General features: G+C 39.2%; 1 long non-coding RNA gene across 2 annotated transcripts; it reads right to left on the minus strand.

Annotated features, from left to right (window-relative positions):
* Positions 1 to 13,311: 13,311 nt before the first annotated feature.
* On the minus strand, positions 13,312 to 28,299 carry LOC101671591. 2 transcript variants are annotated; one of them, XR_198855.3, is made up of 3 exons: positions 28,031 to 28,299; positions 22,562 to 22,639; positions 13,312 to 13,970 (listed from the first exon to the last, which is right to left on the minus strand). It is a non-coding gene; the product is annotated as an uncharacterized LOC101671591 (long non-coding RNA). The 2 variants fall into 2 exon arrangements; XR_001178121.2 differs by lacking the exon at positions 28,031 to 28,299 and adding an exon at positions 26,868 to 27,016.
* Between the last annotated feature and the right edge of the window lie 43,790 nt (positions 28,300 to 72,089).

The raw sequence follows: 72,089 nt of genomic DNA on the forward strand, positions 1-72,089 counted from the left end.
CAAAAAATCATGACATCAAAATGAAAATAAAACTGTTCAAAACCTATGGGATACAGCATAGGTAGTACTAAGAAAGAAATATATACAATACAAATGCAACCTTTTCTCAAAAAATTAGGAATCTCAAATACACAAGCTAAATTTAGACCTAAAGGAGCTAGAGAAAAAAGAGCAAAGAAAGCCTAAACACAACAGGAATGGATAAACATTCTGTGCTCATGGAAGAACAAATGTTAAAATGTCGATGCTATGAGAACAATCTACACATTCAATGCAATTCCTATCAAAATACCATCAACTTTTTCACAGAACTGGAACAAAAAATTCTAAAATTTGTTCCCAAAGGTATGGTGAAAAAGAAAACCAAAACTGGTAGCATCATAATTCCAGACTTCAAGCTCTATTATTAAGCTGTAATCATCAAGACAGTATGGTACTGGCACAAAAACAGACACATAGATCAATGGAACAGAAAAGAAAGTCCAGAAATGAGCCATCACCTATATGGTCAACTAATCTTCCACAAATAGGAAAGAACACCCAATGGAAAAAAGACAGTCTCTTCAACAAATGGTGCTAAGAAAATTGGGGAGCCACATGCAGAAGAATGAAACTGGGGGTGCCTGGGTGGCTCAGTGGGTTCAGCCTTTGTCTTCGGCTCAGATGATGATCACAGGGTCCTGGGATCAAGCCCCACATCAAGCTCTCTGGTTGGCGGCGAGCCTGCTTCCCTCTCTCTCTCTCTCTGTCTGCTTCTCTGCCTACTTGTGATCTTTCTGTCAAATAAATAAATAAGAATGAAACTGGATCATTTTATTACACCATATGAAGATAATCTCAAAGTGGATGAAAGATCCAAATGTGAGATAGGAATCCATCAACATCCTAGAGGAGAACACAGAAAACGACCTCTTTGACCTAGGCCACAATAACTTCCTGCTAGTCACATCTCTAAAGGCAAGAAGAAAAAAAAGCAAAAATGAACTATTGGGACTTCATCAGGATAAAAACTTCTGTACAGCAAAAACAAAACAAAACAAAACAAAACAAAAAAAACAGTCAACAAAACTGAAAAGCAACTGACAGAATGGGAGAAGATATTTGCAAATATCTTATCAAATTAAGGGCTAGTATCCAAAATCTCTGAAGATTTTATCAAACTCAACACCCGGAAACCAAATAATATATTCAAGAAATGGAGAGAAGACATGAACAGACATTTCTCCAAAGAAGACAAACATACAATGGCTACAGACAAATCAAAAATGTTCCTTATCTCTTCATATCAGGGATGTATAAATCAAAACCACAATGAGATACCACTTCACACCTGTCGGAATGGCAAAAATTAACAAAGTCAGCAAACAACAAATTTTGACAAGAATGTGGAGAAAGGAGAACCATCTTACACTATTGATGGGAATGAAAGCCAGTACAGCCACTCTGGAAAACAATATGGAGGTTCCTCAAGATGTTAAAAATAGAGCTTCCCTATGACCCAGCAGTTGCAATGCTGTATTTACCCCAAAGATAAAAGTGTAGTGACATGAAAGGGAACATGCACCCCAATGTTCATAGCAGGAATTTCCACAATAACCAAATTATGGGAAAAGTTCAGGTGTCCATCAACAGATGAATGGACATAGAAGATGTGATATATATATATATATATATATATATATATATATATATATATGATGGAATATTATGCAGCCATAAAAAATGAAATCTTGCCCTTTGCAATGATGTGAATAGAAATGGAGGTTATTATGCTAGGCAAAATAAGTCAATTGCAGAATGATGATTATCATATGATCCCACTGATATGCAGAATTTAAGAAACAAAACAGAGTATCATACTGGAAAAGAGGAAAAAATAAAATGAGACAAAACCAGAGAGGGAGACAAACCATAAGAGACTCTTAATCATAGCAAACAAATAGGATTGCTGAAGGAGAGAGGGGTGAGGTACGGAGTAACTGGGTAAGGAGGGCATGTGATGTAATGAGCACTGGGTATTGTATAAGAATGATGAATCAGGGACGCCTGGGTGGCTCAGTGGGTTAAGCCGCTGCCTTCGGCTCAGGTCATGATTCCAGGGTCCTGGGATCGAGTCCCACATCGGGCTCTCTGCTCAGCAGGGGGCCTGCTTCCCTTCCTCTCTCTCTGCCTGCCTCTCTGCCTACTTGTGATTTCCCTCTGTCAAATAAATAAATAAAATCTTTAAAAAAAAAAAAAGAATGATGAATCACTGACATGCACCTCTGAAACCAATAATACATTATATGTTAATTGAATTTAAATAAAATATGTTTAAAATAAATAAAAATTATAAAGGGAAGCAGTCCTCATGTCTGTTAATTTATGAATAGATAAAGAAATTTTGGTATATGCATACAATGGAATATTATTCAAACATAACAAGGAGATTTCTAAGGGGAGAGGCAAGATGGTGGAGAAGTAGGAGACCTCATTTCAACTGGTCCCTTAAGTTTAGCTAGATAACAAATCACTTGAAAACCCATGAATTCAAACTGACATGTAAAAGAATTGCTGGACTTCTACAAATAGAAAATTGACCACTTATTGCAAGACATGAGCTGCTGAGAAGTGAATCTGAGGAGATATAGAAGAAGCAGCAGCAGCACAGGGAGAGACCCTCTGTAAGCTGGCTACTGGAAAGTGACATAGTCCCAGAGCACAACATCAGAACCTTTAGAAATCTGCTCCAGTTAGAAAAGTCTGTGCCTGAAAGGTGCTCAAGAGGTGAAGTGGAGCAGAATCCTAGGGGGGACCTTGTGGCCTAGGATCTGCAAGGTCACAGGGTGCCTGAGCTGAGAGAGTTTCCAAGCACTGGGTCAAGAAAACCGGTTACACTCAACGAGCCCAGGCATGGCCTTTCAGCTCCGTTTGCCATAAAATGCAAACTGCAGCATGATCAGGAGAAAACTCCCCATGGGAGGCCCTACAAATGGCAGAAACACTGCAACCTTTCACCTTCCTCTGTGAGGGGGCCTCAGGGGTGTCCACAGGACTGGGTGACCTCTCTCTGTGCAAGGATTCTGCAAAGGTCAGAAAGGCAGCAGCCCTCTGCCTTTCCCTGGGATAATCAAGGTAGGTGCAGGAGTTTGCAGAGTTTGGCACACACAAACATGAAGACTGCTTATTCCTGAGGATTTACTGAAGAGAGGGACTTCAATCTTTCATCTCTGGGGCTGGAGATCAGAGCATAGTCATTTTTATTTTCTTTCTCTAAAGAGGTCCATATTTTCAGAGCACAATGTTTTGAAACTTGAACTCAATCACAAGAGGAAATTGGGAAGGAACTCACCTCTTGGAGATTAAATAATTTTCTAACCAGAATGTATGGGTCATCCAGAAAATTAAAGAAGTTTTTTTTAAATGGAAAGAAATGAAAATGAAAACAAAACTGTTCAAAACCTTTAGGATACAGCAAATGTGGTCCTTAAAGGGAAGTACATAGCAATTAAAGCCTTTCTCAAAAAATTAGAAAAGTCTCAAATACACAAGCTAAACTTATACCTGGAAAAAGAACAGCAAATAAGGCCTAAACCAAGGGGAAGAGAAGACAAATAATAAAGATTAGAGCAGAAATCGACCAGTACAAAAAGACTGAGATGATACCATGCATCTTTTTAGACTACAATAATATGAAAATTCAAGACAACCATAAGAAAAAATTTGGAAGAACCACAAATACATGAAGGTTAGGGAATATTCTACTGAAGAATGAATGGGCCAACCAGAAAACTAAGAAGAATTTTAAAAATACCTAGAAGCAAAAGAGAATGAAAACATGACATTTCAAAACCTTGGGGATGCAACAAAGGCAGCTTTATGAGAGAAGTATATACAGCAATACAGGCCTTCCTCAGGAAGCAAGAAAAGTCTCAAACACACAACCTAACCTTATACCTAAAGGAGATGGAAAAGAGAGCAAATAAAGCCTAAATACAGCAGGGGAAAAAATAATAAAGATCAGAGCAGAAATCAATTCTAGAAATTGAAAACAATAGACAGATAAATGAAACTCAGAGCTTGTTCTTTGAAAGAATTACTAAGATCAATAAACCCCTAACCAAACTAATCAAAAAGAAAAGAGAAAAGACCCAAATAAATAAAATCATGAAAGAAAGAGATGAGATCACAACCAACACCAAAGAAATACAGTTATAAGAACATACTATGAACAATTACATGCCAACGAATAAGGCAATCTGGAACAAATGGATGCATTCCTAAAAAACATATAAACTACCAGAACTCAAAAAGGAAGAAATACAAAACCTGAACAGACCCATAAACAGCAAAGAAATTAAATCACTGATCAAAAATATCCCTACAAACAAGAGTCCAGGACCAGATGGCCTTCCAGCAGATTTCTACCAAACATTTAAAGAACTAATACCTATCCTTCTGAAACTATTTCAAAAAATAGAAATGGGAGGAAAACTTGTAAACTCATTCTATGAAGCCAGCAGTACCTTAATCTCAAAACTAAAGACTCCACCAAAAAGCAGAACTACAGACCAAGATCCTTCATGAACATGGATACCAAAATTCTCACCAAGATACTTGTCAATAGGATCCAATAGTACATTAAAAGGATTATTCACCATGAACAAATGGAATTTACTCCTTGACTGCAAGCCGTGGTTCAACATTAGCCAATCAATCAATGTGATGTATCACATTAATAAAAGAAAGGACAAGTCCAAATGATTCACTCAATTGATGCCGAAAAAGCATTTAATACAATATCGTATCCTTTCTTGATTAAAACTCACAACAGTGTAAGGATAGTGGGACCATACCTCAATATCATAAGAACTATCTATGGGAAGGCCACAGCAAATATCATTCTTAGTGGGGAAAAACTGATAGCTTTTTCCTGAAGGTCAGGAACACAACAGAGATGCCCACTCTCACCACTGTTGTTCAAGATAATACTAGAAATCCTAGCCTCAGCAATAAGACAACAAACAGAAACAAAATGCACTCTAATTGGCAAAGGAGAAGTCAAGCTCTCACTTTTAACAGATGACGTGATACTTTATGTGAAAACCTAAAAGACTCCAAACCAAAATTGCTAGAACTCACAAAATAATTGAGCAAAGTGGCTGGATATAAAATCAATATACACTAACAATGAGACAGAAGAAAGAGAAATGAAGAAATTGATCCTATTTAAAATTGTACCCAAAACCATAAGATACCTAGTAATAAGCCTAACCAAAGAGGCAAAGGATTGATACTCCAACAGCTATAGGACACTTATAAAAGAAATTGAGGAAGACACAAAGAAATGGGAAAATGTTCCATACTGATGCACTGGAAGAATAATTATTATTAAAATGTGTATGCTACTGAGAGCAATCTGCACATTCAGTACAATCCCAGTCAAGGGTAGGTGATATGGTGAAGTGTGTAAGTCTGATGATTCACAGACCTGTACCTCGGGGGCAAATAATACATTATATATTAATAAAAATAGTTTATATAAAAAATTTTAAAAATACCATCAGTATTATTCATAGACCCAAATGAACAATCATAAAATTTGTCTGGAACCAGAAAAGACACAAAATTAGCCAGAGAAATGTCAAAAAAGAAAATAAAAGCTAGTGGCATCACAATACCAGACTTTAAGCTATATTACAAAATTACAATCATGAAGACAGTATGGAACTAGCACAAAACCAGATACATAGATCATGAACGGAATAAAAAACTGAGAAATGAACCTTCAATTTGCAACTAATTTTCCACCCAGCAGGGAAGAATATCCAATGGAAAAAAGACATTCTCTTCAACAAATGATGCTAAGAAACTTGGACAGCCACCTGCAGAAGAATGAAACTGGACCACTTTCTTACACCACACACACACACCATACACAAAAAATAAAACCAAAACAAATAAAAGACCTAAAAGTGAGACAAGGGAAACAAAAGCAAAAAAATGAACTACTGGGACTTCATCAGGATAAAAAGCTTCTGCACATCAAAGGAAACAGTCAACAAAACTGAAAAGCAACCTACAGAATGGGAGAAGATATTTGCAAATGACATATCAGATGAAAGGCTAGTATCTACGGTCTATAAAGAACTTAACAAACTCAATACCCAAAAAATAAATAATCCAGTCAAGAAATGGGCAGAAGACATGAACAGATATTTCCCTAAAGAAGATATACAAATGGACAACAGACATGAAAAATACTCCACCTCACTTGGCATTAGGAAAATTCAAATAATAACCACAATGAGATACCACCTCACACCTGTCAGAATGGCAAAAACTAACAAGTCAGAAAATAACAATCATTGGTGAGGATGCAGATAAAGGGGAACTCTCCTACACTGTTGGTGAAATGCAAGGTGGTAGAGCCACTCTGGAAAACAGTATGGAGGTTCCTCAAGATGTTAAAAATAGAGCTTCCCTATGACCCAGCAATTGCACTACTAGGTATTTACCCCAAAGATCAAATGTAGTCATCCAAAGGGGCACCTACACCTCAATGTTCATATCAGGAATGTCCACAATAGCTAAACTGTGGAAAAAGCTGAGATGTCCATCAACAGATGAATGGATAAAGAAGATGTGATATATTATATAATGGAATATTACTCAGCCATCAAAAAGGATCAATACTTACCATTTACATTGATGGATCATCCTTGAAAGCATGCTAAGTGAAAGAAGTCAGATATAAAAAGCCACATATTTATGATTCAATATATATAAAATGTCTAGAGTAGGCGAATCCATAGAGACCCAAAACAGATTAGTGGTTGCCAGGGCTTGGGGAGGGATAAATGGGGACTGATATTTAATGTGTATGTGGTTTCTCTGAGGAGTAATGAAAATATTCTGAAATTAGATAGGGGTGATGCTATCAGAACATTGGGACTCTTCTAGAAGTCACTGAATTTTACACTTAAAAAATTTTTTAAATGGTGAGTGATGAAATGGTTGTATGAATTTTATCTAATTTTTAAAAAATTTTATTTAAATTCTATTTAGGTATCATATAGTGTATTATTATTAGTTTCAGGAGTAGAAGTTAGTGATTTGTGAATATGTGTATATTTATTACACATCTTCTTTATCCATCATCTATCAATTGACATGTAAGCTACTAGCACAAAAACAGACTTGTAGATCAATGGAACAAAATAGAGAACCCAGAAATGGACTCTCAATTCTATGGTCAACTCATCTTCTACAAAGCAGGAAAAAATATCCAATGGAAAAGACAGTCTCTTCAATAAGTGGTGCTGGGAAAATTGAACAGCCACATGCAGAAAAATGAAACCGGACCATTCTCTTACACCATATACAAAGATCAACTCAAAATGGATGAGAAAGCAATCCATCAAAATCCTAGAGAAGAACACAGGCAGCAACCTCTTGACATTGGCCACAGCAACATCTTGCTAGACATATCTTCAAAAGCAAGCAAAACTAAAGCAAAAATGAATTACTGGGATGTCATCAGAATAAAAACTTTTGCACAGCAAAGGAAAGAGTCAACAAAACTAAAAGGCAACCTATGGAATTGGAGAAGATACTTGCAGATAACAAGTAAGATAAAAGGCTAGTATCCAAAATCTATAAAGATCTTACCTTACTTAACACCCAGAAAACAAAAAATCCAGTCAAGAAAAACAGCAGAAGATATGACCATTTATCTCAGTTTTTAAAAAAGCAATTATCATAAATGGCTTTCTCCCTTTTACACACATTCACTTCTCTCAACTACCTCATGGATCCTGGCAGTTGTTTTCATGGGAGAATACCATTGAAGAAGAGATTAACAATTACAAATTGTGAGTCATCTCTCCTTTCCCAATAAGGACTTTTTTTTTTCTTATATTTGCTAAGAAACCAGAAGTCTATATATAGTTGGCAGCAAATAATTTTCAGCTTTGCTAATGAAACTGGAGTTCAAGTGTCTACAGTGTCAACAGCATCCCAAGTAAGTACTTGTGACTCACCACCTCTCTCCTTTCACATAAATATTTCTTGAGTTTTTCATTGTCTGAATAAATGACTACAAGGCAAGAGCTCCTGAGAGGTTGCTGATTAAAGTGCCCTTTATTTTAAAAAACATAATTAAATAATACTTGGGTTTATCTTCTCTTTAGGGAGATGGAACACAAAAGATATTAGAATCTCAAATGACACAGTCAGTAAGCCATCTAGTTAATAATACCTTTTTAATTATCACAGCTAGCAGCATTGCAATCATGTCTGCAAGGTTTAGTTGTATTTACAGAAATTAAACTGCAAATCAAGTTGTGAAGCTCTCCCCTCTTATGAGTTGCCCAAAGACTATTAAACAAAATAGAATTTAAGAACAGCATGGAGTTATAAATAGCCTGCTGTTTGGTATAGCTTGTCAATCTGTTACCACTTTCATATTTTCTCTAACAGCTCTCTAATTAGCACTCACTTTTGATACTACTGCTGCTAAAATGTTTACGTTGGAAGTTACAAATTACTGTCTCATTATACTGGCTACTTTGTTTTACATGAAGTATAAATAAATTCCCATTCATGCTATAAAAAAAAATGTGCTGTCATCACTTTTTCTATAAGATGACTAATAAAGTTTGCCATTTTTACACTAGATATCAGCAAAGAATAACTTTAATTAAATTTGGTAGTATAAGAATTGATGACTTCCTTTAGTAGTGAATTGCTTGCAAGTATGAAAACTTTACATAAATGAAGTCAAAAGATATAGTCCCATTAGAATAACAAACTCAGCATCTGACTTGTGTCAGGGGAAAAAAAAAGTTGTTTTCAAAATTTTTCAGCTCCCCATCTGCTGCTGTGCATTAAGGAACTCAGAATATTTGTGCTTCCACAAGGCTGAGTCCTGAAAAACCCTGGAAATAAGTGCTGGAAGGGGTCAAAGCAGGGAGTAACCACTATTGGGGCCAAACAAACAAACAAACAAACAAAAAAAACACAAGCAAACAGGGCAATGCTTCTGATAAAACTCACTTCTTGGCAGATTCATTTAAGTTCTTCCCATTCTATGAAGTGTCCTTGTGAAATTAGCCAAACCATTTATCTTTCTGTCATTGGGAATTCTTTGTCCAAACTCCTGCTGCTTACACTAATGTAAATTGTACTGTCTGCTCAAAATATTCATGCTTCTACTACCAAAGAGAGGGAATTATGGGAGAATTACACATCTCACTCCACTGATCCCTGGGGGTATTGTGATTTATTTTGACTAGTGATATGACAGTACTGACTTCTGAACAGAACTTTAAGGGTCATCACATGGTTTGTCATAGTTCGTGAAGCCAACATGTACCTCCCCTGCTCTTTCTGCTTTGGTCCTGGAATGAAGATGATGCAGGAGAACCACAGTTAGCCCAGGATGGACATGAAATTAAAATGACCTGAAATTTTAAGGGCTTTATTTTAAATGTAGCATTAACTTAGCCCATACTAACTGATCCATACATTTAACTATCATGTACTCATTTAGTATTTAGTAAATATCTAATATTGAATGAATGAAAAACTGTAATTATTAAGATTATATCTGCATATTCAAAAGCAGGTTATCCATGTTAACAGGCAATTGTTCTATGTTATATTGAGACCAGCTTTATTTTCTGGGCACAAGGTCCACATATCTATACTTTACTCAAAAAGACAAAGTTGATCAACACCCCCACATATTCCCTGATTACAGGAAATTGTAGAACATGTCAAAGGCCAGCTTTCCTTTACAACCTGTAATAATAATCCTTCTCCATCACCCTGCCCATGTTTATGCTATATACCTACAACAGCAACATAGTGTCATCTTTTCAATGTGTTTCATAAACTCTTTTATGACAAGTGTCAATTGGCCAAGTGTCAGGTCCAACACATCTGCACAACGAAGATTATTTGGATTTGGAAAATAATCAGGACACAACACAGGGTGACCTGTCTCTCACATAAACAATCTCCTGGTTCAGCCTCAACACACACACTTTGGATCTTCTTGCTAATTATCAGCTATTCTTTTAAGTAAATAAAAATTAACACTCCATATAAAATCCAAATTGCACTGTCCCTAGCAGCCTTCATTAAATGCCACATATTGTGGAATTTATTCATTCTTGTCTATAAATGCTGGCCACCATGACTTGTTAGAGTTTTGTTGGAAGATTAACTTCAGATTTACTTCAGAACTGATACTAGTTCATATATTCCAAGTCCTCCACATAAGCCATAACTAAGACCAACTTCTCATGAAACCAAAAACCCTGAAGAAAGGAAAGCATTAGTTGAAACTGCACTTCTGGTCAGATAGTCTCATTTGGCATTCTCTGCCTCAATGGGCCTAGAATGTTACAGAAGTGAAGAGTCCCTTCTTGGTGATTGAAAAATAGATACTACTATTCTCTGCCATTCCCCCCAAATAACTTTCAATATTTCACAGGAAAGGGGGCATTCTTTTTTTTTTTTTTTTTAAGATTTTATCCATTTACCTATTGGGAGGAGGGAGAGGAGGAGGATAGGGACAGGGAGACTCCATGCACGATATGGAGCCTGATGTGGGGCTCACTCTCATGAACCTGAGATCACCACGTGCTCTGAAGCCAAGAGTTGGCCACTCAACAGATTGAGCCACTCAGGAGCCCCAGGGCATCATTTTTTCTCTATCCAAAATGCTCAGTCTTATTCCCAATACTACCTTACCTATAAACTACGGGTCCCCTGTAGCTGAAGAGAGAAAGTCTCAGAGAGGCCTGGCCAATAGGAAATTGAAGGCTCAGATCTCCATCAGCATAGGATAAGTTGAGTTTCAGGTGTCCTTAAAATACTTGAACAGCCAATTATCCCTGGGAAGAAACTGAATTTTCCTTTACTCTTTCAACAGTTGTCCATTGAGTTTCCTCTATGCTCCTGGCCTATGATAGGTGCTGTAGGAAGAGCAGGAGAAAAGCAGAGTGTCCCTGACATCATAGACCTTCAAGCTAAGCAAGAGTGAGGTAAATAAAGAAATCTTCATACTAAAATCAGGGCTATACTACAGAAATCACAGGGTGATGTGGAAGTAAGAAGAGCAGCTCTTAACCTAGTTTATATGGCTGGGTCAGAAAAGATTACTTTGAAGAGTGATATCTTTTAATTTTTTATTTAAATTCAATTTAGGTAACATATACTGTATTATTATTTTCAGAAGCAGAATTTAGTGATTCATCAGTAACAGATACCACCCAGTGTTTATTATATCATGTGCCCTCCTTAATGCCCTTCATCCAATTACCCCATCCTCCCACCACCTCCCTCCAACAACCTGCAGTTTGTTTCCTATAGTTAAGAGTCTCTTAAGGTTTGCTTCCCTCTCTGTTTTCATCTTATTTTATTTTATTTTATTTTATTTTATTTTCCTCCCCATACCCTATGTTCATCTACTTTGCCCCTTAAATTTCACATTTCAGTAAAATCATCTGGTATTTGTCTTTCTCTGATTGACTTATTTTGCTAACCAGAATACCATCTAGTTTCATCCATGTCATTGCAAATAGAAAGATTTCATACTTTTGATGGCTGATTAATATTCCATTGTATATACACCACATCTTCTTTATCCATTCATCTGTCGATGAACACCTTTGAGCTCGTTCCACAGTTTGACTATTGTGGACATTGCTGCTAAAAACATTGGGATGCAGGTGTCCCTTCAAATCACTGTTTGTATCCTTTGGATAAATACTTAATAGTGCAATTGCTGGGTCATAGGGTAATTGTATTTTTAACTTTTTGAGGAATGAGAAGTAATAATGAAGGCAAAACACAAAAGATGACTACAAGGCAGCCAGGTAAGGTAAGGAGAAAGGAAGCTTCTATCAAGAGACACAACAAGTGCAAAATCCAAGAGCTGAGAATGAACATGGGGCTAGACGAAATTGAAAACAATTGCCTGGGGGAGTATAGAGTCCAAAGAGAGAAATGGTGGGAGATGAGGCTGAAGAGTCAGTCAAAAAGGATCTTTGAGCAAATATTGGGATCATTGGGCTTTATGATAAGGCAATGGAAAGTCATTGAAAGAGTTCAAGCAATAATCAGATTTATGTGTTATTAAGTTGCAAATTTTGGCTACAGTGAGAAGGACAACAATAGTGGATGTGGGAAGCCCTATTAGGATATTATATTTAGTTATCTATTCCTATATAACAAATTAATACAGATATCATACCTGATGAATATCTAGTCAAAGATATAAGAACCAGGTACTAGTATTCTATAAATACATATATGATATTAATTACTATTAATTATTAGCTGACATAATTAATCTAATTAGTTGATTAATTATTGACCAATATTAAATATTTATCAATTACTATGCACCAAGCATAGATCTTAGCAGTTTACATTTAATCTCACAACAACTTCATGAGGTGCAATCATAACATCTCTTGAGGAAACAGATATACCAAGAGATAATGCAGCTTCCCAAGGCCATTCAACAGGAAAATCGTGGAAAATCTTGGAAATCATGGAAAATCATGGATAATCATGGGAAAACATGGAAAAATCATTGGAAAACCATGAAAATCATGTAAAATCATGGATATATTATAGCATATGGAATCTCTAACTTCAGAGCACTGTATTGTGACCTTTATGTTCATTATAAAACTCAAGCCATACAACACCTTATAAGGTAGTCTAATGTCATTTTATAAATGTGAAACTCAAATTCTAAGAGGAGAAATAACTTGCTTAAAGTCATGCCACCCATAAAATCTGAGATGTAACTCTAACTTGGGTTCTGAATGATTCACAGTCACAGGCTCCCAATTGCTATGTTGCATGAAAGCCAAGATATCTTGTTTCTAATATAAGAATATAAATTCTGTATAAGAAGGATTGAATTTATTCCACATAATTTAGCAGCACAAAATAAGTGATGACAGGAAAACTGAAGTTATTCCACATGAGTAACCAAAACTCTCTAAGAATGGAAAGAGAGACCACAGCAGTATGAATGCCCCATCACGTATACAGTCAGGCCAAGGATGATTGGCCTTATGTTGAAGCTGATGAAGAGGGGATTCTTTTTTTTCTTTTCTTTTTTTTTTTTTTTGAAGAGGGGATTCTTGATCAAGAAAAAGTTCAACCAAGGACACTTGAGGTCCTCTCTAACTTTAGGACTCTATGATTCACATGGCTAAAGACTTTCCTTTAATTCCTAAGAGCTTTGTTCTTTGTACTCTATACTTTTTTACCATAAAATCAAGAAATAATGCAGACTGGGAATATAAAACTAATTTTTTTTTTTTTCCTGTTTTTATATCTAATAGAATCATAGTTCATATTACGTTATCTGAAAAATATAAGGAACTGATACTCAGTGTTTGTCTTTCCAAGGAATAAGATCAGTCTTAACATTAGCAGGAGTCACTTTTGAATTCATCAGTAATATTTCATTTCTCATCTGCCAATGAGGTGATCCATGTGGCAGAGATAGACAGATTGAACTGTGAGCAACCTGGGTGGGTCAGTACAGTGCAGACTGCATATGCTTGGCTTAGGTTTTGGGTTTTATACTTGCTGTAGATTAATTCCTTTAAATATTTTTTACAAATTTGACTCCAAGAGACTCATGCAGTAAGAATTCTTTTGCCAATACCTTGGATGTTAGACACCTGGCTCACCACTTCTGACAAGCAATGTAAACACCCCATGTGCGGTCAGCATATTCAGTCCTATGACATGAGCATACCATGCTTTCTTTGTTTCTTTGTTTGTTTCTTTCAACAGCCTTCTTTCTGTCAAACTCATGAGGATTATTTCCAGCAGAGAATAAAAGTAGTTGACAATTTGCATGTGTTCAACTCAGTATCTTCTTCTCTCTTATGTGGAGGCTGAACTCAATCCTTCCAGACATCTGGGCCCAGGAGAAATAACAGTGGACTCTATAGAGAAATGTGTCATTTTCAGGAAAAAAAGAGAAATCATTAGATGAAAACTCTCTCACCTCCCATTTACCAAATCTATAAACCTTGCTGACTCAGTGTGTCTCCCCTTTCTGTTCCCTTTCATTGAGGATGAAGTCCTTCCTCATAAGTATGAAAAGCCTACTCCTGGGCTTATGCTATGAACCTCAAATCTTTTATCCTTGTAAGAAGCCCCACTGACTCCATTGTTGTCTTCCCCTCCTATATCTTCATCACCCCTGTCTTGTATATATCTCATAAACATTCAAAAATGTTTTAGTCTAAAACCATAAGTGACTCTTAATCTCACAAAACAAACTGAGGGTTGCTGGGGGGAGGGGGGTTGGGAGAAGGGGGGTGGGGTTATGGACATTGGGGAGGGTATGTGCTTTGGTGAATGCTGTGAAGTGTGTAAACCTGGCGATTCACAGACCTGTACCCCTGGGGATAAAAATATATGTTTATAAAAAATAAAGAATTAAAAAAAAAATGTTTTAGTCTAACCCACCTTAAAAAAAAAAAAAAAAGCTATACCTCTGCCCCTTTGGCGCTTGTCTTATTCCTCTCCTCTCCTTTATAGTCCATCTTCAAAAAAGGGATTTGAGGTGTTTATATACACTGCCCCCATCTCCTGTCACTCCCATTTTCTCCTTGAAAATGGCCTCACTGTTACAACTCTTACAAAAAACCTCTTACCAAAGGCACTATGGGCTTCATGTTTCTAAATCCCATGGCTACATTTTAGTCTCCACTACTATGGCCTTTTGGATGAGTTTGCCATTTTTTTAGGTGCTGTGACTGAGTGTTCTCCTGGCTTTTCTAAGGTCTTTCTATCTCTGCCTCTTAGATGCACCATCACCTCCACCCAGCTTTAAAGATCAAAGTTCCTCAGGGTTTAGCCCTGGCTCCTTGTCTTTCCAACATCTTTCTGGGTATCTCTTTCACTCCCAAGGTATCAAACACAACCCATATCAGAATCACAGATGTCTTGTTCACCGTAATTCCTCAGTATTTAGGACAGTGCCTCCTACAAATAGTTTCTCCATTTTCTTTGTTTAATTAGTTGACTTGAAGCCAGATGTTCCAAGTTCATCGTGGAGAAAGGCATAGATAATGACAGGAGTAAGACACAAGGGTTAGAAGTGTAATCTTTGGAGTCAGAGCTTGATTTATAGCCTAGATCTTCCTTTTACTAGCTTTGTGATTTGGGACAAATTGTTTGTTTGTTTGTTTTTTAAGATTTTATTTATTTATTTGACAGAGAGAGATCACAAATAGACAGAGAGGCAGGCAGAGAGAGAGAAAAGGAAGCAGACTCCCTGCCAAGCGGAGAGCCTGATGCGGGGCTTGATCCCAGGACCCTGAGATCATGACCTGACCCGAGGGCAGCAGCTTAACCCACTGAGCCACCCAGGCACCCCAAATTGTTTGTTTTTAAAATAGTATCAAATAAGGTATCTATGTTAAGATTTTTTCCTTTTTCTTTTTTAGATTTTGTTCATTTTTGTTCATCTTTTTAAAGATTTTGTTCATTTATTTGAAAGAGAGAACAAGCACAAGCAGTGGGAACAGCAGGCAGAGGAATAAGCAGGCTCCCTGCTGAAAAAGGAAACACTAAAAATATCTCTCAGTTTTTCTAATATCAAAAAGTTCATTTGGTGCTGCTTAAAAATGGTTTACTAAATTTTAAATAATTCTATATCTATTATGAATAACTTATTCCACTGCTAGTGATTTAAACACTATGACCCCCCCGCTTACCCTTAAGGAAACTGGTTTCTGAGTACTTGTAGTCATCTGATCACTTGTTGTAGGCAGAAGACCCATATAGGGTGGAAGGCTATATATTATTTTTGATAGAAAATATCCATATAGCACCCATTCTCCCTTCTTTGGGTAATTCTGACAAAAATTTTCCTGTAGGAAATAACTCCTTCCCACCCTCAGTCCGCGAATGTCAAGTGGAATTGGCACCACCTTTGGCTGCAGAAGGCATTAGACACAGGACTGACTAGTCAGTGCATCACATTTCCCTGACCATGCCAGTTAAAGGAGAGACACATGGCTCAGTCAGGGACAGAGAGGAATAAAGAGACTTTAGTGTGCCCTTTAAGAAGACACACTTTCTTTCCACAAGCCTTGAATGAGGGATTTGAGCCCCTCGTAGCCATTAGTGGAGTTCAATCATGTAGCTGGAATGGAAAAGAATGGCCAGGAAATAGAGAGAAACTGAGTTCAGTGACATTTTTTGAGCCTCTGGATTAAGAGTTCAACTGACTAGTCCTTTTGGGTCATCATGTAACTAAAGAAATTCTTTTTTCCCCAAAGTCAGGTTAAGTTAGAGCTCTTTGATTTAAAAAGGATGGAAAATCTAAGTGATGTACCTGTCTAGTTTATTCCTCTCTGTTCTATGTTTTAAACTAGCCACCTAATTAATTGAAACAGGTGAAGCATCATCATCAGAAAGCAGTCATTCACTCCCGAAATATGACATAGGAACCATTGTCAGAGATTTCAAGTCTGTAAGAAGCCAGCTATAGGATATTTAGAGACAAAATTGCAGAATTTTAAAGAGAAATGTGACTTCAGAGAAGACCATATATTTAGTGGGTCACAAATCCAAAAACATGCAAAGTCAAGAAGAGAACATGAATGAGTGAAAGAGTCAGGAGTGAGAAGAGCAGCGACACTGATGAAAAATGACCAATGACACTCAACTCTGGGTCCATACCCAGGGAGGAGTAGTGGGTATCAGGCTACACTGGACGTCCTATGTGAGTAGCCTCCACTTAGTGTCGTCTGACTACTGGATGTGGGAATAGTGGTTCAAGATGAAATATTTTATGTGAAACTGGTTTTTGAGTGTTGCCAACTAAATTGCTTTTTTAAACCGTGTGATTCAAACATAGTATATAATCAAACCACACTCAGCCCAAAATTGTCAAAATATTCATTATGAAGATGGGGGTAGGATGGTGGTAAGGGAGTAAATTAAACCCCCAAATGGACCATGTCTTACACAACTACTAGCAAGAGGCAAAGACTAGACTCAAATTCTAGTCTCCTGACATGTCCCCCCACACTGAACAGACTGAAAATCACACTGTAATAAGAGTAATCTCCATACCTGGAGAACAATGCCAGTTTGTATAGCATTCTCACATAAAGTGAAATCTAATCCTTATAGAATGTAGGTACTATTCTATTCCTATTTCTATGCATACACGTGACAAATGGAAGAGTCATGATCAAACTTGGGTCTTTACAAGACTATTCCAGACACTGTTAAAAAAAAAATTATACAGCAAATGAAGGATTCAACTTGTCAGGGATTAGTAATAATTTCTTACTATTTCCAAACAAAAACATTGCAAATTAAGAGCATTGATCATAATTTAAAAGCTATCAGTATCATCCTGGGTAAAAATGATGAATAAGCTTTAAGGATACTCAGTAAACACTTGATAAGTCACCTCTGATATTTTCCATATTTTTAATTTGAATTCTATTAACTAATATATAGTACCTCATTTGATTCAGATACACTGTTCAATAATTCATCCGTTGTGTATAAAACCCATTGCTCATCATATCGTGTGCCCTTTCTAATGCCCATCACCTGATTGCCCCATCTCCCCATTCCCCAGTAACCCTCAGTTTTTTTTTCTTATAGTTAATAGTTTCTCATGGTTTTTCTTCCTTTCTGATAACTTTCCATTCTGTTTGCCCTCCCTTCCCCTATGATCCTCTGCATTGTTTCTTAAATTCCACATATGAGTGAAACCATATGATAATTGTCTTTCTCTGATTGACTTATTTCACTTAATACCCTTAGTTTCAACCATGTCAATGGAAATGGTAAGTATTCATCCTTTCTGATGGCTGAGTAATATTCCATTGTATATATGAGCCACATCTTTTTTATCCATTCATCTGTCCATGGACATCTATCTCTTCTTCTTCCACAGTTTGACTATTGTGGACATTGCTACTATGAACATTGGGGTAACACTTCTTCTCACTACATCTGTATCTTTGGAGTAAATACTCAGTAGTGCAATTGCTGGGTCATAGTGTTGTTCTAATTTTAACATCTTGAGGAACCTCCATACTATTTTCCAGAGTGGCTGTACCACCTTGTATTCTCACCAACAATGTAGGAGGGTTCCCCTTTCTCCGTAGCCTCACCAACATTTGTTGTTTCCTGACTTGTTAATGTTTGCCATTCTAACTGGTATAAGGTGGTATCTCATTGTGGTTTTGATTTGTATTTCTCTGATGCCAAGTGATGTGGAACATTTCTTCATGTAACTGTTGGCCCTCTGTATGTCTTCTTTGGAGAAATGTCCGTTTGTGTCTTCTGCCCATTTCTTGACTGGATTATTATTTCTTGACTGGATTATTTTTGGGTGTTGAGTTTATTAAGTTCTCTATAGATCTTGCATACTAGCTCTTTATCTGATACATTATTTGCAAATACCTTCTCCCATTCTGTAGGTTGCTTTTCAGTTTTGTTAACTGTTTTCTTTGCTGTACAAAAGCTTTTTATCCTGATGAAGTCCCAATAGGTCATGTTTAATTTTGTTTTCCTTGCTTTGGAGATATGTCCAGAAAGACATATCTAGAAAAAAGTTGCTGAGGCAGATGTTGAAGAGGATGCTGCTTGTGTTCTTCTCTAGGATTTTGATTGCTTGCCATCTCATATTTGGGTCTTTCATCCATTTAGAATTGACATTTGTGCATAATGCAAAAAAAAAAAAAAAAGGTTCAGTTTAATTCTTCTGCATGTGGCTACCCAATTTTTCCAGCACCATTTGTTGAAGAGACTGTCCTTTTTACATTGGATATTCTTTCCTGCTTTGTTGAAGATTAGTTTTCTATAGAGTTCAGGGTCTGTTTCTGGTGTTTTACTCTATTCCATTGGTCTAGGTGTCTTGTTTTTGTGCTAGTATCATACTGTCTTGATGACCACAGCTTTGTTTATAGCTTGAAGTCAAGCATTGTTATGCCCCCAGCTTTGGTTTTCTTTTTCAACATTTCTCTGCCTATTCAGGGTCTTTTTTGGTTCCATACAAATTTTAGAATTGTTTGTTCAGCTCTGTGAAAAATGGTATTTTGATAGGACTTGCATTGAATGTGCAGATTGCTCTGGTTAGCATAGGCATTTTTTAAAAAAGATTTTAGTTATTTATTTGTCAGAGAGAGAGAGAGCACAAGCAGAAGGGAGCAGCAGGCAGATAGAGAGAGGCAAGTGGAGGGAGAGGCAGACTCCACGCTGAGCAAGGAGGCCAATGTGAGACTTGATCCCAGGACCCTGGGATCATGACCTGAGCTGAAGGTAGACGCTTAACTGACTGAGCCACCCAGGCACCCCAGCATAGACATTTTAACAATATGTATTCTTCCAATCTATGAGCATGGAATATTTTCCATCTCTTTGTGTCCTCCTCACTTTCCTTCATAAGTGTTCTGTAGTTCTTGAATACAATATTTGATTAATGTTTGTTTCTATAGCAGATATTATCAGTGTCCCACCAATATTCCTATCATTCTATGATTTTAGGGAGTTCAGCCAATTTCTGTATTTCAGATCCTGAAAGATTCTCTTGGCAACTGAAGGCTACTGTGCAGCAGGCTGAAGTGCCAAGGAATTAACAACCTCTGCCAGAAGTCCTCAGCCAATGATCCTCTATAAGTACCCCAGTTCTCTTGCCTTGGAAAGGATAATTCTGATGTGTTATTTTACATATTTTCTCAATATCCTACAGGTTTAAGCTTCAGTTCACTGTTTTGTTCACTGTGACATCTGACTTAATAGGACGCCCTCTAATGACTGAATCACTCCTCCACTTCTCTGTTTCCTGAACCTACCGAATAAACTATTGGTGCTGAAATCCTTGTCTCAGTATTTGTTTCTGAGGCATTCTGGACTAAGCCAGCCTCTTTCCTAAGACAGTAAGCCGCTGATGACTGTAGATGGCTTATTCACCACTGTGTCTGATAATAAATACTCGGTCAATAATTAAGTAGGGAAAGGAAAAAAACATTATTGTAATTGTTACCATTTTTGTCAGTGTTGTTATTCAATATAAAATACTCAGCTCACCTTCACTGAGCACATTCAGCAGTACATCTGATTCTTGAACAAAATCAGGCTTTAAGGCCTTTGCATTTCACTTAGGGAAAATGAGGAAGGACTCGGGAATCAGGTTCTTTGAGGAAAGGCTGCCAGATGAGAGGTAATGTCTGTCCTGTTTTTCTGTCTGAGTCAGGACTCCAAAGGCAGAGATGACTTGCTCTCTAGTGTGAAAGCCTCCAGGGTTGTCAGCTCTGTGACAGACACTTAACAAGACTTCAGAAAGCATTGACCTCAGCCAGCACCCAGTCTCAAGGAAGTAACTCAGAATTAAAGTCAAATCAACAAGCCACTCCTCTAATTGAGGCTGAAAGCAGGAGAAGCTGTAGATATAGTTTGTGGCATAAAGGACAGGCATGTCACCTCAAGAAAAAGTACAAGTCAAGTCAGCATGTCACCTCCCACTGCTGGCTATGCAGAGATTTTAATGAAACATCTTGGGATTAATCCACACCAAAGGCCTATCTCACCCAGCTCCTGGCAGGGGCCAATTTATAGCTTAAAGAGATGTCATCAACTTTAATAGGCTTCAAGCTTCAAGTCTCACCTTAAAATTATTGACTTCTTTTTTTTTTTTTAAGATTTTTTATTTATTTGTTTGACAGATAGAGATCACAGGTAGGCAGAGAGAGAGAGGAGGAGGAGGAAACAGTCTCCCCGCTGAGCCGAGAGCCTGATGTGAGGCTCGATCCCAGGACACTGCGACCATGACCTGAGCCGAAGGCAGAGGCTTTAACCCACTGAGCCACCCAGGCACCCCAAAATTATTGACTTCTTATGGAGTCCTATCTGGCTGCCCATTTAACTTCATTCAGGAATGGGATTGGAGAGCAAAAGAATAAAAAAGCCCTCAAGCTTTAAGGCTAGAAAGGACCTTATTAGACAAGGAACCACAAAATCAAATGTCTATAGTAGCCAGCAGGGAGGATAAATGGATGAAGTCTCTGGTCAGACTCTCTGAGAACCTGGAGAATACCTGCTGGGTTCAAGGCAGCAATGCTTTTCAATCCCAAGTAATTGTTGCTAGGCAAAAGTTCAGATCCAGTGTGGCCAGATTTTTTTTTTTTTTTTCAAGAGAAGCCGTATATCGAGGTTTATAAAAGAAAAATTCCCCTGTACTTAAGTATTGATATTTAATTTAATATTTTAATATAATAAAACCAAGTGATAATAACAAAGAATAACAAAATTATTATACAGATAAGACTGGTAGTCATCTGGTACTCACCTGCTGTGCCTGTTGCAAAAATAGTGACTTCCTTACATTTAAATTGGGAAGCAGTCATTATCCCCGGCTCTCAAATGACTGTCTCCAGCACTCGGGCACCCCTGGCCTGCCCCTGAACATCAGTCTGTTCCATCATCCAGAGACTAAAATGTTAACACCTAACCAACAGATCACCTCAAGTTTCCTGTTTTGGCATGATCCTGTTTTGGCCAGCATCTGGTTGACCTGAACATCATTTGCACTATACTTGTGAAGTATTTTTAACAAACAAAACGCACATGCCAGTTCAAACAAAACACATACGCCAGGAATATTGATCCTACTGGAAATCAGTTTGAGACCCTGACTTATTCCAATTCCCCTTATTTGAGAGTTGGGGAAACAAAGGTAGACACAGAAAAAGTTATTTAATTAAAGTTATGAAACAAGTCACTGGCAAAACCTGATAAGAACCCACGACTTCAAGTTTATAGGCCAGGGCTCTCTCCTCTTCATCAATAGCTACCAAACCCATGGAAAGTATAGATTTTTAAAAGCGCAGATTTCTCTTAACTCTTAACTATAGAGAACAAACTGATGATTACCAGAGGGAGGAGTTGGGGAGATGGGTGAAATAGGTGATGGGAATTAAAGATTACATTTATCATGATGAGCACTGAGTAATGATTAGAATTGTTGAATCATTATATTGTACATCTGAAACTAATATAACACTGTATGTCAACTATACTGGAGTTTAATTTAAAAAGACTGAAAAAATAAAAACACGGATTTCTTTTCTCTATACCATCCCTGCCAAAACTCTGGGTTGGCCCAGGTATGAATATCTTTCAAAAACTCCTTAGATAATTCTGATGATCATCAGATCTGCCAAACATTGCTGTAAACTATAGCAATGGCATACCAGTAAATTTTAGCCATCAGGCTTCCTCTGTGGGACAAATTTGGAAAGAAGGGTGAAATCTCTATTGACATATTATTTAAATAATTCTCATCAGAGTTTCACATAGAAGACATGTGCATATATGTTGGGAGAACAAATGGTTTTTCCCAAGCCCCTTAGATCTGTCTTATTGCCATACTGAAGGGAAGAAAATTAAAGGAGGAAATTTTCAGAGATTGGTAAGAGTTGATGACCAGAGGAAGGGAGGCTATATGAGAACCAGCATCAGAATAGGACAGAAAAGTTTCAGCTGTGTCACTTACTAGTTCTACATCTTCAGATATCTCACTTAAGTTTTCTAGGTCTCACTTTCACCATCTGTAACATGGGGACAGCAATACCTACGAAGCAAAATAATCACAGATTTCAGAAAAAAAATCGGTCAATTCTGGGTTATCCTGGCTGTAGTTTCCTCAGTGATAGTAAGAGATTCATCCAGAGAGCCAAGAGGATATGCAGCTTCTGCTCGGTCCACAGGAATGTCAATACAGCTTTATCAGCTCCTGCCTAAAGCACAAGTCTTGCCACAAACTGATGGAGAGCTCAGACCTTTTTGGTACTTTCACACCTCTGACACTCATGCTGATGAGTTCAGCTCAGGTATCAATAGGGTCAATTATAGGCAGCAATATGTAGTTGCCCTTAAAAGTCTGCTAATATAGCCCACGTGTAATTATAGAGCTTCCCTTAGTCATAAGGCAATTCTCACAGTACCTGACATATAGTGTAATTGTGATGGTCATGATTATGATTGTATGGTATGGAATAGTGATCTAGAATCCTACTCTAAAGGCAGACAAACCAAGGTACAGTTGTGATTTTAGATATTATTTCCAAATATCTTCCAGTCTCAAATCATCATCAGTGAAATAGAAGCAATAATGGTTATCACCTATATTGCATTATTACAAGAATTAAATGAGCTAATATTGGAAAGAGTTTAGCTTGGTGCCTGGCATATGACAGATGCTCAGTAAATGTTCTGTTTGGTGATAACACTATTAATATTAACTTCAGCATTGAACTTCAAGTTTGAGAGAACCTTGATTTGGTAAGATTTGGTACTAGTACTAGTAGCCTAACAGGCAACCATGGCCTGATGAGAGGTTTGCACAGAGCAAAGTCTAGCTGGTCCCATGGGGAGCACAGAAGTACTGAGATGTTCAAGAGCCTCCTTCAAGTCTCTGAGCTCAGCAGGGAGTTGTTTGCAATATAGCCTCAACCCACATCCACCAACAGACCTTTCCCAGTCTCAAACCCTTCTGCCAGAAAGGCTGTTAGTAACCCATCCAACTACCCCTATTTGTAAAGCTTGGTTGAGTCAGGCCAAGGAGAAGTGCTGAGGGATCTCAAGCTTCTGGTAGTATAGGAGACTCTGGGAAATGCCAACTGCAGATCCCAGATCTCCACCCACTTCTTCCAAGCAGATCCAAATAATAGGTTCTTTAGGTAGGCAGCCCATCAACTCAGGATTCCAAGACAAACAGCCTTCATTTTTTGATCTAAATTTCTAATCTTTCCAGAGAGTTGCAACACAGGGCCTACTAACAAGGAGACAAGCTACCAGAGAGAGAAAACACCTATATTCAGACCCCAGCTGTAGCACATTCTCAGTATGTCATTGTAAGAACCAAGCAGATGTGATTATATAAAGAACTATAGAGTGTAATCAGGATAGTTATTTTTTTAAGATTTTATTTATTTATTTGACAGAGAGAGATCACAAGTAGGCAGAGAGGTAGCAGAAAGAGAGGAGGAAGCAGGCTCCCTGCAGAGCAGAGAGCCCCATGTGGGGCTCAATCCCAGTACCCTGGGATCATGACCTGAGCCAAAGGCAGAGGCTTTAACCCACTGAGCCACCCAGGCGCCCCCAGGATAGTTGTTATTAACATTTATTAATATAACACATGCTATGAACTTTCATTCACAAAGTTCAGTGTGTAAAAATGTAACCTTCTATAACAAAACTCAGTTTTTGAGTTGTTACCATTTTGCCTTGCACACAAACTTAATCTAGTTACCTCATTCTTTCCCAGAGAAATGTAAACATTTCAAGATTAAAAGTCAGTGTTTTCTCCTGCCTACCCTCTTTTTCTGGATAGGACATCTCAGATATCCCAGGGCAGAGGTGAAAGACAGGGCTCTGAATCTCACTGAATCTTGGCATGGTGGAGGCAGTGGACCCACAGTGACTCTGGCATCCACATATCTCCTTCAGACCCAAAAGTCCTCTTCCAGCTATTTCCAAATTCACATACAGAAGTGCTTTTCCTTGTCACTTGTTGGGGGGCTCTTTCAGGCACCTTAGTAACTAGACATTTGCTCCTTCTGGTAAGTATTGCTGCACCAAATTGGGGTAGGGATGCTTTGGGTATCCCCCAGACCCATCTGGGAAATAAGTCTAGCTCCCCTCTGTAGCCTGTCCCTTCAAACCCATGAGAGGTCTCCATAGTTATCATCCAGGTCAGAGTCAAGAACCAAATAGACTTCATCTCTGCCCTATGGAACTAGTGACAAAAAAAACAAACAAACAAACAAACAAACAAACAAAAAAACAGTAATGTCAACACATAAATGAATAAGGTTTGAGAAAGTGTTATAAAGATAATAAACAAAAGTCAGTGGTAGAAGAAAACCTTGTTGGGGGGGTGGGGTGCCTGCTTATATACAGTGATCAGAATCAGGTAAGGCTGTCTGGTGAGGTGATAGATAAGCTAAGACCTGAAGGAAGGGAAGGAGCCCACATGTGAAAATTAGGATTAGGGTGATGGGACTGACACTCCAGGCATAGAAACAGATATGGGGAAAGGTCCTCAGGAGCATCCAAGCTTGATGTGGCATTGGAATACATAGAGTAGTTGAAACACATCCAAAAGTTATGTTGAAGAGTTAGAATTTATGCTAATTAAAGTGTTGTCATAGAAACATTCACTTTTGGTTACTTTTTTATCATTAAATGATTTTGAACAAGGATAAGATGGATTTTTCCCCCTAAAATATTATGTCAACCATAATTCTCAATAGATACAATATGGCTGCCCCCATGCAGGGACATTTCTGGTTGGCACAATGTATTGAGTATACTAGTACCATTTAAGGAGGTCCAGGGATGCTAAACACCCTGCAATATACAGGACAGGTCTACTCAATGAAGAATTGCTCCACCCCAAGTCCATTTTCCTAGCAAAATTTAGAGCATATCTGGCAGCTGTGTAGAGGCAAGAGTGGGAAAAAGACAAACATGTTAGCAGGGACATAATTAGGATTGCACTGACATTGTCCAGATGGGAAAAGATGATGGCAAGTGTAGAACTGGGACCTCAGGGATCAAGAAGAGTGAAAAAGTGGGCAGATATGAGCAGGCATCACATATTGGCCACACTGTGTTTTTATTAAATGAGACACAGTCCCAGAGTCTTTCTCAACATCACTCCTGGTAGACATTAACAATTGTTTCCAGTTAACAGTTGAGGCAAACCTATTAGGAAAATATCTGATTTGGGTAGTCCCTCAGAGATGGAGCAAAAAGGATACGAAAGGAAGAAATAGGGACTAAGTCTGGAAAAGAATGTTATTGAATAATGTAATATTCATGCAAGCCTTAAATGCCCAGATGAGCTTTTTAAATAAAAAGGACAATAGCTCTTCCATCTTTTAGAGGATTCCTCCTAGAAGCCCACCAGATTTTTCCCTCTCCTATTCCCTACCAAAACCTCATAGCTGCAATTTGAGTGTTCTCCAAAATTAAAAAAAAAAAAAAAAAAAATCCTTAAAGACTTGCCTATCACTCAGAAAATTAGCTGTCATGTGTAATTAGGTTAATTCAGCATGATATTCATCTGAAATATGAACATGCTATTAGTAATGAAAGCAAACATATGGAGCAAGTGTCCTTGATCTGCTGAGAGAGTGTGGCTGAGAGAGTGTGGCTAAGCCATGAGCTCCACACACAAATTATCACTATGCCTTTCCCAGAAAAGAAGGTGACATGATTAAAAAGACATCATAGAGGGGCACCCGGGTGGCTCAGTTGATTAAGCATCTTCCTTTGGCTCAGGTCATGATCCCAGGGTCCTAAGATTGAGCCCCATGCCAGGCTTCCTACTCAGTGAGGAGTCTGCTTCTCTCTCTCCCTTTGCCCCTCATATATGTGATCACATATATGTGCACTCTCTCACATACTCTATCTCTCAAATAAATAAATAAAAATCTTTTTTTTTAAATTTTATTTATTTATTTGACAGAGAGAGATCACAAGCAGGCAGAGAGGCAGGCAGAGAGAGAGAAGGAAGCAGGCTCCACGCTGAGCGGAGAGCCCGATGCGGGGCTCGATCCCAAGATCCTGAGATCATGACCTGAGCCAAAGGCAGAGGCTTTAACCCACTGAGCCACCCAGGCGCCCCTAAATAAATAAAAATCTTAAAAAGACATCACAGAGTCCCAGAATCTCAGAAAAGTCCCCACACAGTGAATTTATAATTCTGTAGGAAGAGTTAGGTGACCACAGTAGATGACCCTATCTTGGGTCAATTCAGCAACAATTACCATTCAGAATCAGTTAACACTTACTGAATCTCCTCTCTGCCTCTTGATCAACCCCAACCTACATGTTTTTGTGGACAAAGATTACAGATGGAGTCCTAGAATTAGGTCAACTCAATTTTTTGATTCATGGATTTGAAAGAAATATAGTAGGTGGGAAACAGATGTACATGGTCTACTTGTTAAAAAAAAAAAAAAAAAAAACCTGACTTCATTAGAATCTCTACCAACTGCAGCTTCATTGCATCACAAAGGGTCCCACACTGTCATAACTCATCCTGGAGGCTGGCTGCCCTTTATTTACCCCCAGGCAATGTGGCACTGTGTGTGTATACTCATAGGTAAACGTACTCATGTGAACATGAAGATATCAAGAAAAGTGTTTAAAACAAGCCTACCTAAATCCAAGATATTGAAAATAGATCATAAGGATAGACCACAGTGGGAAAGCAAACTATGTTCTCTCTCCAGCCCCCCTGATTAATCCATTATGGAAATTGGGTCTATCTTTCATACTAAATCACCTGAGAAGGTTTGTTGGTCACAAACCAGGCTTTCTTGGGGCATCTGGGTGGCTTAGTTGTTTAAGTGTCTGACTTCATCACAGCTCATGATCTCAGGATCCCAGGATTGAGCCTTGTGTCAGACTCCTCCTTCTCCCTCTGCCCCTCCCCAACCCTGGAGATAGTTGCTCACTCATTCTCAAGTAAAATCGTAACAAAAAAAAAAAAAAAAAAAAGACTTTCTTTTAATTTTGCTAAAGAATCCAAAAGCTTCCCTTTGTTCAGCTATAATAGGAAATGGAATGGGGTATCCATGCATTGAAAGGCAATCTTTCAATGATTTTTGACTAGAAGGTACTAAAGACATGATACTGGACATGTTTTTAAACCAAAGCAAAGGGGCAGGAGCCCCAGCACTAGAGATGGGCCCACAGTCCTGCTGGTCACAGATTGGCAACTAAAAAAGCATTCCTTTGACTACTGAGAGAAAAAATATGGTATAACTGGGCAAAATGCTCAAATCCCTATGTATTTTCAGATGGTAACATCATATATCTGGCTAGTATGAAATCTGAAATTGACCTTCAATCCAAATGCCATCATCCAAAACTAGCTTATGGAAATCTACATAAATTATTTTCCTATTTCAATATATTTGGAGACTTGAGTTTTTCTAGAATCACTTACAAGGTTATAGCAGATATTGTTGATGCCTCAATTCCCTCAGTTCACTTGAGGTCACCTGAAACTGTGACAGATGGTTTCCAAAATGGTGACTGTAGGGGCCTGGTTAGCCAGGGGAAGCCATCTGGCTGTAAACTTAGATTGACCCCGCCCCTTCCAGCGGAACTTAGTTGCAAACCCTGGATATCGGGGCAGGCCAGGTTGGATGGAGACATCCAATCAGTGGGCGTGCATATATTTACTGTGGTGAGTTGAAATCCCATTGGCCACCTGTGTGTGGGCCAGGCTCAACCACCTCTATAAGGGTTAGTCTGTGAGGCTGGGGTAGGGGTAGTAGAAGGAGGAGTTAGAATAGCTGTTAGACTAGTAGGAGGAGTTAGAATAGCCGTTAGAGTAGTAGGAGGAGTTAGAATATCCGTTGGGATAGCCATTAGAGTAGCTGTGGGGAGCCATTAGGGTAGTCGTGGGTTAATAGTGGGGAGCAGCGCTGCCCCAATCGGCCTCGCCACTGTAAGTGGCCTCATCGGGGAGCAGCCTGGCAGGGGAGCAGTCTCATCTGAGGAGCGGCCTCAGCCTGGGAGTGGGCTCCTCCAGAGCAGCCTTGTCCAGAGCGGCCTCGTCGGCAAGTGGCCTCATCCAGGGTGGCTTTGTCGGGGTCATCGTCGTCGCCTCTTTGAGTGGCCTCCTCTGGGGAGCGGCCGCATCTGGAGTGGCCTCGTCTGCGGAGCAGCCTCATCCAGAATGCCTCATCCCCAGCGGCCTTCTTGGGAGCAGCCTTGTCGGGGTCATCGTCATTGTCTCTTCATAAGAGATGGCCCCTACCAGTCAGTTTGATTTTTGATGCTTGGTGCGAAATAAAGTTTTGTTTGATTTTCACTTTGTGTCAGTCTCGTTCCTTTGATCACGAACCCTAACAGTGACAGCCTCCTGTCTCAAGCATTTGCACCTCTCTTCTTCCTGAGGACTTTTTCCAGCAGCACCAGAACGAACTCCAACAAATGGGAGTATAAGCTGGATACGCAAGTGGCAGAGCACAAAAGATATGCCTCAACAAACCGAGATGGAAAGGAAAAAATTCAAGTTCCCTGTCTTCTGGTGGACAAGTCTAGGTATATTCCATACAGTTTCTTACAAGGCCCTTGGAAAGATGGATCCCTAATAACCCATTCATTTATATATCTCTGTCTCACTTTTCTTGTCACTCCCTTTGTGATTTCTGGATTCATCTCCCAAATAAAATGCCAGCACATGTCCTTGAATTAAACTTTGCTTCTGCAGGAACCCAAACCAAGACAAAAACAGGTATTTTTAATCATTCCCTAATTAATATGGCTTATAATATAGTACTTTCTTATGTATATTTGGAAATATATATATTTTTGGATTTTGGAAATGTATATATTTTATATATATTATACATTTATACTACATATTATATATTATAGATTTATATGTATTATATTTGTTATGCAGGTATTTCCATAAAAGTTTTTAGTGAATAAGATCACGTTATGTGATAAACACAAAGATATACCACACAGATGTCCCACAGAGAGAGGAGTTTTGCCTCAGATGTTGGAAGTGCTATCAAGGTCATCTTCCAGTTGTCAGCCCATTCAGAAAATGCTCGCATACAGAGTGTGCCTGACTCCTGGGTGAGTCCAAACCCATATTGGGGCCTTGGTATGAGGGATAGGAGAGATCATATTCATCAAGGATATTGTTCTGAAATTCTCCTTTTTGGTGGGGTCTTTGCCTGGTTTGGGGATCAGGGTAATGCTGGCTTCATAGAGTCTGAAAGTTTTCCTTCTGTTTCTATATTTTTTTGAAACAGCTTCAGGGGAGTGGTATTATTTCTTCTTTGAAAGTTTGGTAGAATTCCCCCCAGGGAACCCATCAGGTCCTGGACTTTTGTTTTTTTAGGAGGTTTTTGTTTGCTGCTTCAATCTTGTTACTAGATATTGGTCTATTCAGTTTCTCAATTTCTTCCTGTTTCAGTCTTGGAAGTTTATAGGTTTCCAGGAATACATCCATTTCTTCTAGATTGCTTAACTAATTGGCATGTAGCTGTTGATAATAATTTCTGATTATTGTTTCTATTTCCTTAGTAGTGATCTCTCCTCTTTCACAATTTTATTAATTTTGGCTTTCTCTCTTTTCTATTGGATTAGTTTGGCCATTAGTAGTTTATTGATCTTATTGATTTTTTCAAAGAACCAGCTTCTAGTTTTGTTGATGCGTTCTACTATACCTCTAGTTTCTATCTCATTGATCTCTGCTCTAATCTTATTTCCCTTCTTATGCATGGAATTGGCTTAATTTATTGCTACTTTTCCAGTTCTTTAATGTGCACAGAGAGTTGGTGTATTCTGGTTTTTTTCAATTTTTGACTGAGGTTTGGATGGCTATGTATTTCCCCCTTATGACCACCGTTGCCATATCCCATAGGTTTTGGACTGAGGTGTCTTCATTCTCAGCGGTTTCCATGAATTTTTTGAATGTTTGGTCTTCTTTGATTTCCTGTTCTTTTTTTATTTCCTAGTTGATCCAAGAATTCTTTGTTTATATATAATTTTTTATTTTTTTAATTTCTTTTCAGTGTATAAGAATTCATTGTTTATGCACCACACCCAGTTCTCCATGCAACACGTGCCCTCCATAATACCCGCCACCATAATAGGCTCACCCTCAGATTGTTTTTCAGAGTCCATAGTCTCTCATGTTTCAACTCCTCCTCCAATTTCCCCCAACTCCATTCTCCTCTCCCTCTCCCCATGTCCTCCATGTTATTTCTTATGTTCCACAAAGAACCATATGATAATAGACTTTTTCTGCTTGACTTATTTCACTCAGCATAATCTCTTCCAGGCTTGTCCATGTTGATACAAAAGTTAGATATTCATCCTTTCTGATGAAGGCATAATAATCCATAGTGTATATGGACCACATCTTCCTTTCCATTCGTCCGTTGAAGGGCATCTTTGTTCTTTCCACAGTTTGGTGACCATGGCCAATGCTGCTATCAACATTGAGGTAGAGATGGCCCTTCTTTTCACTACATCTATATCTTTGGGGTAAATTCCCAGTAGTGTAATTGCAGGGTCACAGGTAAACTCTATTTTGAATTTCTTAAGGAATCTGCACACTGTTTTCCAAAGTGGCTGCACCAACATCCATTCTCACAAACAGTGTAAGGAGGTTCCCCTTTCTCTACATCATTTCCAGCACATGTTGTTTCCTGTCTTGCTAATTTTGGCCATTCTAACTGGTGTAATGTGGTATCTCAGTATACTTTTGATTTGAATCTCCCTGATGGCTAGGTGATGATGAACATTTTTTCATATGTCTGATAGCCATTTGTGTGTTTTCATTGAAGAAGTGTCTGTTCATGTCTTCTGCGCATTTTTTTGACATGATTATCTCTTTGGGGTGTGTTGAGTTTGAGGAGTTCTTTATAGATCCTGAATAGTTCTTTACAGATCCTTTTGTCTGTAGTGTCATTTGCAAACATCTTCTCTCATTCCTGGATGGCCCCTTTGTTTTGTTGACTCTTTCCTTTGCTGAGCAGAAGGTTTGATCTTGATGAAGTCCCAAAAGTTCATTTTCATTTTTGTTTCCTTTGCCCTTGGAGACATATCTTGAAAGAAGTTGCTGTGGCTAATATCAAAGAGGTTACAGCCTGTGTTCTCTTCTATGATTCTGACGGATTCCTGCCTCATGTTGAGCTCTTTTATCCATTTCAAGTTTATCTTTGTGTATGGTGTAAGACAGTGGCCAAGTTTCATTTTTTCTAAGCACAGCTGTCCAATTTTCCCAGCACCATTTATTGAAGAGACTGTCTTTTGCCACTGTATATTTTTTCCTGTTTTGTTGAAAATTATTTGACCATAAAGTTGAGATTCCATATGTGGGCTCTCTACTCTGTTCCACTGGCCTATGTGTCTGTTTTTGTGTCAGTACCATGCTGTCTTGGTGATCACAGCTTTGTAGTAAAGCATGAAATCAGACAGTATGATGCAACCAGTTTTGTTTTCTTTTACAACATTTCCGTAGCAATTCCAGTCTCTTCTGATTCCATACAAATTTTAGGTTTCCTTGCTCCATCTCTTTGAAAAATACTGGTGGAATTTTGCTACAAAAGTTGGGTATTCATCCTTTCTGATAGAAGCATAATACTCCATAGTGTATATGGACCACATCTTCCTTATCTATTCGTCCACTGAAGGACATCTTGGTTCTTTCCACAGTTTGGTGACCGTGCCGATTGCTGCTATAAATATTGGAGTACAGATGGCCCTTCTTTTCACTACATCTGTATCTTTGTGGTAAGTACCCAGTAGTGCAATTGCAGGGTCATTGGGAAGCTCTATTTCTAATTTCTTGAGGAATCTCCACACTGTTCTCCAAAGTGGCTGCACCAACTTGCATTCCCACCAACAGTGTAAGAGGGTTCCCCTTTCTCCACATCCCCTCCAACCTCCTGTCTTGCTAATTTTGGCCATTCTAACTGGTGTAAGGTGGTATCTCAATCTGGTTTTCATTTGAATCTCCCTGAGGGCTAGTGATGATGAACATTTCTTCATGTGTCTGATAGCCATTTGTATGGCTTCATTGGAGAAGTGTCTGTTCATATCTTCTGCCCATTTTTTGATATGATTGTCTGTTTTGTGTGTGTTGAGTTTGAGGAGTTCTTTATAGATCCTGGATATCAGCCTTTTGTCTGTACTGTCATTTGCAAATATCTTCTCCATTCTGTGGGTTGCCTCTTTGTTTTGTTGACTGTTTCCTTTGCTGTGAAGAAGCTTTGGATCTTGTTGAAGTCCCAAAAGTTCATCTTGGCTTTTGTTTCCTTTGCCTTTTGAGACATATCTTGAAAGAAGTTGTTGTGGCTCATATCGAAGAGGTTACTGCCTATGTTCTCCTCTAGGATTCTGATGGATTCCTGTCTCAAATTAAGGTCTTTTTTTTTTTAAGATTTTATTTATTTATTTGACAGAGAGAGATCACAAGTAGATGGAGAGGCAGGCAGAGAGAGAGAAAGAGAGGGAAGCAGGCTCCCTGCTGAGCAGAGAGCCCGATGAGGGACTCAATCCCAGGACCCTGAGATCATGACCTGAGCCAAAGGCAGAGGCTTAACCCACTGAGTCAACCAGGCACCCCTCACATTAAGGTCTTTTATACATTTTGAGTTTATCTTTGTACACGGTGTAAGAGAACGGTTGAGTTTCATTCTTCTACATATAGCTGTCCAATTTTCCCAGCACCATTTATTGAAGAGACTGTCTTTTTTCCACTGTATATTTTTTCCTGTTTTGTCAAAGACTATTTGACCATAGAGTTGAGGGTCCATATCTGGGCTCTCTAATCTGTTCCACTGGTCTGTGTGTCTGTTTTTATGCCAGTACCATGCTGTCTCGGTGATCACAGCTTTGTAGTAAAGCTTGAAATCAGATAACGTGATGCTCCCAGTTTTATTTTTGTTTTTCAACACTTCCTTAGTGATTCAGGATCTCTTCTGATTCCATACAAATTTTTGTATTATTTGCTCCAGCTCTTTGAAAAATACCAGTAGAAGTTTTATCAGAATGGCATTAAAAGTATAGATTTCTCTAGGCAGTATAGACATTTTAACAATGTTTATTCTTCATATCCAAGAGCGTGGAATGGTCTTCCATCTTTTTATGTCTTCTTCAATTTCTTTCATGAGTGTTCTGTAGTGCCTCGAGTACAGTTCCTTTACTCCTTTGGTTAGGTTTATTCCCAGGTATCTTATGGTTCTTGGTGCTATAGTAAATGGGATCGATTCTCTAATTTTCCTTTCTGTATTTTCATTGTTAGTGTATAAGAAAGCCACTGATTTCTGTACATTGACTTTGTATCCTGCCACGTTGCTGAATTGCTGTATGAGTTCTAGTAGTTTGGGGGTAGAGTCTTTTGGATTTTCCATATAAAGAATCATGTCATCTGCGAAGAGAGAAAGCTTGACTTCTTCATTGCCAATTTGGATACCTTTTATTTCTCTTTGTTGTCTGATTGCTGTTTCTAGGACTTCTAATACTATGTTGAACAAGAGTGGTGAGAGTGGGCATCCTTGTCATGTTCCTGATCTCAACGGGAAGGCTGCAGGCTTTTTCCCATTGAGGATGATATTTGCTGTGGATCTTTCATAGATAGATTTTATGAAGTTCTGGAATGTTGCCTCTATCCTTATATTTTGAACTGTTTTAATCAGAAACGGATGCTGGATTTTGTCAAATGCTTTTTCTGCATCAATAGAAAGGACCATGTGGTTCTTCTCTCTTCTCTTATTGATTTGTTCTATCACACTGATTGCTTTGTGAATGTTGAACCATCCTTGTAACCCAGGGATGAATCCCACCTGGTCATGGTGGATAATCTTCTTAATGTATTGTTGGATCCTGTTGATCCAAGCATTTTTAAGCATGATGGTCTTTAGCTTCCAGGTGTTTGAATCCCTTCCAAACTTTTCCTTGTGGATGATCTCCAGTTTCAAAGCATTATGATCTGAGAATATTCAGGGAATAATCTCAATCTTACGGTATCAGTTGAGCCCTGATTTTTACCCAGTTTGTGGTCTATTCTGGAGAAGGTTCCAGGTGCACTCGAGAGGAATGAGTAGTCTATTGTTTTAGGGTGGAATGTTCTATATATATATCTATGAGGTCCATCTGGTCTAATGAGTCACTCAATGCTCTTTTTTCTTTATTGATATTCTGCTTGGATGATCTGTCTGTTACTGAGAGTGGTGTGTTAAGATCTCCCACAATTCATGTATTCATATCAATATGGCTTTTCATTTTCATTAACATTTGGCTTATGTAGTTGGCTGCTTCCATAGTGGGGGCATAAATATTTACAATTGTTAGATCTTCTTGGTGAATAGTCTCTTGAAGAATTATGTAGTGTTCTTCTGTATCTCTGACTACATTCTTTAATTTAAAATCTAATTTATCTGATATAAGAATCTCTACCCCAGCTTTCTTTTGAAGCCCATTGGCATGCAAGATGCTTCTCCATCCTTTCACTTACAGTCTGGATGAATCCTTAAGTTCAAAACATGTCTCTTGTAGACAACATATGGATGGGTCCTGTCGTTTTATCCAATCTTCAAGCCTGTGTTGTTTTATGGGTGCATTTAATCCATTCACATTGGGAGTGATTATTGAGAGATACCTTTTTATTGACATTGCGTTACCTGTGAAGTCTTTGTTTCTATAGATTGTCTACATATCTTTCTGTTCAATTATATTCTTGGGCTTTTTCCTTTTATAGGTCCCACCCTTAATATTTCTTATAGTGCCAGCTTGGTGGTCCCATACTCTTTTAAACCTTGCCAGTCTTGGAAACTCTTTATCTCTCCATCCATTTTGAATGTCAGCCTTGCTGGATAAAGTATTCTTGGCTGCATGTCCTTCTCCTTTAGTGCCCTGAATACATCTTGCCATGCTTTTCTGGCTTGCCAGGTTTCTATGGATAGGTCTGATGTTATTCTGATGGGCTTTCCTTTGTATGTAAGGAATTTCTTCAACCTAGCTGCTTTCAAGAGCTCCTGTCTACAATTATGATTCATCATTTTCACAATGACGTGTCTTGAGATCTTTCTAGATTCTATGATCTTGGAGGGATACCTTTCTGCCTCTAGGACATGAACGCTGGTTCCATTCCCCAGATTGGGAAAATTTTCATGGAGCATTTGTTCAACTCTATCTTCTAGTCTTCTTTCTTTCTCCTCCCCCTCAGGGATTCCAATAATTCTGACGTTGGAACCTTTCATGGCATCATTTATTTCCTTAATTCTGTTTTCATGGTTTCTAAGCTGTTTGTTCCAGGCTTCCTTCTGATCCTTTTTCTCTATCTATTTGTCCTCCAGACCACTAATTCTATCTTCTGCCTCAGTTACCCTAGCTTTTAGAGAATTTAGATTCAATTGGAACTCATTGAGAACATTGTTAATGTCATCCCTGGTAGCTTTCACTTCTGCCCTAATCAATTCCATTTTGTCATCAAAGGCTTTCTCCAACCTAGCCAATGCCTGGATAATTGTTAGTCTGAATTCCCTTTCCGATATACTGTCTATGTCCAAATCCAATAGCTCTGATGGAGAGGGCTCAGTCTCTGAAATTTTCTTCTGTTGGGCATTTCTCCTTCTAGTCATTTTGGTGAGAGATCGCTGAACAAATGTGTAGCTGAACATATTGACCATGTTGCAGGCAACATGCACCCTGGCACACTTCTGAGCAGTTCAGAGTCCCCACTGTAAGGACCTATTTAGCCAGAGTGCTTCCATCTGTTAAAAATAACCTTGTTGTTTAAACTGTCCCTGCCTCCCTTCCCACAGGGGACTTACTTAAACACAAGTCCTGGAAACCAGTCCCAGGTAACAAAGCCCAAATAGAAGGGTGGGTCAGGCCAGGTGGAGACATCTGATCTGTGGAGGAGCGCATACTGTCTCCCTAGTTACCAAGGAGTATGGGCCCCACCCTTTGGGCTGCTTTTGGGTGCCAATTCTGACCAAGGTGATAGACTGGTTCAAATATCTACTAGGGTAAATTGTAATTCATTTGGTCACTTATGTGTGACCAAACATGACTGCGCAGCTTTCTCTGTGTGTTACAATTTCATTGGTCACCTGTGCATGGCCAAGCCCAACCGCATGGTTTTTGCCTTAAAAGTTAGTCTGTGAAGCAGAGAGAGGTCGCCCTCTCTGTAAGAGGTGTGGCTCCAAACGTTCGGTCTGATTCTTGATGCTTGGTGTGGAATAAAGCTTTGCTTGACCTTTGCTTTATATCAGTCTCACTCCTTTAATCACGGGCCCATTATTGGGGGACCTAACACCCAACAAAAAGAAAGAAAAAATAAAAAAGAGAGAGAGAGACAGGAAAAAAGAAAAAGAAAGATTAAAAAGAAAAAAAAAATAAGAAGGCCCAGACCAAATGGGCTCCAAAGGTAAGATTTATGAAGTATACAAGCAAAAAGAGAAAAACAAAAAGACCGACAGAAGTAGATGACAAGAGAAAAAATAAATAAATAAAAGAACCCCGTCAAAATCAACCCCAAGTATAAGATTTATATACTACCAGAACAAAAACTAATACAAAGAAACACTGACAGAAGAAAAAGATGGGAGGGTGGTTATAAATTCTCAGTGTGGGAGAGGAAGGTTATTTTGATTCTTCCTGGATATATCTTGATATCTTTGTTAAAGGACTCAACTTTCCTCAGATAAAGGGGGATTAAAACTGGTTTACCTATAGGGGTAGCATTAATTGGGGAAAGGGAATTACCTTGAAGCTTATCTCTATATGAATATTTTAAAATATTATAATTAATTTAATTTAATTAAAAAAATTAAAAAATAGAAAAGCAAAAGAGAAACACAGGTATATGTATCAAAAACGTTCAGGTTAAAAGGTTATTATGGAATTTGATGTACTGGGCATCTCATTGTGATGGTAAGTGTGTTAAAAAAATCATATAAAAATTAAAGGCAGAATAGTGGGAACGAATCAAAAATAAAAGTTGTATATATGAAGTAGTGGTGGTTGTCTCTTGTGGGTTTTGTTTGTTTGTTTCTTTGTTTTGTTTTGTTTTGGTTTGGTTTTGGTTTGGGGGGCTTTTTTGGCTGCCTTTCTGGGGGAGGGGCCTACCTGGTGGTTTTCAGGGAGTGTTGCTAGAATTAAGTCCTCCTGCCCCAATCAAGAGGCTGGGCTCTGAGGAAACCGGTTTTTCAGGCTTTTGTTCTCTGGAGGCTTTTTTGTTTATTGGTTGGTTTGTTTTCTCTCCCTTTGGCAACTTTTGGTGGTTCTTTGGAAGTTTAGAGGAAAGCAAACTACACCCAGACCTCCCTCTCAGAGAGAAGTCTCAGTCTGTTCCCCTCTGGGTGCTCCAGAGTACATAAATTCCCCCTCTGCTGCTGGCAGAGCACATTCTTAATCACGGTCTCTGGGGTCACAGCAACTCCCGCTTGTACCCAAAACCACGTGAAATACTAGCCATGGCTGTCTGGGCAGCTCCAGACTGCCCAAGAGGTCCCAAGCAGAGATATCGCACTGAGATTTTCACGCTGGTCCTGGATGAGAGTGCTCAGACTCTCCAGATTCTAGAGAGTCCTGGCTGGCTGGTGCCTGGGAGGGTATAGGGCATGACTCGGACTCTGGTCGCGCAGAGTGTGTGCAAGTACAGAGTGCAAAATGCTGTGGTTCTGCCAGCTGGCAAGGCTCACTCACACTCAGGGGCTCTCAGGCATGCTAGTGGCTCAGGGACCAAGACCTGGCTTCTTCACTGCACTCTCTCTGGCTCAGCACCAGTGGTGGCTGTCCTGGGTCAGCGGTCTTAAGCCCCTGTCCCTAATTGCGTTATTCTCCCAATTTCTTTTGCTCTTTTTGAGTGTTTTCAACTAGACTCCAAGTTAATGCTAGTCCCCAATCACAGGGCACTCTCGTATTGAAGTATTACTTTCCAATGGGTCACTTCTAGTGGCTCCCTCCCCCTTTCGTTTATCTTCTGATATAAGTCCAATGTTCCCACTCCACTTTACCTGCCCACTGGTGTCTTCTGCCCCCATAGAGATCCAGAAATGTATAATTCTAATCTCAGGCTGGTTTCATGGGTGATCAGAGTTCTTTGGTAGGTAATCAGCTTACTTTAGGGGACAGGTTGAAATGGCGCCTCCTCCTACTTCTCCACCATCTTGTCTCTGATCCAAGCATTCTTGAGCAGGATAGTCTTTAGCTTTCAAGTGTTGAATTCCTTCCAAAATTTTCTTGTGGTTGAGTTCCAGTTTCAAAGCATTGTGCTCTGAGCATATACAGCAAATAATCTCAATCTTTTGGTATTGGCTGAGCCCTGATTTGTGACCCAGTATGTGGTCTTTTCTGGAGAATGTTCCATGTGTGCTTGAGAAGGACTATTCATTTTCTCTAGGGTGGAATGTTCTGTATATATCAATGAGGTCCATCTGGTCCAATGTGTCATTCAATGCTCTTGTTTCTTTATTGATTTTCTGCTTAGTGACATGTTAAGATCCCCTACTATTAATGTATTCATATCAATATGACTCTTTATCTTGATTAACATTTGTCTTATGTAGTTGGCTGCTCCCATATTGAGGGCATAAATATTTACCATTGTTAGATCTTGTTAGTAGATAGACCCTTGAAGAATTATATAGTGTTCTTATTCATCTCTGACTATAGTTCTTAGTTTAAAATCTAATTTATCTGTTATGAGAATCTCTACCCCAGCTTTCTCTTGAGGCCCACTGGCATGAAAGATGTTTCTCCATCCTTTCACTTTGAGTCTGGAGGTATCTTTAGGTTCCAGATGTATCTCTTGTCGACAGCATATGGACAGGTCCTGTCATTTTAGCCAATCTGCAGCCTTGTGCCATTTTATGGGAGCATTTAGGCCATTCACATTGAGAATGATTATTGAAAGATACGTTTTTATTGACATCATGTTGCCTGTGAGGTCCTTGTTTCTATGGATTGTCTCTGTAAATTTCTGTTCTATGTCACTCTTGGGTTCTTTATTCTTTTATATAGCCCCCTCTTAATATTTCTTGTAGTGCCAGCTTGGTGGTCACAAACTCTTTTAAACTGTGCCAGTCTCAGAAGCCCTTTATCTCTCCATCCATTTTGAATGTCAATCTTGCTGGATAAAATATTCTTAGCTGTATGTTCTTCTCACTTAGTGCCCTGAATATGTCTTGCCAGCCTTTCCTGGTTTGCCAGGTTTCTGTGGACAGGTCTGACGTTATTCTGATGGTCCTTCTTCTTTACATGAGGAATCTCCTCCCCCTGGTTGCCCTTAAGACTTCCTGGCTGAAATTTTGATTCATCATTTTCACAATCACTTGTCTTGAGGCCTTTCTAGATTCATTAATCATGGGGGTAGTCCCTTCTGCCTCTAGGACACAAACACTTGTTCCATTCCCTAGAATGGGGAAATTTTCATCCAGAATTTGTTCAACTATATCTTCTAGCCTTATCTCTTTCTCCACTCCCTGAGGGATCCCAATAATTCTAACTTTAGAATGTTTTATGGCATGATTTATTTCCCTAATTCTGTTTTCATGGCTTCTAAGCTGTTTCTTCCATGCCTTTTCCTGATCCTTCTTTCCATCAGTTTGTCCTCTAGATCACTAATTCTACCTTCTGTCTCAGTTACCCTAGCTGTTAGAGTATTTAGATTAGATTATATCTCATTGGTAGCATTTTTACTTCTGTCTGGGTGGCTTTCACTTCTGCCCTTATAGATTCTGTTGTCACTAATGGTCTTCTCCAACCTAGCCATTGCCTGGAAAATTGTTACCCTGAATTCCCTTTCTAACATACTGTTTATGTCCATATCCAATAGTTCTGTGGCAGAAGGCACAGTCTCTGAATTTTCCTCTGTTGGGTGTTCCTCCTCTTAGTCATTTTGGTGGCAGGTGGTTGAAGGGAATGTATAGCTGAATATATGAATCATGATCCAGGCAAGGTGCACCCTGGAAAGTTTTGGAGCAATTGGAAGTCACCACCAAAAAGAAAGAAAAAAGAAAAAGAGAGAGGAAGAGGGAAAGAAGAGAGAGTCCAGCCAATATAAGCCCAGAAGTAAGATTTATAAAGTACAGAAACAAATATGAACAAATAAAAAGACCAACAAGAGTAAATGAAAAGAAAAAAAAAGAAAGAAAGAAAAACCCAGCCAAAATAAATCCCAGGAATAAGATTTATATAATAGCAGCACCAAAAAAAAAAAAAAAAAAAAAAGAAAGAAAGAAAAAAAATACACAGAAACACTGATTGAAGAATAAGATGGGAGGGTAGTTATAAGTCCTTGATGTTGGCAAGGAAGATAATATTGGGTTCTTCCTGGGTGTATCTTGTTATCTTTGTTGAAGGACTCAACTTTCCAGAGATACAGGGAGATTAAAACTGGTTTATATATAGGGGTAGTATTGAATAGGGAAAAGGATTACCTTGAAGCTTATATCTATATGTATATTAAAGAAAAAGAAAAGAAACACATGTATATGTATGAAAAAATTTCAAGTTAAAAAGTTATTATTGAATATGTTTATTAAACCTCTAGTTGTAATGGTAAGTAGGTTAAAAAAATTAAAAGAACAAAAATCATGAGAATGATTTTTAAAAAGTAGAAAGAAAGAAATGTTGCACCCATGAAATATAGAGATTTGGGGGCAATATCGAGAGGTTAATATATTGTTTTCCCCTGATGATGGGGTTTTACAGTTTTATGGGGACCCTGTGGTGGTAGTCCTCTTGTTCTTTTGGCTTGTCTTCTTGGGGAGGGGCCTTCTGTGTTGTTTTCCAGTCAATCTTGCTTGGGTTGAGTTGTTCTGCCCCCTATGAAAAGGCTGTGCTCTATTGGAAAACCTGGTTTTTCAGACTTTTGTTATCTGGAAGCTTTTGTTCTTTGGTTGCTTTTTTTTTTTTTTTTTTTTTTTGGCTTTTCAGAGAATCAGAGCAAAGAAAGTATCTGTCTGCACCCAGACCTCTGCCTCAGAGAGAAGCTTCCCCCTCTAGGTAGCCCAGAACACACAGACTGTCCTTCTGCAAATTCTGCCTTACTGTGTATCCTCCCACAGGTGGTATACAGCCCCTAGCCACTGTCCCAGTATCACCTGAAGCCCCTGTTTGTCTCTGCATCTCCATGCCACTAAAAACGCAGGCAATGTTGGTCCAGGGAGGCCACTTCTGGTGACTACATTTGTTGGGACTTCTCTGTGGAGTCCAGGTCCATGCCAGGTACACTGAGACCCTGCATCCATGCAGGTCACAGGAGGCTTTTGGCCCAGGGATCCCGACAAGATCCCAACCAGAGATCACACTGGGTTGCCTCAGGCAAAGTCTGAGTGCTCTCAGACCGTGCCACTGGTCAGAGAAGGCTGTGGTCCTAGATACCACCAGCTCGCGCCCACACCACGCTCTCTAAGGTGCAGGTGGAAGTGTGCCCAGCCAGAGTGGTGGTGCAAACAGTGGAAAGCTGCAGGCTCAGGGACCACAGACTTGAGGCCCCACTAGACTCTCTGGCATGAGTGGTCACCAGCAGTAATTGTCCTGGGGCCATGGGCTTAGGGTCATGCCCATGACCACCCAATTCCACCAGTTACCCATTAAGATCTTTTGCTCTTTTCAAGTGCTTTTAACTAGACTCCAAGTTAATGCTGGCCCCCAGTCACAGGGCACTTTCTTATTGGGGTATTACTTTCCAGTGGGTTGCTTCTGGTGTCTCCCTCCACTTCTGTTTATCCTCTGATATCAGTCCAAGCATTCCCACTCTGCTTTACCTCTCCACTGATGTCTTCTGTCCCCGTGGAGATCCAGAAGTGTATAATCTTACATCCCAGGCTGATTTCATGGGTGTTCAGTGTTCTGGTAGATATCTAACTCATTTTAGGGGACCAGTTGAAACAAGGTCTCCTGCTTCTCCACCATCTTGCCCCTCCCACCTCCATTCCTCCTGATGGCATTTTTGTCTCTGGTTCTTCCAGAAACAAATGCTGAGACAAGGATTCAAGAGTAAGAAGTTTATTCAGAAGGTAATCCCAGGAAACATAGGGAAGGGAGTAGAAAAGTAAGATAGAGCAGAAAGTAACCAATAAAAGGTGAGTTAATAAGCTAATTACTACTACAGGCAACTAGAGCTTGATCTTTCTGGGGAATACCAAGAACCAGTGTAGAACACCACTGTCAGAGTTACCTACTAGAGGGAAAAAGGGACTGTAGCATTTCTACACCTACTCAAAGCAGCCTTCATTGTCAGATTTACTGAAGGGCATTATCTTGCTCATTTGGCCTTCCAAAGTGCAGGAAGAGTAAACTCTGGTCTCCAGAAAAATAACTGCAGCTGTTAGAAGGCTGTACTATGATGTTAAGACCCAATGGGATATTTTGTCTGCAAAGGAACAGTTAAATTTCAGCTGATAAGAAGGACTGAGTGAGAAGGAATTTAGATCTTGGGACAGGGCTTTTAAGAACTTTAGGTCAACTGGCAATTCACAGACCTGTACCCCTGGGGATAAAAATATATGTTTATAAAAAATAAAAAATTTAAAAAAAAAAAAAGAACTTTAGGTCAAGTCCCCACCCAAAGATTGTATTTGTTGTCCAAAATGGTCCATTCACACATTCACAGACTTCCCCAGATCTCTGAAAGCAAAGACTTAAAAACTGTTTCAGGTTAATCAGAAGTAAAATGTTTCGCCATAATAAAATCATTGTGGATGGAAATTGGAGCTACTCCATGAAAGAGAGTATGTGCTTGAGTTCAGAGTTGCCAATATGCACTTTATTGGTGCTGGGAAGAGGTAATTGAAGCAGAGCAGTTCCTCACTAATAGTGGGTAAATGGGTTTTAGCAACCATGACAGGAAGCTAATTATCATGAGGGAACTCTCCAGGCATGCTACATGAAAGAGACCATCTGTGGTCATTTGTGAGGATATGTACTCAACACTGGGTAGCCTCCACAGAGAGGGTCATGGCATCACCTCTGAGTTCCCCCATCCCTCTCTGACCTCTATCCATCCCTTGAATTATGCTAAGAGCTCTCTTCCTTGTCACCACTCAACTACAGGGCATTTGGGGACAATCCCATTTCTCAAGGTAGACTCTCCACCTCGAGAGGTTCCAAGACTTAGTCTGGGAGAGCTGTTGCAGAAAAATGGAGCCCTGGAGGAAGGGGAGGAGTACCTGACAGTTCCAAACTAAGAGCAAGGAGATAATTTAAAAATTCATGAACCAAGTCATTGGTTCATAACTCGTCTTATCATCCCAGCTTTGGTCCCAGCAATGGACATGAAGGGAAAGGAATGTTCATGGAGCAGCTGTTACTGCTCTGAATGGGCAGGTGGGCAATTCTGGCCACAGGGCTGCTAGGGGTGAGAGTCTTTGGCTGATCGATTAGCCATCATCTTCTATTAAGCTCTTCTGTGTTGAGAGGCTCCCTTTTGGACATTGGTCATGCCTTTCATTTGAAAGAAAATCTTCTAGGTAGAAAGGAGGATACAGGCATGCAATTTATTAACTACTTGAGAGAGCAGCAAATCTGCTTCAAACTCTCTGCATACTTTTGCCTGCTGTCTGTGTCTGGTGCACCTCATAAAATGGGAGTCAGGTAATCAGGAAGCAGAAGACAAGGTGAGCTGATTCTGACATTTGATGGAACTTCTGAACCCTCCCATTCCCCATCCAATGATATTTTCACAACATGCAGAAGTGATTGGGAGATGACTGAGGGAAAAGAACAACAACAATAGAAGCATAAACGTTGCTCTTTGAAAGAATAGAAACACCATTAGTCCTATGTGCCAGGGAACATGCAACCACTGTTTCCATGGAAAGAGAGAGGCTTTTGCCAAAGCTCTTTCCAAAGATAAATTAACATGCTTCTTCATGGGGCCTCTGCTTTTGTAAAGCCCAGGATCGCTGCAGGGTGTTAATCCCCAAAATATGTCACCTACCACTCTACACATCTGCATGCAGATCTCCTCCTTTTCCTTCTCCCCCCAAAGATGGTATTGAAGGCCTTTTATAAGTGAGTCTCACAGCCTGCCATGTTCACCATGGCCCCTGATGCCTTCTTTTCTGACCAGTGAGGCTGTAGCCAAAATGAATTACTTTTGGTCCTTGAAATTACCTTGCATGTTCTGTTGTCTCCTCTAACTGGAATGGTTGACCTCTCAGATCTCCACTTGTGCCAATGGAGCTCTTCAAGACTCAGCTTAATTGCCTCTTCCCCCACAAAACCATTCCAGACTCTCCCCTTGTGTTCTCATTGTGCTTCCTTATCCCTCTTGTAGAGTGACCAAGAGACTCTGCTTTGTGTTTTACCTACTGATGCACATACAAGCTTCCTCCACTGGGATCCACAGAGCCTAGATACAGGTATCACACTGTTCAACCCTGTGTGTGTGTGTGTGTGTGTAATGCATATATGTATGCATATGCACACATACATAAACAGAAGGAACTCAATAAGTTCTTATTAAACAGGTAAGTATATAAACATTTGCCCGAGCTTTCTAGGACATAAAATTCTTTATCTTCACTAAAATTCCATGCATGCAGTGGAAACCAGAAGTGGGGAGGTAAGGATGTGTGGGTAATCTTAGCAGCCTGAACCCTGACCCGCGTGCCAACATGCTCTGCCAAACAACCATCTTTAACAGGTTCAATTGTACTTGCCAAGCTCTGGGCTATGTGCTTACATTTATTATCTCATGTTAACTCTTGCTTCAGTTCTGTGAAGATACACTATTGGTATCCAGATTAGATTAATTTCCAGATTAGAAAAGCAACTACAAGGACATAAATAAGTTGCCTGAAGTGTCAAAACAAGTGTCAGTGCTGAAATCTGAATCCAGTTTCACACATATGCTGTTCAATTATATGAAACACAACTTCTAATGTTAGCCTTTTCTCCCAAGTTTTTGGATATTTATACCTCTCCTCTTCATGGGGCTTATCCCTGTGCTGAGGAGGAACTTGCTGAAGTTAACATCTTGACATCATTCTAAAATGCTAAGGGAGGTTACCTTTCCCAGAAGCTTATTACTTCTCTCAAGAGCTCTCTATCTCCTTCCTTTAAGTGGGAAATATACATGAAACAAGACCTTTAATTAGCCCTCACTATTAGCTCCTACATCCTCTAATTATTATCTTTGGCGATGTCAACTTGAATCCTCAGGGTAGCATAGATATTATGGATTATTAGAGGCTATTCTGAAAGTTGGCTGTCAGTCTAATTCATATTAGGCCAGTTACTTTTAACTAAAATTAAAATTTGTCAAGGATAGTTTGATGATGAGTCTTGGCAGCTAAAGGGAGCCCTTAACAAGCCATTCAGCACTCTTTGGCAGAAACACAATGCTTTCATCTCAAGGTTAAGGTCTGGTTGTTAGTGAAAGTGCCAGAGATCAAAAAGACAAACTTCTCTGGATTTGTAGATTTAGACAGACTCCCTGGCTTGCTGTCACTGAAATCTACCCAGCCAATAAGTGTTTAGTTTTCTTCTGTGGTACCTGGGGGTCCTCAATAAAGACCAAAGTAGAAAACATGGACTCAGTGGCCATAGAATTTAAAGCTTATTTGGTATAACAAATCTATTAGTTGCCAATTTAATATCTATTTCCCTCATTTTAATAGAACCCTGGTTTTTTGGAGCACAAACATGATCTGCTAAAAATGATCTTTTGGCCAGACACCTTTGTGTGAAAGCCAATCTTATAACACAGTTATGGCTAATGAGACCTAAAAGGAAGTCTGCTTCAGGGTTTCTGGGAAAAAATCTTTTTCCTAGTAAAAGGTAATGGACATGGTTATTATTTTTCTTTTATCTTTTCTCACTTCCTCTTCTTTGGAATAAGCATTCAATTTCTGGAAGAATATCTGTTATCTTAAAAAAAATGAGCTGATAAGCTTAAGGATGAAATCCAACCTAAGAATGACAGACCAGAGCTGAAGACGAGCCTGGATTCTTTTTTTTTTTTTTTTTAAGATTTTTTAAAAATTTATTTATTTGTCAGAGAGAGTGAACACAGGCAAACAGAGTGGCAGCAGAGGCAGAGGGAGAAGCAGGCTCCCCAATGAACAAGGAGCCCAATGTGGGACTCGATCCCAGGACACCAGGATCATGACCTGAGCTGAAGGCAGCCGCTCAACCAACTGAGCCACCCTTATTGTAAAATCCCCAGGTTGTTCACCTCCAAATTCACCTTCAAGTTAGGTTTTTCTGTAACTTGCTGATGCAAATGTTCCCAGTAGGTGGAGTTGGGGAAATGAGCAGAGAAGGATACATAATTATATCAGTTGAGCAGGGAAAATGAAATAGTGTGGCCAGCAGTCTTATCTAAAAACACCTTAAGGCAATGACTGAGTGTGGAAAGCAGATAAAATCAATGTGGGCCATCACAGTCTTCTCTGCATGTGCCTTTTAAAGCAATATTCACTCATTTATTCATTCTCATGTATGGGCTCCTGCTATGCTTCTGTGTTAGACATTGGCAATATATAAATAAAAATGTAAATGGCAATATATAAACATAAATAAAATAATAAATATTAATAGAAACTATAAATGTAATATAACTATTCTACAGTTGTTTAAAAACATGAATATTTGTAGATTCAACATCTACAAAGTATACAATGTCCCACTCTGACCACCATAGCCAGGTGAGCCCTCTCTGTCTAAGCCCCTGAAAATGTTCTTCTCTGCTGCATGGAATTACCTGTGGTGTGTGGTCATCATTGTACTGAGTATAAGAGCAGAACATTCTAGAACAGAAGGACATCCCCACCAAGGTACGGAAGCAGTGAGTGCCACAGCTCTCACCAAATGCTGCTCAGCCTCATCTTTACTTTCTTTGGCTGACCTTCATATAATAAATGTGTTTCTAAGAACTTATGTTAATTGGTTCACATTCTAGATATCCTATGAGAGTTTACTATTTCACTATTTAAATCAACTTGAATCTAAAATTTCTGAAAAGTGAATAATATTTCCTTAATAGCTCTGATTTTTGAAAATAGGTAACTATCAAAAGAAGTCTAAGACAATGTCAATAAAGTAGTATGTAAAATTCTCCTGTAATAAAGTCAATATTGTGGCTTCCAATGCCCACTCTACTGGCAGGCTACTCCACCTACACTAAGGGAATTATTCTTCTAGGGATTCAGGCAAAAAAAAAAAAAAAAAAAAAAGTGCCATCTTTTTTTTCCTTTTCCTTTTCCTTTACACTCCACATATAATCCTTTAGCAAATACTGTTGATTCCACTTTCAAATACACATGGAATCCAGACTCCCACCTCTCCTGCCACTATGCTGGTCATCTCTTGCCTAAATTATTGCAACAGCCTCCTCACTATCCACTCTCATCATCACCTCCCTATGTCTATTCTCCATACAGTGACCTGAGTGATTCTTTCATTTTTTTTTTCATTTTCTTAATTGAAGTACAGTTCACACACAATGTTACATTAGTTTAAGGTGTACAGCATAGTGACTCAACAAATTTATGTTACACTATGCTCACCACAAGTGTACCTACCATCTGTCCCCATACATTATTACAATACATTAGTTATATTCTCTATGCTGTGCTTTTTATTCCCATGACTTATTCATTCTGTAACTGGAAGACTGTATCTCCCACTGCTCTCCACCTATCCTCCCATACATCTCCCCCTTCAACAAGAAGTTTGTTGTCTGTATAGTTTGTTTCTGCTTTCTGTTTGATTGTTTGTTTGTTTATTCTGTCCAACTGATCATTTTAGGGTACAAGTCCAATCAGGTAACAACTATGCTCAGAACCCTTCAATGGCTCCCATCTCACTTACAGTGAAAGCTAAAGCATCCCCAATGTCTATGAAGGTCCTGAATGATCAAGCCAGGTCCCTTCCCTGACTTCGGTCTCACAACACTCCCCTCTTCTCAGTTTGCTCAATCAACACTGGCTTCCCAGCTGCTCCTCAAACCTCTCCAGCTCCTAGGGTCTTTGTACTAAGTGTTACTGCTATCTGGAATATTGTTCTCCTTGATATCTTTGGGACTGAATGTTCCTCCTCCCTCATCTCTTTGCTCATGTATTCTTCTGAGATGGACAAAGGCCAGGGTTGGGGGGACAGGTGGGCAGAAGGAGCTCAATATCCTCCACTCTCCTCTTTTTAGCTAGAGTAGTTTCAACTTTGTGTACTTTATAATTAGAGTTTCACGTAAGATTTGATGTGAATAAAGGATTCCATTGCCTCAACAGAAAGCCTTAAAAAATACCAAATTAAAAGAGGGAAAATTGGTGATTGGGAGATTTATTAGACATGTTTGCTGTAATTCAGATGATAAATGATAAGAGAGGGACCAGAGTGGTAGTTATCTGAGTAGAAAGAAATGAATGGACTTGAGAACTATCTATGAAAGGAAATTCACCAAATACATTGATTGATTGGCTGTGAGGCATAAGAAAAAGTACATTCTCATGTTTCTGAACTGAATGCTGGGTATGTGGTGATCATTTACATGAAATAAGTGTGGATCTTAGATGAGAAATGGATTTGTATTGAGTTTGAGGTGTTGGAGACATTTATCAGGAGTTTGCCAAAAGTCAAGAGTAAGGTCAGGTAGGACTGGAATGCAGGAGTCATTATTAAAAATAAGAATAGCTGCTGTTTGTTGAGGACCGGTTGTATGCTAAGCATTGTGCTATACACTTCCATTCCATAGGCTTATTAGAAGGACCCCATAAACATAAAGCACATCTGTTTCAAGTTAGACCTCTACTCCTTCCATCACTAAAGTTAGTGTAAAAGAGAATGTTGATGGAAGAGAGTTACCTTGTAGAAAAGTTACCTTGGGTAAGGAAGCTGCATAACCTCTAGGAAGAAATGGAACCACACTTGAACACTCTCAGGACTGTTCTCTCTCCTCTTGTCTGTCCTCCTCTCCAAAGTTCAGCTTCACTGTGCTTCACGGCAGTAGAGCAACTCACTGTGGGCCTAGTTTATTTAGTGGAATATGACCACCAACAACTCCCAAACTTGATATGTGTCAGCACTATTTCTCTGTCCCAAGTATGAATTCTTAGGCACATGATTCAATTGGCCCAGCTTGTGGTGCCCATCTCTGAACCAATCACCTATAACTGGGGGACAGGGACACACAGAGAAATCATGTGGTTGGAAGGAAGATAAAGCAACAATTTCCAGAATATGGAGGGCACATAGGGTAGTTCCCAGAAAAGATAAAGAGCTAGACACACGAATCAAGAGGTGTCTCCTACAGGAAGCTGTCATCACCCCATTTTACAGATGGGCAATTGTGACTGAAGTGTCCCAGGGAGAGGAGTACAAACAGTAGGAAGGGACCAAGGAATTCTGTTCAGGCCTGTGTTCGTGGGATAATTGGAAGATGAGAAGCCAGAGGAAGAATCATAATAAACCCTGTTGGTGCTGCAATTGTATCTTCTCAACAGGTCCAAGAGGATGTTTACGAACAGATCCAGTTCATGCTGATAGCTCCTTGGATCTCACTCTAAGAATGTTCTCTGACCACTGAAGTGTGCTGGCCCAACACAAGGAAAGCCAGAAGGACCAGAGAATTAATCAATAGGAAACGATAAATAAATACTCTGGCTTCCTCAGTCATTTGGGAACAATTCTTAGGTATATTCTTAAAAGTCATTAGACTTCCCAGTGGGATGAACCCCAATTGCCCACAGTGGTAACTACAGCACAACACATATTTTTGGTCTTACTTTGCTTGCTTGTCTCACTCTCTTATTCCTTCATTGTACTTCCTTGGAAAATATTCCTGCATCAACCCTTGTCTCAGGGTCTGCCTGTGAGGGAGCTCAAACTAAGGGAATATGAGGGGTTCTCAAGGACTGTGCATGTAGAGAGACCAGAGTAAAATTCATGAGAAAAACCAAAGAATGGAGACCAGAAGCCAACACCTCTCCAGGAGATGCCCACCCCTCAAACTTGGCCCTGAGGCAGATCAGCATTTTGGCACCCACTAACCACAACCATTCATCAGCTCCAACAGATAGCCTGAAGGGAACCTTTTAATTATGCTCCAGATCAGTTGATAGATCAAATGTATAAATGAACAGCCCACTCCTTCCTTATTATTACTGCTGCTGCTCCAGTCTTGCCCATAATCCTGGGCCCAAATACAGGGCTTTGTTTTGTTTGAAAACAGCAAAAGAAACATGATTTCTCTGTTGCAAAGAAAAAAAAAAAAAAGACACTCCACTAAGCTATTTTTATTTTCTGGCTGACAGTCCTTTCATAATCTCCAGTGGGTAGGAAATTAATTGGGTCTTGAAAATATAATTTTCCATAGGTAATTATTATAAGCTATTGGGTTGCCTTGCAGAGAAGGGACCACTTCCAATTGCAGACTAGGAAAATTCAATGTAATTTTTTGCATTGTCTCTAAGACATCGTTTGCCAATTACCTTTGAAATGCTTCACTGGCAGCTCTCCAAAAACAAACCCTCTCCTTGCTAACAGGGTACATGGGGGAGTACTAGCTAAATCATTAAGAGAGCTTTATAGGCACAATCTCCCCTAACACAAACACTCCCTAAAGGATTAGAGAACAGCTTCTTGGACTAATAATGATATCCTGATATCACAGGTGAATAATTGCCTGCTCTTCTTCCTTGAAAAAGGAAGAATAGAAAATGGTAAAGGGCCAGAAGTACCTGGAAGAAAAAAGAAAGGAAACAGGACTATTACTAGTCCATTCAGAGAGCATTAGGTTAGAATCCCTTCCTCTCTCTCTCTCTCTTATATACACAAGGCATATGTCTATGTCAGATAAAATTTCCAATTTCTTGCCAAAATGACTTTTCAATAAACTGACTGGGTTCACAGAATTTGAGGAAAAGTATGTATGTCAGTCTTGCCAAACACTGGAACTCCAAGATTCACACACATTAAATAGTTTAGGGCACTACACAGCAGAATATGAAATCAGGTACAAAATGAACAATCATGAGTAGGAAATGTTTCAGAAAAAGGAGAGAGGAAGGGGGAGAAGTGTGATAATAATGTCTGGAGACATCTATTCATGGGAGAACCTTGGAGATTCCTCCCATCCCGTGCTGGTTTACTCACTACCTCACCTGTTCAGGCCCTTCTTGTGTAATGCTTATACAGAAAGATCCTCTGAAAACTGGCTCCTAAAAGCTCTAGTTCTCCTTCCTTTTAGAGGATACTTCTAAGTTTATTTCTTCTTCCACGATGTATACAAAGGCAATTCACATGAACTCTCAAGTCTTTTCTTTTATGAGCTATAACTCTAAGGGAAGTTTTGTAAATGAGCAGATTAATATCACATGACACCCAATTTTTTAACCTTATTTTCAAGTGAGAGAAAACAGACATGTTTTAGGATTTAAGCTTGACAAAACCAACCCCACCTCAAAAGAACTGAAAGCAAAGACTCAAGCAAATATTTGCACACCCATGTTCATAGCAGCATTATTCACAATAACCAAAATATAGAAATAAACCAGTGTCCTTTGAATGAATGGGTAAGCAAAATGTGATATATACATACAAAGGAATATTATTCAGCCTTAAAAAGGAATGAAATTTTCACACATGTCACAACATGGATGACCTTTGAGGACATTATGCTAAGTGAAATACTATTGCACTCAAGAACAAATCCTGTATGATTTCACTTATATAATGTAAGTAGTCAAATTCATAGAGACAGAAAGTAAAGGGGAAATGAGGACTTGATGTTTAAAGGGTGCAGACTTTCAGTTTGAGTGATGAGAGAAAGTTCTAGAGATGGGTAGTGGTGATGGTTACACAACAATGTGAGTATACTTAATACCACAGACGTGTACACTTTAAAGTGGAAAAATCATTAAAATGATAAATTTTACATCGTGAATTTTTTACCACAATAAAAAAAAGTCCAATGTGTACTCAGAATCCTTTTTGATCCTCTCAATCTAGTTTTTTGAATTGATTGTAATCCATTCAGACTATACCAACAAAATATATATGACTATCTCTTGGCACTTTGCTGAAGCAAGCATCCAGAATGTTCATACCACAACTTCCTATACTTTCTACCATGTCCCCTGTCCTCTCATGAGTCATATCCACTGTGGTGGTGCTGTGGCCTGGGCCAGAGTTGGCAGTCCACAGGGAGGGGGCTGGAAGGTGAGAACCAGTGTTTATGCAGAGATGGTGGAGGGGTGGCATGTTAGAGCAGTACTAAAATCAGAGTATATTACACACAAAGCCAGAGAGGAAGAAGTTTGCCCAAGGTCCCAGGAAAAATTAGATTATTTTAATTAGCACTGAGGAGTGTGTTGATCCTAATATCACTCTTGATGGCATGTCTGGCACCACCCTCCCCATCTGGTGCAACCCAGAGAGAGTGCAAAAGCATATGATCCTGAGTGTTTGTTGTCTGAGTCTATGTGGTTACAAGATTCCAAATGCAAACAAATGATCAACTCTTTAATAACCTGACCACTTTTAAAACTGTTTGACAAGAACCTCCTGACCCACTTAGAAGCTCACACCCCAAACCAGTCACATCAGCTAGGGACTGCTTACAGAAGCTCCAGGATTATCAGATATGGCAGGTGCCTGCCAATATGATGCAAATGCAATGCAAATCACTTGCCAAGTGAAACTGAGAAATCCTGCATTTACGGCTAGATTTACAAAGTCAGTGAAAGTGACAAGAGAGACTGCCTTGAATCCCACTTAAATCATTGACAAATGAGGATAAGGCAGAGTTAGGACAGATAATGCTGAAGGAAAAAACCACAAAGTGATGATTTTACCAGATAAAAGCTTCAGAAGAAAAAGATGTCTTCAGAAGCTCTCAGAAAAATTGAAACCTCTTCAAACTTTTTGGCAGAACTTGATCTTAGGATGTTTACTGTAGTTAGTCGATTAGTTAGATTTTCAGAAAAATTAAAAAATTCTTCCATGCATGATTGTATCTAAAACAAAGACTGTATAAATAAAAGATAAATTTGCTTTCAGTTTTTATTTCATAAAATAATGTTTCAATCAATCAAATATTTTGGATGCATTTAGTGTGGAATGTTGGTACCACTTTAAATGAATTCCCTTTAAGATTTTGTTCAGTGCCCTAGCCTGATAATGTGAGCCTGCTGGGTGTGTAAACATGTCAGGTGCCTTCCTATGTGCAGTTCTGGAGGCAGCAAAGGAGGCAGGGGCCTCCTAGAAACATACCCTCAAGACATGGGCCAAGTTTGCCAGGTACATGTTGAACAAATCAGTAAATGGAGATATTGCCCACATCATGTCCTTTCTCAGCCACCATCCTCAGAATAGTATTTTGCATTATATTTCCAGGAATGGGAAATACATTTTCAGGGAGTACTTTTCCTCCCACCCAGTGCCCCTTGTAACAATCATGCCTTACGTCTGTACCTGTAGTTTCAGCTTAGGTAAAGGACTTTCATATCATTATCTATTTTTAACTTTACAACAACCACCTAATTCTTTAGAGCAAGAATTATCAGGCCCATTTAGGAGGCTGAGGTGAAGAAAACCTCTGCCCTGTACACCTGACTGCCATCCCAAGGGCCTCTACCTCCCAAACCAAGCAGCTGGTCCCTGATATGTTGTTCCTGTACTTCCTGTACTTAAGTCTGCTCTGACAGTTTGGCATCCCAACACTGTTAGGATGGGGGCAAAGAGAACCTAACCATGCAGGAATTGTGAATTCTGCCAGTAGTGAGTAAGAGGATATTAGGGTTTAGTACTGAACAAGAAGCTAGAAACCTGGTTCAAATTTCAGCCTTACTCTGCATTAGTTGTGTCATTTTAGAGGGCAAGCTATTTAATTAAACACCTGAGCCACAGTTGCATTTAAATTGAATTTTTTTTTAAATATATTCTTAGTTCCAGAATAGGCCAAGGATTCAAATCTTTTCCCTGCCATGAATCATGCAAGAGTGTTTGAAGGGCAAAGAGCTCATGGAAATCTTTTAAACTATGACCCTACAAAAAGCGTGATTGTAGATCATTGATGATCTATGGATCTCAGACATCCATGAATGTCCATCAATACCTCATTTATGACAAAATAATCAATTTTTCTTTAAGCAAAAGTTATATAAGACTCAATTATTTTAATAGTAATAATGAAAATCAAGTGAAAAGAAAACTTCCATAGTCCTACCAACCCAATAAATCCATTCATTACTTTGTGTGTGTTTTGTTTTGTTCCCTGTTCATAAACTAATCTGTCTTAATATAATTGTAATCACATTGTGACGTCTACATTTATTCATGTGGATATATCACCCACTACCAAAAACAAAAGCAAGGCAAAATATGTCACTAGTCATTTCTCCTTTTTCACACCCTATACCCAACCTCTTTGCATAAACAGAGAATAAATGGCTTTGGAGTTGATGTCATATAAAATGAAGATACAGAGAATGGCCTGGGCAACCCATGAAACCCATGAAATTCAATCTATTGAAATGTTCTGAAATTACAGAAATATTCCATAATCTGTCCTGACCAGTTTGGTAGGCACTAACCATATGTGGCTCTAAAGCATTTGAAAAGTATTATAATGCAAAGAGGAAACTAAATGTTTAATTTTACTCACTTTTAATTAATTTACATTTAAATAGTCACATGTGGCTTGTTGCTAGTGTATTTGTATAGCACAGGAATGGTTAGGCTAAGTAGGGACTGGGCTGAATTTCAGTAATAAATCATAGCATGTCTCCCACTCAGGGCTGAGGTCCCTGAGGCCCAGAATTCTGTCTATAATTAAGCATGCTGGTCCTTTCTCATTTGGCTCCCTAGGGCTCATTTCCCCTCTTAAAAGCATCCCAATTTTCTACAAATCAAAGCCCCAATAAGATACCACTTCATACCAGTCAGAATGACTACAATTAATGACTCAAGAGACAAGAGATCTTGGTGAAGATGTGAAGAAAGGGGAATCCTCTTACACAGTTGGTGGGAATGCAAACTGGTGCAGCCACTCTGGAAAACAGTATGGAGGCTTCTCAAAAAGTTAAAAATGGAGCTACATTATGACCCAGCAATTGCACTACTAGGTATTTATCCTAAGGATACAATCAAAGTGATTTGAAAGGGCACGTGCACCCTGATGTTTATAGAAACAACGCTTGCAATAGCCTAAGTAGGGAAAGAGCTCAGATGTTCATCAGCAGACAAATGGATAAAGGAGATGAGGTATATGTATACAATGGAATATTACTCAGCCATCAAAAAGAATGGAATCTTGCCATTTGCAACAATGTGCATGGAAATAGAGGGCATTTCGCTCAGTGAAATAAGTCAGAGAAAGGCTAACACCAGATGATGTCACTCTGTGTGGAATTTAAGAAACAAAACAGATGAACATATGGGAAGAGAAGGAAAAATAAAATAAGATGAAAACAGAGAGGGAGAAAAACCATAAGACTCTTAACTATAGGGAACAAACTGAGCGTTGCTGGAGGGGATTGGATGGGGGATGGAGTAACTGGGTGATGGACATTAAGGAGGGCTTTTGATGCAATGAGTACTGGTATATGCAACTAATGAAACACTAAATTCTGTCTCTGAAACTAATAATACACTGTGTGTTAATTAAACTGAATTTAAATTTAAAACATCTAAAAAAAAAAAGCATCCCAATTTCCTTTGGCTACTTACTATTTCAGACAGCCTCCAAGAGGCAGTCAACCCAGGATCTCATCTTCCAGTAGAGTGAAAAGGCACAACTAATCAGATCACTCCTCTTACAATTTGGAATATTTAGAATCCAGAATCACTCAAGTTATCCATTGCAATGGTAGCAATGGACCAGATGTTGCTAGCCGCATGGCAAAGACTATAATATTCACTTTTTAGGCATCTCTAACTCCCCCAGTCCTACTCATTCACAAACTTAGTTTTTCAACTTCCATCATACTTCCCACAAATTCCTTTTTGCACAAATTAGTGACACACTATTGTTTACACAATAGAAATTCTAGCAGGTCATAAGGATGAGCTGATAATGGACCAGAGTCCTGACTATGTATCTTGAACCCAGGATGTGTTTCAAATGCTCCCTCATTGACAATTTTCCCTTGGTATGGTCCAGTCACCCAGAAGCTAATATCATAGCTATTATGTTTACTACTTAAGCATATTGAAGATAAACAGTGTCACAGATTTTGTTCTCTTTCTGTGAAATAGGGCTGTCAATTTCTAATCTTAGCATGCCCATTGTCTGTCTAGAGCCTGAATTACATGGATGGATGAACATGGAAGGTCCAGAGCCAGAGAAACCCATCTTGACCTCCAAAATCTTTTTACCTGAACCACAACCCTTCAACACTGGCATATAAACATTTTACCCGGGCACAGAAACTCTGTATCTGGAGCTTGCAGGAGCTTTTTTTTTTTTTTTGTATTTTTACTCATTCATTTTATTTTTTATTTAAATTCATTATATTTTGATATATTGTTCAATGATTCATTAGTTGTGTATAACATCCAGTGCTCATCATATCACATGCCCTCCTTATTTACCCATTCATTTTAAAGATAGATAGACAGATTGATTGATTGACTTGAGAGAGTGGGGGGAGCAGAGGGAGAGAATCTTCCAGCAAACTCCCCACTGAGCACAGAGCCCCATGTGGGACTCTACACAGGGCTCCTCTTCAGGACCTCCACCGGGGGCAGGGAGTGTGCTGATTTCACAACCCATGAGGTCACAACCTGAGCTGAAGCTGAGAGAGTCAGATGCTTAACTGACTTAGTCACCTAGGCATCCCTGGAGGGATCTCTTAAAAAGCTTTCATGTCTACTAAAATGCTCAAAGATTCAGCCAGAACTAAAGTACGAGCCTCAAAGTATCCCTTCAAAGGAATTGAGGGATCAGAGAGGTAGAGCATTCCCAGTACTTCACTTAACTTGTTCATTAGTGGGACATAATCCACCCCAGTGAGCAGCTCTGCTTTTGATATTCTGACACTTTGAAGACAAGTGCTGATTATCAACAGTGCAACCATGAAATGGTACTATAGGGAACACTTTTTAACATATTTATCTAATTATCCCATTATAAAGTATAATGTGATTTCTTGCCATATCCTGTCGTTAGTTTTATGAGAATCTTTAAGAAATAACAGTCAGAAGGGAAAAGAAAGAGGCATATTGTGCCCAACTCCATATGCTTCCCAAATGGCCCACACCGTCCTTGAATTTAACATGGTGCACATGAAGCATCCCAGAGCTCAGCATAAGGACTTGACTGCTTTTCAGCTTGTGGGAGAGGCTCCCCCAAGCAATTTACATGCTCATGAAGATGATGTATAGAACCTAACCACTGCATATTCCATTCCAAAATCGCTTTGGAGAAATGAACACTGATGTAGCAGTAAGGAAAATTAGGTTTCAATCTCAGATGTGTCTTTGACTGGTGAAATGACCCATTTCATTTAACCACTTGAGCCTCAGATGAATCTTCAGCACAATGGGAATAACAATACTCAGCAAGTCCATTCATGGGTCTATAGCATCATGACCAACCCATGAGATAATGGAGGTGGAAGTGTTTATTACAGTAATCACTAATATGTATTGTTCACTCCATTCAAGATATCCTTGAAATGATTTCTCAATTGTACAATTAAAATGATCAAAAACTTTCATTTATTCTCATTTGAATTTCAGAGACAACTTTTTTAAAGCAATATCCTCAGAGAAGTCTTCTCTGATAACCCCCAAAATAGGCATCTTTGCCACCTCCTCATAGCATCCCTTCTTTCTCTTTTTAGCCCTCAAAACACATACAGTTATAACCTGTGGTTATGTTCTGACTTGATTAACTCCTTTCTCCCCCATAAGACTATAAATTCCATGAGGGCAGAGACCATATCCATTTTGTTTACCCAATTTCTTAATGTAAATCCTACCACATAAACAGTGCTCCATAAATATAGAAATGGCAACTGCCTCCCTTTTAGAAGAGAGTATTTTCTGGAGGCCAATATTACTGCAGATGGACTGTCTATATTTAAAAAGAGAGCTGCAAAACTATAGATTGCCTAAACTAGCACCTTTCATTCCAGGTACTCTGCATCATGATCAGAGCCTCAAAGAGGACTCAGTCTATTGACTGAAGACTATACTAGTGGGAAAATCAAATGAATGTCTTTAAGTTATGTTAATTATTTTCCTTACTACTAATACATCTCACTATTACATATTGCAATATGTGATATTGGTCATCTTAGATTAACACAAGGTATAGGGCACCTCAGTGGTTCAAACAGTTAAGCCTTCAGCTCAGGTCATGATCTTGGGGTTCTGGGGTTGAGCCCAAATCAGGCTCCCTGCTCCATGGGGAATCTGCTTCTTCCTCTCTCTCTGCTCCTCCCCCCATGCATGCTTGCTTTCTTTCTCAAATAAATAAATAAAATCTTTAAAAAATAGAATTAACAAAGAAATGAACAGCCTAACATTGTCCTTATTTCATTCATTCAACACAGATTAATCAATTGCTTAGTATGTAGTAGGTGTTATGATGGTCCCTGGTTAATATTTCTAGAAAGAAGGACTAAACCTTATTCTTAGAGTTTTGGATAATAATCTGAGCACCCATATTGCATATTTCTTGCTATTCTATCCCAACCCCATTCTCCTAAGTGCCCTTGATAAGAGTTCTAAGTGCAACATTTTTCTGTAGGAGGCATATAGCCATAATGAAGAAAGCTCTGTTCTGGCATGGAGCTGACAGGTTTGGGTTTGGTCCTACCTCCAACACTGGCTCTCTGAATGAGTTACCTGCTCAAATAATTCTGCTCAGCCTCAAATTCTTAAGCCAAGAGTTTCTCTAAAGCTCTTTCAGCTCTAACATCAGTGACCCTCTCTCTGTCCCCAACACTCAGCACTGTGTTTGTTGCAAAGCACCTGCCATACAGGAAAGCCCGATCGCCCACAAATAGATCAGCACTCCTACCAGGCTGTTAACACTGGTTACCTGAAGGGAGGAGGAGTATTAAAATTACTATTATTATTATTGTACTTAATCACATGTTTAATACATAATTAATATGTACTATAATATTATTATGTACACTAATATTTTCATGATCATAAAAAGATAAAAGATTATGCCAAACTGAAAAATACACATGGTATAATGTTAAATAAAAGTGCAGAAAATAAAAATGCATCAATTCCAATACCACAGAAGAGTAAATATTACAAACAGGTGTATCAGTCTTACATTGTTGGCTATGCCATTATTGAAAGCAGCAGAAAACAATCAGGCTAATTTAAACAGAATAACAATTAAATAAGAGAATATTGGGAAATTCACTGAAAAGTTCAGGGGCTTGAAGAACTGAGATTGGAAGCAAATCAAATGTTTCCCAAATCATACCACAGAATGGCTTGTCCCACCCACTGACCCTGGACACCAGTCATGGGATATCATCATCATCACTGCTGCTGTTGCTGCTGCTGAGAACTGTTCTTGCAAAAACTGCCAAAGCTTCCACAGAGAGGGTGTCCCTGGATCCACCTCGTGCCTATATAGGAGCATCTGATTGGCAGAGCCCAAGATACTTGGCTGTGCTCTAGCTGCAAGGGAGGTGGGAAAGGCAGAAGCTGATGTGTTCAGTTTCCATGGTAGCATGCAGAGCCTGTTTCATAAGGTGGGGGAAAGCCCAGACAGCAGAAAGGAGCTTAGTTGTTGGCTGGGCAATGAGAATAACCAGTATGGATTGCATGGGCATATAGATAAAGACCAGAGGATCACAGGGCCAAATGGCAGCATTTATTTGATTAATTAATAAGAATAGGAAAGAAGAGGTTGGGAAGATGGTGGAGTAGGAGGAACCTGAGCTCACCCTGTTCCATGTTTCCAACTAGATATCATCCACATCCAAGTCAATAAAACAGAGAGCTATCCAAAGACTGGCAGAAGAACTCCACAACTAACTATAGAGAAGAAGCTGCATCTGAGAGATTAAGAAGGTCAGAAAGGCAGAGGGAGGGTGCCTTAAGGAGGGAGGGAACTGGACACACACAGAGGACAGAGAAACAGGGCCTCACACCAGCGAGCTCACATGGGGAAGGCAGAAGACTCCATAACATTCAGCTTTAAAAGCAGAGGGACTGTGTTCTACAAGTTTATATAACTGGTGGGACTTGGAACCTAGACCTTTAAAAGTCAGCTGACTTAGCGCTGGGCAAGGAAAAATGAATGTGAGAGCTGGGCTGCCACCCTTAAAGAGACAGCAGCCTGCAAGGAAAGGTAGCATAACCCTCCTACACTGTTGATGGGAACGCAAGCTGGTGCAGCCACTCTGAAAAACAGTATGGAAGTTCCTCAAAAAGTTGAAAATAGAACTACCCTATAATCCAATACTTGCACTACTGGGTGTTCACCCCAAAGATACAAATGTAGTGATCCAAAGGGGCACCTGCACCTCAATCTTTATAGCAGGACTGTCCACAATAGCCAAACTATGGAAAAAGCCCAAATGTCCTTCAATAGATAAAGGGATAAAGAAGATGTATCTCTCTCTCTCTCTCTCTCTCACACACACACACACACACACACTTTGCAGCCATCAAAAAATGAAATCTTGCCATTTGCAATGACGTGGATGGACCTAGAGGGTATTACACTAAGTGAAATAATACACTAAGAGAAATACAATTATCATATGATCTCACTGATATGTAGAATTTAAGAAACAAGACAGAGGATTATAGGGGAAGAGAGGATAAAATAAAATGAGACAAAACCGGAGAGGGAGACAAACCATAAGAGACTCTGAATCTCAAGAAACAAACTGAGGGTTGTTGGAGGGGAAGAGGGTGGAGGGACGGAGTAACTGGGTGATGGACACTGGGGAGGGTATGTTCTGTAATGAACCCTGGGTATTATTTAAGACTGATGAATTACAGGGGCGCCTGGGTGGCTCAGTGGATTAAGCCTCTGCCTTCGGCTCGGGTCATGATCTCAGGGTCCTGGGATCGAGCCCTGCATGGGGCTCTCTGCTCGGCAGGGAGCCTGCTTTCCCCCTCTCTCTCTGCCTGCTTCTCTGCCTACTTGTGATCTCTCTCTCTCTCTCTCTCTCTGTCAAATAAATAAATAAAATATTTTTTAAAAAAAGACTGATGAATTACAGACCTGTACCTCTGAAACAAATAATACATTATATGTTAATTTAAAGAATACATTCAAATACATGTTCATGCAGTTTTTGAAAAAAGAGAAAAGAGAATGCTACTGAGCAGGGAGCTTCATCTTTCTGAATCTGATGACTATGCTTTTTGACATATAATTTATATTTTTTATTCATTAAATTAATGGGTCTATTAGAAACCATAAATTTTAAATCAACAATACTTTTATCTGTAACCATATGTGAATTTTGGTAGATTCAGAAACAGAGAATGTATATATTGCAAAAAAGAAAAGCCCCAAGTGCCTAAGGAATTAGTTCAATAAACAATAAACATGTATTATTCAACTGGCATATATATAGATAGAGATAGATAGAGATGATAGAGATAGAGAGGAAATAGAGATATAAAAGGGCAGTTTACACAATGCCAGGAGCAAGCAGGAGACAGATCTGTTCCTACTGATTTCTGAGCCCATTAGGGAACTCCTCGGAGAACAAGGGAACTGGCCAGTGCCATTTTCCTTCCCCACCCGCAACGTAAACAGGACACCTATGAGAGGAGGGGCTATACAAACACTTGATACTTAATCTGTTAACAGTGCACTATGTTCCCAAGTTCTCCTAGGGACTTGTCCACTCCTGCTGGCTTTGACCCAGGTCTCAGGTCAAATTTTTTAAAGTCCTGAGGGTACCATGTCCAAGTATCTGGTGCATAGCTACCATCTCACCCTGCACACATCCATCTTGCACTCAGCTGGGTGCCCCAAGCCATGTTGCAGTCTGCTCCCACCTCCAGGTAAAGAGTTGCTGCAGCTTGCCACAATCAGTAGTTACAGAGGGCCCAACTGCTGCTCCACACCCAGCCACATCTCATCAGCCACTATTGCACACTGTACCCAGCCTCATTCCCCCAGCCTCCCAGGTGCATAGCTCTCAGGTGTCACAGGATTTCAGACATCCAGCATAGGACTAGTGGCCCAGCACAAATTTTAGTAACATGGACACTCCTAATTTGGGGAAGGAAACATATGCAGACATAAGAGGCACAGAGAACCCTCAATAGAATAAACAAAAGCAGACTGACCCAACACATATTGTAATTAAATTTGCAAAATATTGTGATAAAGAAAAAAATTTAATGTACCAAGACAAAAGAAGTTATTAACCTATAAGGGAAAATCCATAAGGCTAGCAGGAGATTTTTCAGTAGAAACTTGGCAAGCCAGAAGGGCTTGATATATTCAGTGTGCCAAATGGAAAAACCCAAAGCCAATAATATTCTATACAGAAAGGCTATCATTCAGAATAAAAGGAGAAATAAAGAGTTTTCCAAACAAAAACTAAAGGAGTTCATGATCAGCTTGCTTAAGCTCTGCAACACATATTAAAAGGGACACTTTGAATGGAAGGTGAGACCAAAAGTGACATTGTAGAAGTAGGAAACACAAATGCAGTAAAATGAATTTTTCTGTAAAAAAAATTAGTCAATGAACTCACACATAAAAAAGTGTGTGTGTGTGTGTGTGTGTGTGTGTATATATATACTTATATATATAATATAAAATATATAAAATATATATATAAAATATATACAATATATATTATATATATATACACAAAATATAATAACATATACCCAAAATGTGGGGAGAAGAGGAGAAAAGAATGGGTTCAAACTTAAATGACCATCAACTTAATATAGACTGCTATATGCAGAAGAGGTTATATGCAAACCTAATAGTAACTATATATCAAAACCACTAATAAATATGCAAAGAATAAAGAAAAATAAATCAAAATATATTACTAAAGAAAATCAGCAAAACATGAAACATGAAACATGAAAGACAGGAAGACAGGAAAAGATTAGAGAAATTCTTCAGAAACAACCACAAAACAAGTAATAAAATGGCATTAAATGTTATTTATATTTAATCTTTTAATAATTACTATTAATCTATTAATGGTAATTAATATATTAATAATTACTTTGAATGTAAATGCACTAAATGTTCCAATCAAAAGACATAGGGTTATAGAATGGATAGAGAAATAAGACCATCCATATACTGCCTGCAAAAGACCCATTTTAGATCTAAAGTCACCTATAGCCTGAAAGTGAGAGGATGGAGAAATATCTATCATTCAAATAGGTGTCAAAAGAAAGCCAAAGTAGCAATGCTTATATCAGAGAAAATAGACTTTTAAAACATAATCTTTTGGGGGTGCCTGGGTAGCACCAGGTTAAGCACCAGGATGGTTAAGCATCTGACTTGATTTCAGCTCAGGTCATGATCACAGGTTTGTGAGATCAAGCTCCATGTCAGTCTGGGCATGGAGCCTGTGTAAGATTCTCTCTCTCAGGGTGCCTGAGTGGCGCAGTCAATTAAGTGTCTGTCTTCAACTTCGGTCATGATCTCAGGGTTCTAGGATGGAGCCTCCACCAGACTCCCTGCCCAGTAGAGAGTCCACTTATCCCTCTTGCTCTTCCCCTTACTCATGCTCATCCTTTCTCTCTCTCTCTCTCTCTCAAATAAACAAATAAAATCCTTAAAAAAAACACTCTCCCCCTGCCCCTCCACCCCACGGGGCGGGGTAGTGGGGGAGACTATAACAAGAGACAAAGGACACTATATAATAATAAAAGGCAGAATCTAAAGAGAAGATACAACTATTATAAATATTTATATACTCAATACAGGAACACCAATACATTAAACAGTTAATAACAAACATAAAACAAATAATTATTAAAAATACAATAATAGTAAGGAACTTTAACACCCCAATTATACCAATGAACATATCATCTAAAGAGAAAATTAACAAGGAAACAATAGCTTTAAATGACATACTGGAATAGGTGGATTTAACAGCTATATTCAGAATATTCCATCCTAAAATAGGAGAATACATATTCTTTTCAAGTGCACACAGAACATTCTCCAGAATAGAGCACATAATGACCCAAAAAACAAACCTCAAGAAATTCAAGATCAAAATCATATAATGCATATTTTCCGACCACAACATTACAAAACTGGAAGACAACCACAAGAAAAAATCTGGAAAGACCACAAATATATGAAGGTTAGTAACATGCTAATAAACAATAAGTGGAAATAAAAGAAAAATATCTAATATTCAATATTTTGTTGGGCCTTTTTAGTACATGGAAACAAATGCAAATGAAAACACAAAAGTCCAAAAACCTCTAGGATGCAGCAAAACCACTCATTATAGGGAACTATATAACAATACAGGCCTACCTCAAGAAGAAAGAAAAATCTCAAACGATCTAACCTTACACCTAAAGGACCTAGAAAAAGAAAAACAAATAAAGCCCAAAGACAGCAGAAAGAAGGAAATAATAAAAAGAATAGCAGAAATAAAGGATATAGAAACTGAAAATAAAATAGAACAGATCAATGAAACCAGGGGCTGGTTCTTTGAAAAAAATCAATAAATAGATAAACTTGTAGCCAGACTTATGAAAAAGAGAACAGAAAGGACACAAGTAAATAAAATCACAAATGAAAGAAGATAATCAACACCAGAGAAAAACAAACAATCCTAAAAGGATTTTATGAAAAACATATGCTAACAAATTGGACAGCCTAGAAGTGGATAAATTCCAAGAAACATATAAAGTATCAAAACTGAAACAGGAAGAAATAGAAAACTTGAACAGACTAATAACTAGCAAAGAAATTGAGTCAGTAATCAAAAAACTTGCAACAAACAAAACTTAAGGGGTAGATGACTTCACAGGCAAACCATTTAATAAAAAGTTTATACCTATTCTTCTCTAACTATTCCAAAAAATAGAAAAGGAAGAAAAATTTCAAAATTCATTCCATGAGACTAGCATTACCCTGATGCGACATCCAGATAAAGACACCACTATAAAAGAGAACTACAGGCCAATACCTCTGATGAAGAGATGTAAAAATAAAGCACTAGCAAACTGAAATCAACATACTTTTAAAAAGTCATTCACCACAATCAAGTGGGATTTATTTCTGGGTTGCAAGTATGGTTCAATATTCATAAATCAATCGATGTGATATATCACATTCATAATAGAAAGGATAAGAATCATATGATCATTTCAGTAGACACAGAAAAAATATTTGACAAAGTACAACATCCATTCTTGATAAAAACTTCAACAAAATAGGGTTAGAGGGAACACACCTCAACATCATAAATGCCATATACCAAACAACAACACCACCAACAACAACAACAACAACAAAAACCCCACAGCTAACATCATCCTTGATGAGGGAAACCAGACAGTCTTTCCCCTAAAATCAGGAACAAGACAGGATGTCCACTCTCGCCACTTTTATTCAACATAGTACTGGAAGTCCTAGTGATAGCAATCAAAGAAATAAAAAAGAAATAAAAGGAATCCAAACCAATAACAATAAAAAGTAAATCAAACTTACACTATTTGCAGATAATATGAATATATGTGTGATACATATGTTTGCAGATAATACAAATATATATGTGTTGCAGATAATATGAATATATACATACACATATATGTGTGTGTATATATATGTATATATATACATATATATATCCTGCTGCTTTGCCAATAATGAAAGAGCAGAAAGAGAATTTAAGAAAACAATCCCATTTAAATTGCACCCAAAATAACAAGATAACTAGGAATAAACCTAACCAAATAGGTGAAAGTCTTGTACTCTGAAAACTAAAACACAAATGAAAGAAGTTTCAGACAACATAAAGAAATGGAAAGACATTCCATTCTCAGGGATTAGAAGAAAAAATAAACATGTCTATACTACCCAAAGCAATCTATACATTTAATGCAATTCCTATCAAAATACATATGGCGGGGCACCTGGGTGGCTCAGTGGGTTAAAGCCTCTGTCTTCGGCTCAGGTCATGATCCCAGGGTCCTGGGATCAAGTCCCACATTGGGGGGTCTGCTCAGCAGGGAGCCTGCTTCCCTTCCTCTCTCTCTGCCTGCCTCTCTGCCTGCTTGTGATCTCTGTCTGTCAAATGAATAAGTAAAATCTTTTAAAAATTAAATTAAATTAAAACTTTAAAATAAGAATAGCGAAAATGTTTGCTTTATATTCCTATTATTATTTCTACTATTGGTTTTGCAAAACCACCTTTTTTAATAGCTTAAAGTTATAGAAAAAGAAGAAAAATAACCATAAAAACAAGCTGTGTGTTCCCTGTCCCTGAAGCCCAGCGACTGACACATGGCAGGTGCCCTGAGAATGCAGGCAGATTGCCCAATAGAAACATCACACTCAGAAGGCCAGAAAGACTCAGAAATTTCACCTGTTCAAAGACTGCTTTTAGAGCCTGGTACGAAAGTTGTAGAACAGCCACAAAGAATCAGAAAGGGGAATTGGGAAAACATGGCAAATATCTTTCCATGCTCTCAAATACCCGAAAGTTCACTGAAATGGATCACTTTCTCTATTTCATCATGAAAACAGGGGTGAACTAGCCCAAGAGACATGTGGCAGCTCACTCTGTGTGTTTTGAGTGGTCTTTCTTGAAGTGGGCAGCCACCTCCTGGAACACAAATGCCACCTCTATTGTCCTAGGTCAGCACTGTTGAGACTTGGGGACAAACTCCATTAACTTTCCTGACTGCATTGCCAAACAGAGCTTTTGGTCAACCTCCTTTAAGTCCTCTGCAAGTTCACTGATTCAGTGGCCTCTTAAGAACATTGCTTCTAGGGCGCCTGGGTGGCTCAGTGGGTTAAGCCGCTGCCTTCGGCTCAGGTCATGATCTCAGGGTCCTGGGATCGAGTCCCGCATCGGGCTCTCTGCTCAGCAGGGAGCCTGCTCCCTCCTCTCTCTCTCTCTCTCTGCCTGCCTCTCTGCCTGCTTGTGATCTCTGTCTGTCAAATAAATAAATAAAATCTTTAAAAAAAAAAAAAAAAAAAAAAAAAAAGAACATTGCTTCTTCCAGCAATTTCCCCATTTGTAAATGGTCCTTAGAATCATCTGGAGGAAAGTGCTTTATTAAACATGCACACAGCAAGAATATCTGAGACTTAGTCTAAAACTCAGTTAGAATAAAATATTTGAGAAAATGCTTATTCTTTGAAAATAAGTATTATTACATAGGCATCTACTATGTAGACACATAAGACTGGGCTGTGAACAAGAAACTCCATGAGGCAGTGGTTTTCTGTAACTGATTTAGATACCAATGCAGAGATTATGCCAAGAGACAGAGCTGAAAAAAAATATAAGGCAGTGGCAATTTGATCCACCCTTTCTCCTTCCAAACGCAGAGAAAGGAGAGGCTGGACAAAATTGTGAAGACAGGATGATTTTTCTCACGTCCCCTGACTACATGAGCTGCTTTTCTAAAGACCCTAAAACCTCCTTCTGCATTTGAGGGCATCATATCCTCTCTCCTTGTTCCACTGCAAACTGCATCAGCCCAGGCTAGGGCAGCACCAACTCCAGATGAAACAGCTGCCAAGAGTTCCCCACTTGGATATCTGAGAACAGCTCAGAGGAGCAAATGTGGGATTCTGTGGCCTTGCGGGTATCCAGACCAGTGATTTGAGTGGCCTTTGTTGGCCACTACCTCCACAGCCCTCCAGGGCTAAGCAAAATCCATGTTTCATTAACGCAAGATATTCATAGTTCCCTAATTCATTCTGTAAGCCAACGCGGCCTCACATTAAATCATGGAAAATGTGAGGGCAGAGTCTATGACGACAGTCAGGCTAGTCTTGGACAAGCAGCTCATAGGGGAGGGATTTAATTTCTTGATGCAAACCAAGGTTTCCTCTTTCTGAACCTTGATGACTGAAACTCTCCACTTGTATTTCCTTTGTGTCTGGTATCTCTAAGCCTTCTCTACTGAAGTACAGGTTTCAGTGGAGGGGCTGCAAAATGGAAACATTATGAGCATAATTCTACAACCTGTAACAAAGGAAAGAGGTTCAGTAGAGGAGCCCAAGATCTGGGTTCCATTTCTGACTCTCTCATCAGCAGACTGTGTAACATGGTGCTCTTTGGACCCTCATTTCCTCATCCATAAGTAAAGGAAGGGGTAGTCATAAAGGTTTGCAAAACTAAATTCCCTGAGGACCAGGCAAGTGATGTAATGGCAAAATTGACCTTCTTGGCTGACTAAAGGGAATGTGTGATCCCACCTAAATTCTGAACTTACACCTGAATTCTACTTTCAATTTGCACTGTCAAAAACGCAGCATTTCTGCAGATGAAATTCAGCTGGCAGCCATCATTTATAATCCCTGGACTAGAAGCTTTCCACTTCTGACAATCCTTTCAATTGGCTTTCCCTCTAAAAGCAATATTTTCTATACTGATTTGATCTTTGCTGTCACAGACAGGGGCCAGGGGCCTCCCAACGTGTTATGGAGAGTCCCACAGTAGGAGGAGGGGACATTTGCGCAGCAGGCTGAGTGTCCCAAAGTTCACGGGACCTGGTACTTGAGAAAACTATCCAAATGGAAGTAGGAACTCAAATAGGGAACTCAAAGAGGGAGTTTAGGGTAAAAACAAAGAATGAACTTTATCAGATCCATCCCTTCCTCTCCATGGCAATACTCTGAAAGATCCCTCTCCTGAGTAATACAGGAAAATGTGTTAGGTCAAGTTATACCTTCCGTTCCTCCAACCATCTGTTTCTTTTGAGATCAGCCTGACTTTCTGTAAGTTCGTCCATACTGAGAGAGAAGAGTCGGTGTTTGGTCTAGGATGTATTAGTCAGGCAAGAGGACTGAGGAAGACATTAAGGGCTCTCTAGTCACCTTGTGGGGGCTGCTGCTAAAACAGGAATGGGGATCAACACTCTCCCCACAACCTTCCACCATGGATTACTAAGTGAAATCACCCTTGACTATCAGGAAGGTCTGCTGAAACAAACATACACACACACACACACACACACACACACACACACACACCTACACAGGCTGGCACCACCCAGGAAGAAAGATAAGAAGGAGGGGAATTTCCTAGTTATCCCGTGGATCAGCAGAAACAGATAAGGAGAGGCTGTGCCCTATAATACAGGAAGGCTTTGGACTTCATGGAAGAAAGAAAATATGTTGAGGAGTTACAGAGGGGAAACTAAGCAAAGAAAGTGTTGTGAGACTGTAGAAGACAGAGACTTCATAGTGTATCACAGAAAACCTTGGAACTTTCCAGGGCTTTGGCCTGAGTTTGATGGACCAACTGGTCCAGTTTCTGGCCTCTTTAGTCTCTCTTCTTAAGTTTAACTGAGCAAAGAACAGAAGTCTGCTAATCCCTTTACATATTTTCCTCATACCTGTGCTCTCAAGTTAGAGGTGATCATCACCTCTGTGGCCAGCCCCACAGGTACACCAGAGGAAATCTCAGGCAGGCCTGCTGCTTTTCACACAGATAATGTCAGCTCACCTCCACTCAAATAGATGATGTGAGAAACAAAGGCAAAAAGAAAAATTAAATTTCCTTACTATGTATAGCACTCTGACCAGTCCTCAAAACAGGCAGAGTGTCATTCCTCTATAAACTCAGTTGTCTCAATGTTAATACTTTGCAAAGGACAAAAGGAAGAAGAAAATAAAGAAAAGAAAAAGATCCTGCCCCCAGGATCCTGTTCAGTCTACTTTAAAATATTAAAATATAAAAATTCCTTTGGAAACTTCCTTTATCTCTACCTCCCAACATGCATGTTGATAATCATCCCTCAAGCATATGACCCACCAATATGCATATGAAGGGTCTCATGATGAAGGTTTTATTAGACAATAATAAATGACCTTTTCCCAATAATATCAAGAACCCTCAAGATCCTAGAAAGCTCACTTCCAAAATTCCTAAGAGACATGTTATCCTTAACCCCCTTCCAACTTGAAACTATATAATTGATGAGGGAGCAGGAGGCTGGCTGAGGACAGAGCAAAAGCTGGCGCCTTGCACCCCCCTCTCCGCCCGCTCCCCTCTGTAATATGTGTAGCATTCCTCAGGCACTCCTGACTGCCATGAACGATAAACAAATAGTTAACTTGCAGGGATCACAATCCTGCAGAACAGGAATCTCCCTTGCTCTACAGATGTCCTAGAGATCTACTCAGGGAGGTTACCTTATCAATAGCACAAGTTTCCAGAGGCAAATAACTCTCAGTTCCTCAAGCCCTAATGTCTCCCTCCCCATCATAAACAAAACTGGAGGAGGTTGAGGTAGAAGGGAATGTAAATGATAGCAGGATCATAGCACCCCACCAAGAATCTCCCAACTATCTTGATGTTAATGGCTTACCTAAAGACATTGATCAAGCCACAAGGGCAAGGCCTCCTCCCAGCACCTTGTAGGCCCTATTTAACATATGAAAACTCCATTGAAACCTCCCTTCCCCTCACCTTCCCCCAACTGCAAGGTATATAACCTGCCATCCCTCACAACCCGGGGCAGCAGCTCTTCCTGCCCACGGGTCCTGTCCCCTTGCTTTAATAAACCACCATTTTGCACCAAAGATGTCTCAAGAATTCTGTCTTGGTCATCGTCTCCGGACCTCAGCCCACTGAACCTCACCTAGGTTCTAGAATTTCATCAATGGTAGGATGGTAGAAGCTGCATCTTTGGTTCATGTGGGCTCTCTCAGGGCAAAGAGGAACCCTGCCATATCCTGAGACACATTTGCTTTCCTCCTGGAGAAAGAAATTTCCAGCAGTTGCTGCCTCTCCACCACACTCCAAACATGCAGTTCAGAAGGGCTCCACCCCAAGTTCCAGAAAGGAGCCTGACGTTCTGCATACTGAATCCCCCATAGCCCTTGGGACTGACTTGGGGAAAAGCATATGACCTGACAATCCAGGTATTGTACAGTAAGAACCAGGGTAAGAGATGTTCTTCCCTCTTTCTTCTGAAACTAACAGCAAAATGGTGGTGCTAAGATTAGAATCTATGTCTTCTAGCTGCCAAGAATCCCTCCATCTCACCATGGGAAACTGAAGACTGAATGAAATTCCAAAACTTAACATCCAGAAGACAAAGACCAAGTAGGGGTGGCCCAGGTTCTTGACCGACTTTGGTAAATTATCTATTAGGCTTTCAGATCTGGAGAGGGGACTAGGAATGCTGAGAATAATATTCATACACACCTCACATACATCTACACATACACATATACATAGAACACACATGTCTGCACATATATACATGCATATATACATACATATATATATATACATGCACATATACAGATACATGCATCACACACACATATGCATGCACATGTATACACACACACCCCTTCCATGGCTCCAATACTTGGAAACTGAAATTTCATGTTTTACTCACAAATATACGCTTTCTCAAAA

The sequence above is a fragment of the Mustela putorius genome, unplaced genomic scaffold (assembly GCF_011764305.1).
Source record: "Mustela putorius furo isolate JIRA1106 unplaced genomic scaffold, ASM1176430v1.1 tig00000174_pilon_pilon_pilon, whole genome shotgun sequence".
NCBI classification, from domain to species: domain Eukaryota; kingdom Metazoa; phylum Chordata; class Mammalia; order Carnivora; family Mustelidae; genus Mustela; species Mustela putorius.